Source organism: Mesoplodon densirostris, chromosome 4, assembly GCF_025265405.1.
Source record: "Mesoplodon densirostris isolate mMesDen1 chromosome 4, mMesDen1 primary haplotype, whole genome shotgun sequence".
NCBI classification, from domain to species: Eukaryota; Metazoa; Chordata; class Mammalia; order Artiodactyla; family Ziphiidae; genus Mesoplodon; species Mesoplodon densirostris.
This window is the reverse complement of record NC_082664.1, coordinates 147,939,038-147,995,011: the sequence shown is the minus strand read 5'-3', so window position 1 is coordinate 147,995,011 and position 55,974 is coordinate 147,939,038. Positions and strand designations below refer to the sequence as shown.

Genomic DNA, 55,974 nt, shown 5'->3' with positions numbered 1-55,974 from the left:
GGTTTGGTAGTTTTCTAATCCTACCGGGTTGTTTTCTCTCCAGCCACGGGTTTCTTAAACTCCTGAAAGCGTCAGGCAGTGCTTTGAAAGTCACATCCTCCGCCCTTACCCAACAGCACTTATTTAAACACCTCAGCCGTCAGTTTCCCGTAGCGCAGGAGACCGGCCGCAGCAGAGGAAGCAAGGCCTGTCGGAACATCCAGGGCCACACCCAGACCCACAACTGGGGCTTGAACGCGCCGGCCGCTCAGGGGCCTTTTCTGCCCTCAGACTCCAGAAACACGGCTCCCTATTGGCCAGGCGTGCACCAGGGCCCGCCTTCTGGAAGTTGCAGGGCGGCCTCCTATCTAACCCCGAGTGGCGGCCTCCGTGTGGGGCTACGGGGCTGAGAGCGGGAAGTGGGCTTCATTCTGTTCTCAGCAGACGAGGTTAGGGGTACGACAGCCCTCCTACAGCGAGGTCAGGCCAGGAGGCTGGAATTAGGACGGTCGCGAGACCCTTTGTCTGCTCGCCCCGGCGGAGGGGCGGGGCCGCGCCGGTTCCGCCCGGAAGCGGAAGTGCGGGCACCCTGGGGTGCTGTCCAGTGAGAGGTTGGCCCGTGCGCCAGCCGTTCCTCCCGCTGGTCATATCTCGCCGTCTCTTCTGCCCGTGTCCCATCGCCGGCCCCGCCATGCTTTCTCTAGATTTTTTGGACGATGTGCGGCGGATGAACAAGCGGCAGGTGAGATTGGCCGCCCACTGTTCCCCTTGTCCCTTCGACGCTGCCACTGCTGTGGCCCGCGGACCTCTGGGCCCCAGTGTGAGGGCCGGAGCGGGTCTGACGCCTGGATTATTCCATCTCTTTGTGGGGTCTGTGTCCAGAGGTAGCTTTATCCGCCCCCTATTTTTAGCCGCTGGCTGATACGGGACCTTCTAGGGGCGGAGCGGGAAGCCTGGTCTTCACGTTCCATTGCCCCCTGTGAGGCAGGGAAGCAAGTGGAAGCCGTAGGGCTCTTTGTAAGTGGGAGTGGGGGTTGCTTATTGTTTTAGGCTTAGTAAGGCGGCAAACTCGTGATTTCTCCAGTCGCAGCGACTTCCGATGGATTCCGGCAGCTAGGTTTAGCAGTTCACCGCTACTCTGGGATGCTCGGGAAGGCAGTTGTAAGGCCCCACAAAAGCCGTTTGGCTACTTTGAGCCCGTTACAACCCTTCTAGTACAGCTGGGTCTCAGCGGGCTGTCCTGACTTCCTTGAACCACCTCTGAGTTCAGAGTTGAAACAGTTACTCTCCTTGCCGCTTAGCATTAAGGTATACCTCAGAATCCTCGGGTATACCTCCCAGTATTAGTGGTACAGGGATCCTGAAACTTCCATCTCCTGATTTAGTCCTTAAACCTTACTCCGTCTTGAACTTACAGATCATATTCCAAATGGTACTGGGAATACTGTTGTAATTATTTAGTCATTGGAACAAGTTGCTCCTTTCTGTCTTCTACACCAAGTGTGTCTGTAGAGCCCACTTTTGCTTGCCTCGGACCTTTTTATAGTGTTTTGCTGTTAAGAAGTGTCCTGATGTCACTGTTAAAGGTTTTTCTCTTGGACTTTTATTATGCACTATTTATATTTACCATTTAGGGAAGAAGATATACAACTTCCCCTTACTCCCCTTCAGACCTCTTCTTAGACATGTTTCCTAATTCATTCAGTCATAATTGATCATTTTTTCCCCCAAATTGCACAAAACGTTTCAGATTCTCACTTGTATAGTGTTTTTTCATGCATATCTGAATTTCTAGGTGCAGAGACATTGCTTTGAAGAAACTCTTCTTTTGGGCTTACTGTTTATTGTACCCTGTGCTAGGTACAATGAGAGAAATGCAAAGATAGATAAGACAGATTCTGCCTTCAAGGAGCATAAATATGTAGAAAATGACTAAGGCAGAACAGTAACTATTTTGAGCTCTTGCTATGTGTGAAATGCTTTATATACCTGCGAGGTAGATAATGTTATTCCCATTATACAAGTGGAGAAAATAAGCAACCTCCCAGAGATTGTTAGGAGGGGATGTGAAGGATTGGATAGCATGGGGATGGGATGAGGGAAAGTTAGAAATGAGGTTTTACCTGCACATAATATCTGGGGGAAAAAATTGATACTGACTGTAGGTACCGAGAGCTAATTAGATGAAAAGAGGGAAACTAGAAGTTTCATCAAATGTCTGATTAATCTGAGTTGTAATTTTTTTTTCCTATCAGTTTCATAGAGGAATAGTTTAGTACAGTAAACTCCATCCAGGGGAATTCCCTGGTGGTCCAGTGGTTAGGATTCCGCACTTCCACTGGGTGGGGTCTGGGTTTGATCCCTGGTCAGGGAACTGAGACCCCACAAGCTGTGTGGCGTGGCCAAAAACAAACAAACAAACAAACCTCCATCCATTTAAAGTGTATCAGGTGATAAGTTTCTACAGTTATATACACCCATTACAATCAAGATAACAGAACATTTCTGTCACCCACAAGATCCCTTTGTAGTTCATTTCCTTAGCACTTGGCAACCACTGATTTGCTTTTTTGTCAGTATAGATGGGTTTGCTTTTTTTTTAAAAATATTTTATTTATTTATTTATTTAGCTAGCTGCACACGGGATCTTCATTGCAGCATGTGGGATCTTTAGTTGCGGCATGAGGGATCTTTAGTTGTGGCATGTGGGATCTAGTTCCCTGACTAGGGATCGAACCCGGGCCCTCTGCATTGGGAGCGTGGAGTCTTAGCCACTGGACCACTAGGGAAGTCCCTGGTTTGTATTTGATAGAAATGAAATCACAGAGTATGTATTCTTTTGAGCTGCAAGTTTTAATTGATTTTTAACACCTTACTCAAGACTTTTGTTTACAGTATGTAATTTTTATTTTTGTCTGCTTCACAGTTTTCAAAATTAAAGTGTTTCACTACTTTCATGGCATCCAATACACTGTTGCCAGATTAATGTCTTCACTCCTGCCCTCCAACCTTCAGTAGATCCCATTGCCTTGTAGGTTAAGTCCAAACCCCTTAGAATGGCATTTGAAGTAAGTCCCAGTCATTTTACAGTCTGCCGTTTCTCACTGTTTCAGTCTTGTCCCAGTTTACTCTTCCTGCCTGTTTCATTTCACTGTGTATATGAACATTGTTCTATTCAAACTTTGTGTCTTCAGAACTCCCCTTGTATTATTTCTGAGTCTTTGTGGACCGCCCTAGACTATTAGGTGATCTCTAAAGCCCTTTTAGCTGTTATGTACTGTTCTATTTGTCTTCTCCCCTTTGCAGTGTGGCTCTTTTACTGTAGTGTCAGAGCACAGTGTTCCTCAGGCTTTTCTTAATCCATGAAGCCCTGATTTGTAGTTTGCCTGTTTCTGTGGTAAATACTTCCAACATGGTTGATTTCAAGCTGCTAACGTGACATCACTGAATGTGGAATTAGGAAGAAATGTGGTAGCATGCAACTGTAATTTCCACCTTATAGGTAAAATTTTAAAAATAATCTCAAGAACACAGATAATAGTAAAATGTAGTAAAATAGTTAGAAACTGATTTAGAGTATTTAGTGACTTTGTTTTTTAAGTAATTTAATTGTACTAATTTTTAATAACACTGTTTAACAACCAGCTTGCAAGATTCCTGAAAATTGAGCAGGTTGGCTCCAGCACACCTCTGGTTGTAGGTTAGTTTCTTGATGCCCATTGAGGTAACCTTTGTGTGCAGAAAAGCCTGTTTAGAATTCTTATATTTAAAAACATAATATTCAGTTTGTAAAACCTAAAATTTTAAAACCAAGTTCTTAAACCTTTCAGAATCAGTTTTCAAATCTTATCCTATTTAAAGTCTGGCAGCTGGTGGGGTCTTAGTTCCCTAACCAGGGATTGGACCCGGGCTCTCGGCAGTGAAAGCGCCAAGTCCTAACCACTGGACCACCAGACTGACCTGCCAGGGAATTCCCAGGTCTAACAAATTTTAACAATCACTTTTAAGGGCCTTTGAATATTTGGGCTAATTTATAAACAGACATCTTAAAAACATTAAATTTAACTTATAAATTTAAAGAATTTCCTTTTTAAGAACATCGATTATTCAACAAACACCACTGCATACTTATATAATTTTTATAAATCTGGAGCTTAGGTTCTCCTAAATGTTTCAACATTTGAATATAAGGTATAAATAGTAAGCTTTCTGATTAAAATAATAAATCTACAATTGATTGTACGTTTAAAATTGGAATTACAAACCTGACCTATTACTTTTATATTCCAAATTCTCTTAAATTTTACAAAAACTTAAGATACCAAATATGCACAGCACCCTTAACATAAAAGTATTAATACTATACATAATTTCCTTTAAGCATTTCTGTGCTTAATTATGCATTTTCCTGGAGTGAAAGATGCTTATTCACTAAATAAATATGTCATGCCAAGTAATTTTTTTTTTTTTTTTTTTTTTTTGCTGTACGCGGGCCTCTCACTGCTGCGGCCTCTCCCGTTGCGGAGCACAGGCTCCGGACACACAGGCTCCGCGGCCATGGCTCGCGGGCCCAGCCGCTCCGCGGCACGTGGGATCCTCCGGGATCGGGGCACGAACCCGTGTCCCCTGCATCGGCAGGCGGACTCTCAACCACTGCGCCACCAGGGAAGCCCGCCAAGTAATTTTTATATTAATTTCATGTGTAATTCTCTGCTTGCTGAGAATTCTTAATGATCAGAGGATATTGGCCAGCATGTGACTAGATCCATGTTTGAGCCCTGATGGGACTAATCTGACTTTCACAGAATTTGCTTTATTAGCTCCTCCTTAGGCCTTTTGCATTACTTGATTGAATTTTGCATTTCTTTGGATTTTAATTATCTGTATGTTTTCCTACCTAAATCTGAAGACCGTAGGACTTGGCACGATCCTTTCTTTTTATTTATTTATTTGTTTGTTTGTTTGTTTGTTTATTTATTAATATTTTAGCTGTGCCTCACAGCATGTGGGATCTTAGTTCCCTGACCAGAGATCAAACCCCTGCCCCCTGCAGTAGAAGCGCTGAGTCTTAACCACTGGACCGCCAGGGAAGTCCCTCTTTTTATGTTTTACAGTCTTCTTAGGATCCCTTAACTCTTTTTTTTTTTAATTTACTTATTATTTTTTATTTTGGCTGTGCTGGGTCTTCATTTTGGCACACAGGATCTTTGTTGTGGCATGTGGACTCTTAGCTGTGGCATGCATGTGGGATCTAATTCCCCAACCAGGCATTGAACCCTGGCCCCCTGCATTGGGTGTGCGGAGTCTTACCCACTGAGCCACAAGGGAAGTCCCTCACTTAACTCCTTTTTTTAAAAAATAAATTTATTTATTTATGGCTGCATTGGGTCTTCGTTGCTGCACGCAGGCTTTCTCTAGTTGTGGCGAGCCGGGGCTGCTCTTTGTTGTGCACAGGCTTCTCAGTGCAGTGGCTTCTCTTGTTGCAGAGCATGAGCTCTAGGTATGCGGGCTTCAGTAGTTGTGGCTCAATGGCTCTATAGCACAGACTCAGTAGTTGTGGCGCATGGGCTCAGTTGCTCTGCAGCATGTGGGATCTTCCCAGACCAGGGCTCGAACCTATGTCTCCTGCATTGGCAGGCGGATTCTTAACCACTGAGCCATCAGGGAAGTCCTCACTTAACTCTTAATGGCTATTGTAGTGATACCTGATTGAATTCCGGATATCTTTGGTAACTTTTTTTTTAATGAATTGGCCCTCTGGTGAAGCACATAGAAGCCTAGATTCTTCCTAGGCTTGGACCTAATATGAGTAAGTGTGCTGCAAATAGGAGGTATATACAGCACAGAGGACAGATCGATTACTTTTTTTGATTATTGAAAACTAATCTGGTCTTGTTTAGGATCAGGAAACTTTATCACTGGCAGGGTATCAAAATTCAGTAATAAATTGCCAAGTTTCAATGTAGAAACATCAGTCTCCGTTATACACACAAGGAAATCGCAAGTAAAATTATGTTAAAAACTGCACTTACTGTCCTCGAATATATTCTTCTTGAGCATCCAGAAATCATTCTTCATCCTGTATAACTTTGAGCAAATCTAGAATACAGTGCCATAGTAAGGATTAGGCATTTCCTTGTTATGGTTCTTAGATACTTCATATTTCTTAGGTTCTTTTTCCCCCCATAGTATTCTGTCCATGGACATACAGACAAACATGATTATTTATTCTCATGCCAGATGCCACAAGCCTCCAACAATAAAGACAAATTCCACTTAAGCAGAAATTATGACCATAACTCTTCTTCAAAAGAGTTGTCTTTTGAGACTTCCCTGGCAGTCCAGTGGTTTAAGACTTTGTGCTTCCACTGCTGGGGGCACAGGTTGGAACCCTGGTCGGAGAACTAAGACCCTGCATGCCACGCAGCGTAGACAAAAAAAAAAGAGTTGTCTTTTCTGACTTCAAGGAAGGATGTGAGGTAGAGTATCCAAACACAGAAGATGTTCATGGGGATAGAATGCTTTGTCTGAAAAATATGGCTTATCGGTCAGGGTTTAGTCTGGGAAGCAGAACCACTATGAATATTTTAGAATTAAGGGATTTATTATAGGAATAAGATTTTATACAATTGTAGGAGAAGCTGGATGAGTCAGGAGTGTAAAACAGAGATGCAGAAACAGAATGTCACCAGTTCTTCTGTAGCACTGTTATGGGTAGACGGAAGCTTGCTATGGAATCTGGGGCTAGATTCCACATCTGGCTGATGGAGTGGAATCACACCAAGGGAGAGTAGATGAAGTCTGTGGAAGGCTGTTGCCTCTACAGCTCATTTCTGGATGTGGAGCAGGGGAATGCGAGGACAAACTGGATTCTGCCAGGCCTTTAATGTCTGTCTCTCACCATGTCTAACCACAGTGACCTTCAGCATAGTAGCATCTGCTTCTCTTTCACCTTCTAGGCCTTGGGCAGATTTCTCTTTGCTAAATCTAATTCAGAACCATACATGGAGGGGGGTTTAGGGAAGCCTAGTTCTAGCTAAGCCAATTTGGCAAAACTACTGTAGTTTTCAAAACTATTATAGTCTACCCTTTGTCAGCTCAGCAGTTATATACACCGCTTTTAATCATATTTCACTTTTCAAATAAACATAAAACAAGATTATACTCCTGTCTAATATGCAGCTTTCCTTTGTTTCTGTAATTGGCTACATGGTTGTAGCTGTCATCTTTCTTCTTAACCATTCCACTTTCCTTTTGCTCTCAGCAAGATCCTACGTTGGTCATAGTTTCTTGTATTACGGTGTGACCCGAACCTTGATTATTAAAGGGTAATGTCATGAGGAGTCCTGCCTGAACTGGATTGTTACAGTTTTCACTAACTTTTATTGTAAGACATGGAAGTACTAAGAAAGGCCTCAGAGGATTCTTTATATTCCTATATATTCACTTCCCTCATTATGTAGTAACAAACCTCTGTTTTTCTCTGATGGTCAGGGTCAGTCCCCTTTGCCAGTAAGTAACCACCCCGTTCCCTGCATTTTGGTTCACTGGCGTGAGTATCCCAAAGTGGTGAGGGGGCAGACTCAACTTCCAGTTTAATGGAACCACTGTGTCTCCTGGTGGAAGGAAATCTCCTTTAGGAGTGAAAACATCTTTTTTTTTGGCTGCGTTGGGCAGCTTGTGGAATCTTAGTTCCCCGAACAGGGATTGAATCCAGGCCATGGCAGTGAAAGCGCCAAGTCCTAACCACTGGACCTCCAGGGAATTCCCAGGAATGAAAACTTCTAAACCAGCAGAACCGAAAACTATGAGGCTGGGAAGCAGAAATTTCACTAGCAGATTATTAGGAGTAGTAGTGGGAGGAGTCACTTCCATTCCCACCCTTTAATTCTGGACTAGTGAATCCTACTTACAGAAGAAATTGGTTGCTGATTAAGAGCATATACCACATACTGGAGGACATTAGACATTATCCCAGCCCAACAAAGTGTTGCTGCTGTCTAGCTGGTACTGTAGCTGTCTTCAAAAGGCCATTTGTATCACTCAGAAGATAGAAACAACACCAGTAATTGAACAGAGAAAAATTAAATACAAAGAATTGTTAACTGGTCAAAGATGCTCAACCACTAAAGTGTGTAAAAGAGGACTCTTAAGGGCCTCCCTGGTGGCGCAGTGGTTAAGAGTCCGCCTGCTGATGCAGGGGATACGGGTTCGTGCCCCGGTCTGGGAGGATCCCATATGCCGCGGAGCAGCTGGGCCCGTGAGCCATGGCCGCTGAGCCTGCGCATCCGGAGCCTGTGCTCCGCAACGGGAGAGGCCACAACAGTGAGAGGCCCACATACCGCAAAAAAGAAAAAAAAAAAAAAAAAAAAAGAGGACTCTTAAGGTGTTCAGAAATAGCATATGCAGAAAACAGTTATTACCTTCTAGGATAAGGGAGTGAACAAAGAACTAGCAAAATACCTCCCTCCACCCCCCTTCACCCCTTCTTAACCTGAGATGTAGACCTCTTTGGAGAGGGTGTGGCTGTCACAGGGACTTGCAATGACATTTGCCAGAGCAGTGAGCTGGAGCTTGTCAATAGAATTGGCCTGCTGGGAGGTTGAGAAATTTGCCAGAGTGTGTGTGGGCAGGAGCCAGTCTGTGATGGTCTCTGAAGTGAGTAATAGGAGACTTCCAGTACACAGATCCACTAGCTACTGGGTGAAATAAAAACACTCCATGGGAAGAGAAGCCCCTCCCACTCTCTATCACCTTGCTGTGGCCCTGCAGTGCCTTTATTAATAAAACCTAACATCATTGAGCCAACTGGAAAAGGTGCCCCTGTTTATAGGCTCAGCCTAGTAACACAAAGAAGGATGGATTTGGTGCTGAGAGACAATAAATTGATAATGCCTACTGTTCCACTGTTCTTTCAGGCCAGCCATTTAAGATGATGGAGGACACAGTAAGACCAGTGAAATTCATGACTGTGTGCCCACTGTTGTGCTTTAATTACCTATAAGTTCCCTGGTCAGAAGCAGTGTTGTATGGAATACCATGATGCGGAATAAGGCATTCTGTAAGTTCATGGATGGTGGTTTTGACGGAAATACTGAAGACAAGGAAGACAGATCCATATACAGAGTCTATTCTAGATAGAAGAAATTGCTGCCCCTTCCATGATGGAAGTGATCCAGTATCAGGAATGGTGGCATTGTTGGTCTTTGCAGTTGGCAGTCTAGGCACTCATCATTGGCTAGAACCAAACTAGTCTTGGTGAGTGAAAGTCCACATTGCTAACCTTCATCTTGGCTGCTACAACCACTTTGATCATGAGTCCATTGGGTAAGACATGGATGGCTAGGGAAAGAGGCCGCTGACATCCACAAAACAGGTAATTTTATCCGCCTGATTATTAAGATACTCTTCTGCTGAGGTAATTCTTTGGTGGGACACAAATATCTTCACATTCTGTGTACCTACTTGGAAAGCTCCATCCACATACCTTTTCCCCAAACCTCTTGTCTCTAACTTTCCAGTGATGTCTCTTCAAAGTCCCTGGCCATCCAGCCAAATTGCTGGTCACTCTTGAATCAGTGTAAATCCACACCTGTGGCCATCTCTCCTTCCAGGAAAAGCAAACAATTATTGTATCACTTGAAGTTCTGCTCATGGGAGGATTTCCCTTCATCATAATCCTTTATGGTGAACCCTGAATGGGGATGTCATGGCACAGCTGTCTACTTTCAGTTGGTGCTAGATGGTTCACATAGAACCATCATCTAAACACCAGGCCTAAAGTCTTCTTTAGTCAGCTGGTCATAGGGAACTCCCCATGGGGCGAGAGGTGTACGCTGAGAGAGAAGAAGCAATGTAGCATGAGTAGGAGCCATGAGTATCTGAGTCACTTGCTCATACAACTTACTTGTGTCTTTAGGACCTGCTTGAGCCCAATCTTGTATATACTACTTATAATGGATGATGGAGTACTGCTGTGAATGCCCAACTTTATGGCTTGGTGGATCTGGCAGCATCCAGTTCATGCTGAGGAGTTCAGGTTATATGGTAACTTGGTGATCCATGGTCTAGTGTTTAGTCTCTTCTAGAATTCAGCAGCTAGCTAGAAGCTGTTAGAGAGGAGGAGAATAGTTCTCCAAAGGATACCATGGCTTTGCCCCCAAATTCAAAGACCTGTGCTGTTGTTCGCCTGTGTAGGACTGCCAGAGGCTCTCCATCTGTCAGATATTTCAGTTACCATGAGATCTTCTGGGTCTTATGGCCCAAGTGATAGAACAGCTTGCATGGGAGCTTGGACCTGTTGCACAGCCCTCCTCAAAACTGGATCAAAATTGGTTTACTAGGTCAGTAGATTGGAGTAGCACACCCAAATGAGGTATATATTGCCTCTGAAATCCAAAGAGGTCCACTAGGCTTTAAGTTTCTTAGTAGTAACAGGAACCAGATGCAGCAACTTGTTCTTCGTCTTGGAAGGGATATCTTAACATGACTGGGGCCACTGAACCCCAAGAATTTTCATGGGGATAGGAATTTCTGTGGGATTTATTTCTCACACTCTGGCCACATATATGTTTTACCAAGGTGTCTAGGTCATGAGGTTCAACCACCCAGTCTAGTCACTGTGATATCATCAATATAGTGAACATGTTTACTCTGTGAATGTTGGGCCAATCAAGGTCCCCATGGACCTTTATGATAGAAAGCTCCAGGGCTAATTGAGCCCTCAAGTAGGCCCTGCCACCAAAAGCATACTGCTTCTGGTGGTCTTATTTCTCTTGCTACAGGAATCCTCAGGGATAGGAAACTGTCAAAAACACGGAATGAGCCTCTTTTAAGTTGGAACTGCTAGAAGTTGATGATTGTCTTACTAAGACAGGGAACCTGGGCTTCCCTGGTGGCGCAGTGGTTGAGAGTTCGCCTGCCGATGCAGGGGACACGGGTTCGTGCCCCGATCCCGGAAGATCCCACATGCCGCGGAGCGGCTGGGCCCGCGAGCCATGGCCGCGGAGCCTGTGTGTCCGGAGCCTGTGCTCCACAACGGGAGAGGCCACAGCAGTGAGAGGCCCGCATACAGCAAAAAAAAAAAAAAAAAAGACAGGGAATCTAACTTTTTATTTTAATCACCTAGACTTATTAAGAATATGTAACTTTTAGTTTTGATTGGTTATGCAGTTATTGCTACATGTAGTAGCATTGTTAAGGACTATGATATTCTGCATTACAAGCTAAATTATAGTTTGAGCCTAGAATATCACTTGTAGCAAGAAATAGGGGTGGAGAGGACAGCAAGAGCCAGATTATGGAAGGCCCTGTATACTCAGAGGTTCAGAATTTATCCTATAGGTAGTGAGGGAAGGTTTTTTTGTTTTTTTTGTTTTTTGCAGTACGCGGGCCTCTCACTGTTGTGGCCTCTCCCGTTGTGGAGCACAGGCTCCAGCTCTCGCCAGCATTGTGTGTTTTCAGACTTTTAGATTTTCGCCATTCTAATAAATGAAAAGTGGTATCTCAGGACAGCCTTACTTTGTATTTCCCTCGTTATCAGTTTGGTTGAACATATTTTCATATGATTTTGGAGTTGTTTTTATTTCATTTTCCGTGAACTAGCAGTTCATAATCCTTTGCCTATTTTCCTTTTGGATTGTTGCTATTGATTTCTAGGAGCTCTTTATAGGAAGATTATTAGTCTTTTGTCATATATATTGTAAATGTTTTCTCCCAGTTTGTCTTTTGATTTAGCTTATAGTATAATTTGCCATGCAAAGTTGTCAAATTTTTTTTGGTTATTTGCTCTTTTATTTTGTTTTGGGTAGTCAGATTTACCCATCTTTTCTTCATGGCTTCTGGATTTCAGGTCAGTTTAAAAAACCTCCTTTAGGGCTTCCCTGGTGGCGCAGTGGTTGAGAGTCTGCCTGCCGATGCAGGGGACACGGGTTTGTGCCCCGGTCCGGGAGGATCCCACATGCCGCGGAGCGGCTCGGCCCGTGAGCCATGGCCGCTGGGCCTGCGCATCTGGAGCCTGTGCTCCGCAACGGAAGGGCCCACAACAGTAAGAGGCCCGCGTACCGCAAAAAAAAAAAAAAAAAAAAAAAAAACTCCTTTACTTCAAGGCCTTTCCTACTTTATTTTCTTCTATTACTTTTGTGAATATGTGCTTTAAAAAAAAAAACAGCTTTATTGGAGTGTAAAGTATAAAAATTCACCCATTTTAAGTGTATAATTCATGGTTTTTAGTAAATTTATAGGGTTGTGCACCTATCACCACAATCCAGTTTTAGAACATTTCCAACATCCCTGAAAGATCCTTCGTGCATTTTTACAGTCAATGCCTGTTTCCATTCACAGCCCCAGGCAGCCACTAATCTGCTTTGTATCTCTATGATTTGCCTTTACTAGACATTTTATTTTTTTATTTTATTTTTATCAACAATTAGCTTTTATGAAATCATTTTGTATAAATGGAATCCTATAAAATGTAGTCATTTGTAGCTGGTTGCTTGCTTGCTTTTTATTTTTGGCTGTGTTGGGTCTTCATTGCTGCACGCGGGCTTTCTCTAGTTGTGGCGATCAGGGACTACTCTTCGTTGAGGTGTGTGGGGCTTCTCATTGCAGTGGCTTCTGTTGTTGCGGAGCACAGGCTCTAGGTGCTCAGGCTTCAGTATTTGCAGCACATGGCCTCAGTAGTTACGGCACGCAGGCCCTAGAGTGCACAGGCTTCAGTAGTTGGGGTGCGTGGGCTCAGTAGTTGTGGCCTGCAGGCTCTAGGGTGCAGGGTCAGTAGCTGTGGGGCATGGGCTTCATTGCTTCGCAGCATGTGGGATCTTCCCGGACCAGTGATCAAACCTGTGTCCCCTGCATTGGCAGGTGGATTCTTAAACACTGTGCCACCAGGGAAGTCCCTGATAGCTTTCATTTCACATGATTTTTTTAAATTGTGGTAAAATACACATAAAATTTTCTATCCTAACCATTTTTAAAACTATTATTTATTTATTTTTTAATGGAAATGTCGTTGATCACAATGTTGTGTTAGTTGCAGGTGTACAGCAAAGTGATTCAGTTATACATAAATATATATGTATCTATTCTTTTTCAGATTCTTTTCCATTATAGGTTATTATGAGATATTGAATATAGTTCCCAGTATTCTACAGTAGGTCCTTGTTGTATCTTAACCTTTTTTTTTTTTTTTTTTTTTTTTTGTCGGTACGCGGGCCTCTCACTGCTGTGGCCTCTCCCGTCGCGGAACACAGTCTCCGAACGTGCAGGCCCAGTGGCCATGGCTCACGGGCCCAGCCGCTCCGCGGCATGTGGGATCCTCCCGGACCGGGGCACGAACCCATGTCCCCTGCATTGGCAGGCGGACTCTCAACCACTGCGCCACCAGGGAAGCCCAACCATTTTTTAAGTGTAGGGTTCAGTAGTGTTAAGTACATTCACATTGTTGAACAACCCGTCTCTAGGACTCTTTTTATCTTGCAAAATTAGAACTCTGTACTCATTAAAAAACTCCCCATTCTCCCCTTTCCCCAGCCCATAGAAACTACCATTGTACTTTCTGTCTCTGTGAATTCGGCTTTTTTTTTTTTTTTTTTTTTTTAAAGAAGATGTTGGGGGTAGGAGTTTATTAATTAATTTATTTATTTTTGCTGTGTTGGGTCTTCGTTTCTGTGCAAGGGCTTTCTCTAGTTGTGGCAAGCGGGGGCCACTCTTCATCGCGGTGCGCGGGCCTCTCACTATCGCGGCCTCTCTTGTTGCGGAGCACAGGCTCCAGACGCGCAGGCTCAGCAGTTGTGGCTCACAGGCCTAGTTGCTCCGTGGCATGTGGGATCTTCCCGCCCCAGGGCACGAACCCGTGTCCCCTGCATCGGCAGGCAGACTCTCAACCACTGTGCCACCAGAGAAGCCCCTGTGAATTCGGCTTTTATTAATTTTTTTCTCATTATTTGTTTTCTATTTCACTGATTTCTGCTCTAAACTTTATTTCCTTCCTTGGTTACTTTGTGTTTAGTTTGCTATATTTTCTAGTTTCTTAAAGTGGAATCTTGGGTTATTGGGTTAAGGTCTTTCTTTTGAAATATATGTATTTAAAGCTATAGATCTCTCTCCAAGCAGTACTTTAGCTACATTACAGAAATTTTGACATGTTGTGTTTGTTTACACTCAGTTCAAAATATTTTGTAATTTCCCTGTGGTTCCTCTTTGAACCATGGGTTATTTGGGAAAAAATGTTTCTAAGTATGTATTTGGGGGTTTTTCAAATTGCTCTCCAGCGCTGATTTCTAATTTAATTATATTGTAGTTGAAGAAAATAGTTTATATGACTACAATCTTTTAAAATGAGTCCCCTTTTAAAATTTGCCTAGAGCCTGGTCTCTGGAGGATGTTTCATGTTTGTTTGAAAAGAATGTGTATTCTCCTGTGTGGGGTGGAGTGTTCTATAGATGTTTAGTTGGTTGAGGTATTCAAGTTTTCTATATCCTTGCTGATTTTCTGTCTTATTCTATCAACTATTAAGAAGAGAATGTTGAAGTCTCTAACTTTTTATCCTGAGATAGATCCTACTTAGTCATAAGGTATATATTGTTTGGTCTAAACATTTACTAAAATGTTACAGATACTTTTTATGTCTATATCCGTGATACCATTCTGTGGTTTTCTTGTAACATCTTTATCTGATTTGGGTATCAGTAATGTTGGCCTTCATAAAGTGAGTTGGGAAGTATTCCCTCTTCTGCAGTTTTCTGGAAGAGTTGGCATAGAATTATTATGATTTTTTTCTTTAAATGCTCGGTAGAATTGATTAGTGAATACTGTCTGAGCCTGGAGTTTTTCTTTGTGGGAAGGTTTTTAAATCGTAAATTCAGTTTCTTTAATAGGTCTGTTCAGGTCTATCTATTTCTTCTTCAGTGAGCTTTGGTAGCGTGTATTTCAAGAATTAATATATTGGTATAAAGGTATTCACAATACTTATTATCCTTTTGATATTTGTATATTAGTACAAATTAATAAGTATTAGTCTAGTGATGTCACCTCTCTCATTCCTTCCTGATATCAATAATTCATATCTTTCTTTTTTTCCTCATTAGTCTGGCTAATTGATCTCCTCAAAGAACCAACCTTTGGTTTGCTTTTCTTTACTGTTTTCCTATCTTCAGTTTCACTTATTTCTACTCATATTTTTAGTATTTCTTTTTTGTGAGTTACTTTGGATTTCATTTGGTTTTCTTAGTGTTTTAAAGTGGAAGCTTAATTTGGGAAATCCACAAATATTTGGAAATTAAACAGTGCATTTCTAAATAACCCGAGGGTCAAAGGAGAATCCCAAGAGAAATTGCAAAATATTTTGAACTGAGTATAAACAAAAACACAACATATAATTTGAGACATTTCTGTTTTTCTTAACATAGGCCTTTACTACTATAAAATTCCCTTTACATACTACTTTAGGTGCATCCCACAAATTTTGAAATGTTGTATTTTTATTCTCTTTTGATTTCTTCTTTTACCATGGGTGATTTAGAATAGAAGTGTTATTTGATTTCTAAACATTTGGGGGAATTTTTCAGGTATCTTTCTGTTACTGATTTCTATTTTCATTCCATTGTGATTGGAGAATACTCTTTGCATAATTCAAATCCCTTTCTATTTATTGAGACTTGTTTTGTGGTCTTGAATATGGTCTATCTTGGTGAATGTTCTGTGTGTACTTAAAAGGAATGTGTATCTGCTGTTGTTGGGCAGAATGTTCTGTAAATATCAGTTAGGTCAAATTGATAGTGTTGCTCAAATCTGCTCTATGCTTATTGATTTTTTTGTCTTCCTGCTGTATCAGTTATTGAGAGGGGGTGGTGACATTTCTGACTATAACTATGGATTTGTCTATTTCTCCTATTCTTTTCCATTATGGTTTATCGCAGGATATTGAATATAGTTCCCTGTGGTATACATTATGCTATACATTATGCTGTATGCTAAACTTGTTGTTTATCCATTCTTAATGTAATAGTTTGCATCTACCAACCCTAAACTCCCAATCCATCCCTCTCCCTCCCCCTCCCCACCTTGGCAACCACAAGTCTGTTCTCTATGTCTGTGAGTCTGTTTCTGTTTTGTATATAGGTTCATTTGTGCCATATTTTAGATTGCACATATAAGTGATATCATATGGTATTTGTCTTTCTCTTTCTGACTTACTTCATTTAGTATGATAATCTCTAGTTGCATCCTGATAGTTTTTTATTGCTATGACTTCAGTTTCACTAAACTTTTCTTCTGTGATGTCTAATCTGTATTCCATTCTGTGTGGTTTTCAGACAAGATTGGGTGCTTTCAGGGTGGTATGCTGTGTGGTTTTCATTTCAGACATATTCTTTTTCATCTCCAGAGGTTTGGGTTGGGTCTTGGATATATTTTCTATCATCTAAGTCTCTATTTAATGTGCTCAGTCTTTCCCCTACCTTTTATTTGCCACACCACACAACTTGTGGGATCTTAGTTCCCTGACCAGGGATTGAACCTGGGCCATGACAGTGAAAGCGCTGAGTCCTAACCACTGGACTGCCAGGGCATTCCTGTTTCAAGGCTTTTTTAAAAGGCTTTGTTAGGCAAGTCCAGAGCAGCCTTCAGTCTAAGGTTAATTTTGCACCACAACTGAACAATAACTTTTGAGTATGCTATCCAAAGCCCATGTGTTATGAACATTTCCACTCTGGCTGGTGGAAACAAATTATCCCTGCCCCATATGAACTTTTAGAATGGTCCTATCTACTCCTTTTAGTTGGTTCTTTTTCCGTCCTTGGTACTCCCCTGAAATGCATGTGCTGATCATTGCTGATCATCACTCAGCTGAAGACTTGAGGAGAAACCCTCTGTAGTTCTCATTTCTGTACTGCCCTACAATCTAAGTTGCCTTCACTTCCCCAAGCTCCCAGTTCTTTATCCTCAAGTCAAGGAGAATTCTAGGCTCTGGCTACATTTCTGTTTTGCCCTGTGGCCTGGAAACTATCCATTCTGTAAATTGGGGCAATTGTAGGGCTTACCTTGTTTCCCCTTTCATAGTCCTATGCTACCTGGACACAGTCACATGTCCAGTGTCTGAAAACCTTTGTTTCATATACTTTGTCCAGTGTTTTAGTTATTTCAGGCAGGGAGGTAAATTTGGTCCCTATTCCTCCAATTTGGCCTGAATAGCATATATTCAAGATTCATCTATGTTATGTGTTTCAGTAGTTGATGTTTTCTTTTCCTGAGTAGTTTTCCATTACTTGGAAATGTTGTAATTTATTTATTCACCTGTCGATGGACATTTGGGGTTTTGTCTTTTTTTTTTTTTTTTTTTTTTTTTCGGTATGCGGGCCTCTCACTGTTGCGGCCTCCCCCGTCGCGGAGCACAGGCTCCGGACGCGCAGGCTCCGGACGCGCAGGCTCAGCGGCCATGGCTCACGGGCCCAGCCGCTCCGCGGCATATGGGATCCCCCCAGACCGGGGCACGAACCCGTATCCCCTGCATCGGCAGGCGGACTCTCAACCACTGCGCCACCAGGGAGGCCCCTGGGGTTTTGTCTTTTTTTTTCCCAATTTGAGGCTGTTATGAATGAAACTGCTGTACATGTGTTGTGTTTTCATTTGTCACATTTTTAAAAGATTTAATGGATTTTTTAAAATGAAAATTATCTTATTGGTATTATGCCTGTTTAGACTATTCAGGAACTTTTGTTATTGTTATTAATCTTTTAAGATCCTCACTGAGACTATCAGTGACTTTATTGGACCATAATAACAGTGTCTATTCTGAATACACTTCAATTTTTCCAACACCATCAGTTTCACTTGTACCTGCTATCTGTGTATCTGCCTCTAATGCCCTAGCTTCTATTGCTGCTTCTTCTATGAGTTAGAAACCAGGGGAATTGTGGTTATGAATTAATGAGTCTCTTAGTTTGAGGTCGCAAGGTAAGTGGAATTTAAGACTTAGGCCAATGGCTATTTTGTAGCTCTAAGACACATTTTTGCTTCCATGGTCACTTCTGTCTTTGCTTGAGATGGCTAGAAGTCTGACTTCTATGTAAATATCCTATATGTTGAACTTCAAGTATCTCTTACAAGAACAGGAAATATAATGGTATATTTGATAACTAAAAGATAACTGCATGGTATATAATTTCCAGATTATGGCTTGTTAAATTATAATATTTAAACTTACTATCAGCTTTATTTTGCTGAATTTTCTGTTGTAGGTTTTTCTTAAATTCTTGTTATTTATTACTTACTGTGTATTTTAAGTTGTCATGTGGATTATTCTAGTCACGGAACTTTTGGGGGAAGTCTCCACACATTACTTCCTAAAAGTGCAAAAGAAAAATAGCACACACAAATCTCCCTATACCATAGCTACCGAAAGATATTACATAGAGGGCTTCCCTGGTGGCGCAGTGGTTGAGAGTCCGCCTGCCGATGCAGGGGACACCGGTTCGTGCCCCGGTCCGCGAAGATCCCACATGCGGCGGAGCGGCTGGGCCCGTGAGCCATGGCCGCGGAGCCTGCGCATCCAGAGCCTGTGTTCCGCAACGGGAGAGGCCACAACAGTGAGAGGCCCACATACCGCAAAAAAATAAAAATAAAACCAGTCAAAGCTCTATGTAATATCTTTTTTTTTTGTGGTATGCGTGCCTCTCACTGTTGTGGCCTCTCCCGTTGCGGAACACAGGCTCCGGACGCGCAGGCTCCGCGGCCATGGCTCACGGGCCCAGCCGCTCCACGGCATGTGGGATCTTCGCGGACCGGGGCACGAACCGGTGTCGCCTGCATCGGCAGGCGGACTCTCAACCACTGCGCCACCAGGGAAGCCCTTGACTGGTTTTAATAACATTCTTTTCTAGTTACACCTTGAACACTCAGGGATATAATGTTCCAGTCACTTCTTAGAAAAAATAATAGGGCTATTCAATTCTGTGGTTATTATTCTACATATGTCACAATGTCTTATTAATAGTTAGCTTGATGTGGCCAAATGGTATGAGAAGGTTAGGTAGCTGCCACCTTATTTCTGCCAATACCCAAAAAAGCACTTCTTTCTGTACATTGATTCTGTATATTCATTAGCATTCAGATATAGTGGTGAAGAAAGCAGGGGCTAGGGAGGCAATATATTTGTCTTTTCAGTAAAGATTTTTGTCACAAAAAAGGGGAGAAAAGAAATAGAAAAATAGGACATTTTCAAACTTGCTCAGGTAGAATATTTGTTTTAGCAAATAGTGTGCTTCTGTCTAGGTTTTGGCTCACAGACTGACTTAGCAGTATGCAAACAGGCACTTTTTAAGGAACATTTGCCAGTTACATGTATTGAGAGACTTTTAACCTCTTTCTCTAATAAGAATGATGAGGATGATCTTGATGATTAGATGCATTTCACAACAATGATTCTGTAGCAAAAAGTAGTATTACATGTCTGAAGAAAAAGAGAAGGGTAATTATAGTGACCTCCTTGCAGGGACAGAGAAAATTACGATTTTTAAGTCTTTCATTTTTCTTTTTTTTTTTTGCGGTATGCAGGCCTCTCAGTGTTGTGGCCTCTCCCGCTGCAGGGCACAGGCTCCAGACGCGCAGGCTCAGCGGCCATGGCTCACGGGCCCAGCCACTCTGCGGCATGTGGGAACTTCCCAGACCGGGGCACGAACCCGCGTCCCCTGCATCGGCAGGCAGACTCTCAACCACTGTACCACCAGGGAAGCCCTCATTTTTCTTTTAAAGAACAGTTATTTTAGGGACTTCCCTGGCAGCCCAGTCGTTAAGACTCTGCACTCCCAATGCAGGGGGCACGGGTCCCATCCCTGGTTGGGAACTAAGATCCCATACGCTGCATAGCACGGCCAAAAAAAAGAAGAACAGTTATTTTATTAGATATCGCACACCTGTTCTGGCAATGCTACATCTGTGCCCTTCTGAAAATGGAAAGATTTTCCTCAACCAAACATATTTGAACTGGCTGACATGTAGCTATTTTTAGTTTTATTTATTTCAGTGTGAATATTTTATGTTTTGCTGGAGAAATATTAATATGGTTGATTATGGGATATTGCCTGCTTGGGGTGTTATGTGCTATATGGTATGTTGCCTTTTCAAAATCTGGCCAATTCTGAATTACGAAGCATTTCTGACCCCCAAGGGTGTTAAATAAGGAATCATGAAACTATATTTTGTAGTTTTTATGGAATCCCACAGCCCTTCCTTCAGTGATTCTGGATCAGGGCCCATAATCTATTGTCCTAACCAGTACTATAGGTGGCTTTTTTAGCATGGGAGGTTTGGAAAATAAAGCCTTTAGCTGAATTCCTGACTGCTGATCCACAGGTTGACCATAATCTCTTCTTAGAAGCTAGTTTTCCTACTTTTAGCCTCTCCCACTTTACTTCCTCAAATCTGTTTTTGGAATAAAAAAAAACATTTTTTTTGTCTTTTAAAAACCTACCGTCTTGAGGTGGAGTCAAGATGGCGGTGTGGGAAGACGTGGAGTTAGTATCTCCCTATAACTAGGGTGCCTGCCAGCTGCTGGTGGGGGACTCTGACGCCCAAGGAGACGGAAGGAGCCCCAAAGTGAACCGGTAGGATGTAGGGGGACTGAGGGGGGAGGAGAAGTGGAGGCCAGACAGAATCAACACCCCTGAGGCTGGAGAGATCAGGAGAGGCAGGTGGAAGGGGCCCCCGGAAAGAACAGGAGAGGAGTGGAGGGTGGTTGCCCTGCCCACTCAGGCACAGGGAGCCTGCTAAGCTCCCAGGCGGGTCCCCTGCTTTCCAGAGCCCCCTCCAGGCCACGTGGGTCCTTGAGGGAATAGGAAGGAGGCCTGGGGGATCAGGAGAGGCAAGTGGGAGGGGCCCTCCGGGAGGAGCAACATAGGAGCGGAGGGCGATTGCCCTACCCAATCAAGACCAGGGAGCCTGCTGGGCTCCCAGGTGAGGTCCCCTGCCCTCTGAGACCAGAGGTGGGGGCACGCCTGGACCCCTTCTGTTCCTTGAGCCTGAGCCCCACCCCCCACAGCCCCCAGGGCCTTTTCCAGCCCTGTGGGTCCTGAGCATTGGCCGACCCACTGCCCAAACCTCGCCCCTGCTTAGGCCCTGCCTTCCAGAGCCAAGGCCTCACCCTGCCTTTTTCTTTTTCCCCTCCTCTTTTTTACTATTGTGGTATTGATGTACCTTCTGGTTGTTGATTCATCTATACTTTTATTTTTATATTCTTCCTAACGTATCTATTAGTTTCCTAGTCTAATTTTATTTTTTACTTTGTTATTTTTCCATTTTTTTTTTTTTGTTCGTTTGTTTGTTTTCTATGCCTCAGGCGGCTTGCGGGATCTTGGTTCATGATCCCAGGGTCTGGCTAAAGCTCCTGCAGTGGGACTCTTGAGTCTGAACCACTGGACTAACAAGAGAACCTCAGACTCCAGGGAATATTCATCAGAGTGAGGTCTCATGGAGTTCCTCATCTCAGCACCAAGACCCAGCTCTACCCAATAGCCTACAAACCGCAGTGTTGGAAACCTCAGGCCAAACAACCAGTAAGACAGGAACACAAATAAAAAAAAAAAAAAAAAAGAGAGAGACGGAAAAAAATACATCACAGATGAAGGAGCAAGGTAAAAACCTACAAGACCAAATAAATGAAGAGGAAATAAGCAATCCACCTGAAAAAAAATTCAGAGTAATGATAGTAAAGATGATCCAGAATCTTGGAAATAGAATGGAGTCATGGACTGAGAAAATACAAGAAATGTTTAACAAAGATTTAGACGAACTAAAGGACAAACAAACAGAGATGAACAATACAATAACTGAAATGAAGAATACACTAGAAGGAATCAATAACAATAACTGAGGCAGAAGAACGAATAAGTGAACTGGAAGACAAAGTGGTGGAAATAACTGCAGAGGAGCAGAATAAAGAAAAAAGAATGAAAATAATTGAAGACAATCTCAGAGACCTTTGGGACAACACTAAACGCACCAACATTCGAATTATAGGGGTCCCAGAAGAAGAGAAAAAGAAAGGGTCTGAGAAAATATTTGAAGAGATTATCGTTGAAAACTTCCCTAACGTGGGAAAGGAAATAGTCACCCAAGTCCAGGAAGCACAGAGAGTCCCATAGAGTATAAACCCTAGGAAAAACACACCAAGACACATATTAATCAAACTAACAAAAATTAAATTCAAAGAAAAAATATTAAAAGCAGCAAGGGAAAAGCAACGAATAACGTATAAGGGAAACCCCATAAGGTTAACAGCTGATTTTTCAGCGGAAACTCTGCAGGCCAGAAGGGAGTGGCAGGAGAGGGTAGACAGCAGAAGCAAGAACTACATTCCTGCAGCCTGTGGAACAAAAACCACATTCACAAAAAGATAGACAAGATGAAACGGCAGAGGGCTATGTATAAGATGAAGGAACAAGATAAAACCCCAGAAAAACAACTAAATGAAGTGGAGATAGGCAACCTTCCAGAAAAACAATTCAGAATAACGATACTGAAGATGATCCAGGACCTCGGAAAAAGAATGGAGGCAAAAATCGAGAAGATGCAAGAAATATATAACAAAGACCTAGAAGAATTAAAGAACAAACAAACAGAGACGAAAATACGATAACAAATGAAAAATACATTAGAAGGAATCAATAGCAGAATAACTGAGGCAGAAGAACGGATAAGTGACCTGGAGGACAGAATGGTGGAATTCACTGGTGCGGAACAGAACGAAGAAAAAAGACTGAAAAGAAATGAAGACAGCCTAAGAGACTTCTGGGACAACATTAAATGCAACAACATTCGCATTATAGGGGTCCCAGAAGGAGAAGAGAGAGAGAAAGGACCTGTGAAAATATTTGAAGAGATTATAGTCGGAAACTTCCCTAACATGGGAAAGGAAGTAGCCACCCAAGTCCAGGAAGCGCAGAGAGTCCCAGGCAGGATAAACCCAAGGAGAAACACGCCGAGACACATAGTAATCAAGTTGGCAAAAATTAAAGACAAAGAAAACTTATTGAAAGCAGCAAGGGAAAAATGACAAATAACACACAAGGGATCTCCCATAAGGTTAACAGCTGAATTCTCAGCAGAAACTCTACAAGCCAGAAGGGAGTGGCATGACATATTTAAAGTGATGAAAGGGACGAACCTACAACCAAGATTACTCTACCTGGCAAGGATCTCATTCAGATTATACGGAGAAAGCAAAAGCTTTACAGACAAACAAAAGCTAAGAATTCAACACCACCAAACCAGCTCTACAACAAATGCTAAAGGAACTTCTCTAAGTAAGAAACACAAGAGAAGAAAAGGACCTACAAAAACAAACCCAAAACAATTAAGAAAATGGTAACAGGAACATACATATCGATAATTACCTCAAGCGTGAATGGATTAAATGCTCCAACCAAAAGACACAGGCTCGTTGAGTGGATACAAAAACAAGACCCACATATATACTGTCTACAAGAGACCCACTTCAGACCTAGGGACACATACAGACTGAAAGTGAGGGGATGGAAAAAGATATTCCGTGCAAATGGAAATCAAAAGAAAGCTGGAGTAACAATATCCATATCAGATAAAACAGACTTTAAAATAAAGAATGTTACAAGAGACAAGGAAGGATACTACATAATGATCAAGGGATCAATCCAAGAAGAAGATGTAACAGTTATAAATATATATGCACCCAACATAGGAGCACCTCAATACCTAAGGCAACTGCTAACAGCTATAAAAGAGGAAATTGACAGTGACACAGTAATAGTGGGGGACTTTAGCACCTCACTTACACCAATGGACAGATCATCCAAACAGAAAATTAATAAGGAAACACAAGCTTTAAATGACATAATAGACCAGATAGATTTAATTGATATTTATAGGACATTCCATCCAAAAACAGCAGATTACACTTTCTTCTCAAGTGCACATGGAACATTCTCCAGGATAGATCACATCTTGGGTCACAAATCAAGCCTCAGTAAATTTAAGAAAATTGAAATTATATCAAGCATTTTTTCTGGCCACAACGCTATGAGATTAGAAATCAATTACAGGGGGAAAAAACTTAAAAAACACAAACACATGGAGGCTAAACAATACGTTACTAAATAACCAAGAGATCACTGACAAATCAAAGAGGAAATTTAAAAATACTTAGAGACAAATGACAACGAAAACACGACAATCCAAAGCCTATGCGATGCAGCAAAAGCAGTTCTAAGAGGAAAGTTTATAGCAATACAATCCTACCTCAAGAAACAACAAACATCTCAAATAAACAATCTAACCTTATACCTAAAGGAAGTGGAGAAAGAAGAACAAACAAAACCCAAAGTTAGTAGAAGGAAAGAAGTAAAGATCAGAGCAGAAATAAATGAAATAGAAACAAAGAAAACAATAGCAAAGATCAATAAAACTAAAAGCTGATTCTTTGAGAAGATAAACATAATTGACAAACCATTAGCCAGACTCATCAAGAAAAAGAGGGAGAGGACTCAAATCAATAAAATTAGAAATTAAAAAGGAGACGTTACAAGAGACACCACAGCAATACAAAACATCCTAAGGGACTACTACAAGCAACTCTATGCCAAAAAAATGGACAACCTGGAAGAAATGGACAAATTCTTAGAAAGGTGTAACCTTCCAAGACTGAACCAGGAAGAAATAGAAAATATGAACAGACCAATCACAAGTAATGAAATTGAAATTGTGATTAAAAATCTTCCAGCAAATAAAAGTCCAGGACCAGATGGCTTCACAGGTGAATTCTATCAAACATTTAGAGAAGAGCTAACACCCATCCTTCTTATACTCTTCCAAAAAATTGCAGAGGAAGGAACACTCCCAAACTCATTCTGTGAGGCCACCATCACCCTGATACCAAAACCAAAGATACTGCAGAAACAGAAAATTACAGACCAATATCACTGATGAATATAGATGCAAAAATCCTCAACACAATACCAGCAAACAGAATCCAGCAACACATTAAAAGGATCATACACCATGATCAAATGGGATTTATCCCAGGGATGCAAGGATTCTTCAGTATATGCAAATCAATCAATGTGATACACCACGTTAACGAACTGAAGGATAAAAACCATATGATCATCTCTATAGATGCAGAAAAAGCTTTTGACAAAATTCAACACCCATTTATGATAAAAAGGCTCCAGAAAGTGGGCAAAGAGGGAACCTACCTCAACATAATAAAAGCCATATATGACAAACCCACAGCAAGCATCATACTCAATGGTGAAAAACTGAAAACATTTCCACTAAGATCAGGAACAATTCAAGGATGTCCACTCTCACCACTCTTATTCAACATAGTTTTGTAAGTCTTAGCCACAGCAATCAGAGAAGAAAAAGAAATAAAAGGAATACAAACTGGAAAGAAGTAAAACTGTCTCTGTTTGCTGATGACATGATACTATACATAGAAAATCCTAAAGATGCCACCAGAAAACTCCTAGAGCTAATCTATGAATTTGGTAAGGTTACAGGATACAAAATTCATGCACAGAAATCTCTGACATTCTTATACACGAACAACGAAAAATCAGAGAAATTAAGGACACACTCCCATTTACCATTGCAAGAAAAAGAATAAAATACCTAGGGAATAAACCTGCCTAAGGAGGCGAAAGACTTGTACTCAGAAAACTATAAGACACTGATGAAAGAAATCGAAGATGACATAAACAGATGGAGAAATAGACCATGTTCTTGGATTGGAAGAATCAGTATTGTAAGAATGACTATACTATCCAAGGCAAGCTACAGATTTAGTGCAGTCCCTATCAAACTACCAATGGAATTCTTCACAGAATTAGAACAAAAAATTTTACAATTCATATGGAAACACAAAAGACCCCAAATAGCCAAAGCATTCTTGAGAAAGAAAAATGCAGTTGGAGGAATCAGGCTCCCCAACTTCAAACTATACCACAAAGCTACAGTAATCAAGGCAGTATGGTACTGGCACAAAAACAATATAGGTCAGTGGTACAATATAGAATGCCCAGATAAACCTGTGCACATATGGGCACCTAATTTACAACAAAAGAGGCAAAAACATACAGTGGAGAAAAGATAGCCTCTTCAATAAGTGGTGCTGGGAAAACTGGACAGCTGCACTTAAAAGAATGAAATTAGAACACTCCCTAACACCATACACAAAAATAAACTCCAAATGGATTAAGGACTTAAATGTAAGACCAGGCACTATAAAACTCTTAGAGGAAAACATAGGAAAAACACGCTTTGACATAAACCACAGCAAGATCTTTTTTGACCCACCTCCTAGAGTAACGGAAATAAAAACAAAAATAAACAAATGGGACTTAATTAAACTTATAAGCTTTTGCACAGCAAAGGAAACCATAAACAAGACAAAAAAGACAACCCTCAGAATGGGAGAAAATACTTGCAAATGAAACAACAGATAAAAGATTAATCTCCAAAATACACAAACAGCTCATGGAACACAATATCGAAAAAACAATCCAGTTAAAGAATGGGTGGAAGACCTCAATAGACAGTTCACCAAGGAGGACATACAGATGACCAAGAGGCACATGAAAAGATGCTCAACATCACTAATTATTAGAGAAATGCAAATCAAAACTACAATGAGGTATCACCTCACGCTGGTCAGAATGGCCATTATCAAAAAATCTAGAAACAGTAAATGATGGAAAGGGTATGGTGAAAAGGGAACCCTCTTGCACTGTTGGTGGGGATGTAAATTGATACAACCACTATGAAAAACAGTATGGAGTTTCCTTAAAAAACTAAAGTAGAACTACCATATGACCCAGCAATCCCACTATTGGGCATATACCCTGAGAAAACCATAATTCAGAAAAAGATATGTACCACAATGTTCATTGCAGCACTATTTACAATAGCCAGGACATGGAAGCAACATAAATGTCCATTGACAGATGAATGGATAAAGATGTTGCACATATATGCAATGGAATATTACTCAGCCATAAAAAGTTATTGAGTCATTTGTAGTGAGGTGGATGGACCTAGAGTCTGTCATACAGAGTGAAGTAACTCAGAAAGAGAAAAAGAAATACCATATGCTAACAAATATATATGGAATTTAAAAAAAAGGTACTGATGAACCTAGTTGCAGGGCAGGAATAAAGAGGTAGACATAGAAAATGGACTGGTGGACATGGGGTGGGAGGGCGAAGCTGGCGCGAAGTGAGAGTAACATCGACATATATACACTACGGAATGTAAAATAGTTGGCTGGTGGGAAGCAGCAGCATAGCACAGGGAAATCGGCTTGGTGCTTTGCAATGACCTAGAGGGGTGGGATAGGGAGGATGAGAGGGAGGCTCAAGAGGGAGGGGATATGGAGACGTGTATGCATATGGCTGATTTGCTTTGTTGTGCAACAGAAACTAACAGTATTGTGAAGTAGTTATACTCCAATAAAGATCTATTAAAAAACAAAAAAGCTACCGTCTTGAGATGGAATTTAGGAGACCTAAGTTTTAGTTGCTACTCTGCCTGCCAAGAGCTGTGCAGACATGAGTGCATCACTTAGCTTCTCTGTGCCTCAGTTTTCTCACCATAAATGGGAGTGTCAAACTAGGTTTCAAAGCACACCTGTATAGTCATATTACTATATTACTCAAAGAACAGCAGGTATTTCTAAGTGTCCGTAAGAAGACGTCCGGGGCTTCCCTGGTGGCGCAGTGGTTGAGAGTCCACCTGCCAATGCAGGGGACACGGGTTCGTGCCCCGGTCCGGGAAGATCCCACATGCCGCGGAGCGGCTGGGTCCGTGAGCCATGGCCGCTGAGCCTGCGCGTCCGGAGCCTGTGCCCCACAACGGGAAAGGCCACAACAATGAGAGGCCCAAGTACCGCAAAAAAAAAAAAAAAAAAAAAAAGTCCGTATTTTCTTTCTTCCTTTGTGCATGATGTTATGTTGATAGAATATGTCATACTTCATTGGAAGTATGTTCTGGCCATTAACATGGACTTAAGAAAAAAAACCTAAACAACTTATTTTTGAATAGGTGATACTTGCATTTAGTAAGAAACATGCGCATATATATTGGAAAGAATTTTCCTTCCACCTTGAGTTTCAGTTCCTCTTTCCAAAGGCAGCCATTGTCCCCAGTTTCTTGTGTGTGCATCCAGAGATTAACTATACGATTATAATAATATGCAACCTGAAACCTTTTTTTTGAGTATGCAGGAAAAACGGGTTAATTGCAGGGGGGAAAGTAGAAAATGGTATGAGAGCTAAAATCCTCATCATAATAAATAGTTTATAGATGATGTTCCAAATTTATGAAAAGAGAAGCAATTAATTTTTAGAAGCATGAGGGTAAAATAGGTAAAAGAGATGAAAATGATTGCTGGGGGTGGCCTGCCATGGCCAGGATATGCAGGGGTTTTTAAAAAAATTATATATCTCTTGACTGTGTATGTAATCTTTTGATAAAAATAAAAATTAATTTAAAAAGGAGAAAAGAAGAAAATGTGGATAAACAAATGAAACAAAATTGCCTGGTATTGTAACCCCAGGTGTAACCAGTTTACTTTCTTTCAGTTTTGTCTATACTTTAAAAAATAAGAAAAATTGAAAGGTATCACCCCCGCCCCCAAGAGAAAAAAAAAGGTAAATATGTGAGGTGATGAATGTGTAAATTAACTTGGGGGAATTCTTTCACAAGGTATATCAAATCATCACATTGTACTCTTTGAATATCTTAACAATTTTATTTGTCAGTTATACCTCAATAAAGCTAAAAAAAAAAGAAAGCTTGAAAGAATAGTACAGCAAACACCTGTAACCTATCACAGGTTTAACAGTTTTTAACATTTTTCCATATTTGCTTTGTATGTACTTATGTGTATGTGTGTGTGTGTGTATATATATATATATATAAAATTTTTTCTGAATCCTTTGAAACAAATTGCAGATATGACACTTCACCCCTAACTCCTACTACTAGCTAATTACTGCTAAGCATGCATCTCTTACGAGTGACAGTGTCCTACATACCACAGTACCATTATCATATGTAAGAAAATTAACACTAATTTCCTAGTATCATTTAAGTCATAATTTGAGTTTCCCCAATTGACCCCAAAATGTCTTTTATAGTTAGGGTTTTTTCTTATATGCATTTTGTTCTTTTGAACCAAGATCTAACCAGAGTTTATGCATTACATTTGGTTATTACGTCTCTTTAGTCCAGTCCCCCACCTTTATTTTCATGACATTGAATTTTTGAAGACTGTAACAGTTGTCTTGTAGAATGCGCATATGCTCATATGTGTGTGTGTGTGTGTGTGTGTGTGTATAAATTTTTTTTTTTTTTTGCCGCACCACACGGCATGTGGGATCTTAGTCCCCGACCAGGGATCGAACCCATGACCTGTGCCCCCTGAAGTGGAAGTGTGGAGTCTTAATCACTGGACTGCCAGGGAAGTCCCAGCACATATATTTTTTAAAATAACGAAAGTGAACTTACATTGGACATAGTTTTGAAACTTCTATTTTTTCACTTTAAAGTATTTTATGGCTGTCTTTTTAAGTTCACATTTTCGGTCGTACATTCAAGGATCTTCATAACCTGAGCTTGATATGCTTTTTCAGATTTCTGTCACTGCTGTCCAGCACCATCTTTTCCTCTCCTGAACTATCTGCCATGGTATCCAGTCATCCTCTCTACTTTTATTCATTATCCAGCATTAGTCCAACACAATTAGCTCATATGTTTCCCTCACTTGAAATACCTTTCTAGTATTATATTTGCTTATTTAAGTCATAGAATTTTATAATTTGTTGAGCAGTGTAAATTTTGTAGGACATAAGGCTGGCCTTCAAAGTCCTAACTATGTGACTGACAAGCTGTATGACTTTGATAAGTCATTTCCTTTCTGAGACTAAGTTTCCTCAGCTGTAAAATGAGGGGTCAAGTTAAACGTCATTGAATAGCCCATAATTATCAAGGGATAAGTATTGTAGAAAAGTAAGTATTAGAGTTTAGAAGCAGAGGTGTGTTGCTGTTGGCTGGTATCTGTCATGTATGTGATTGAATTTAAGCGGAATGGTCGTGAAGCCCAAATGAAATAATTCATGTGAAAAGTTCTGAAAATAACGTTATATAAATGTAATGTGTTTTAGCAAACAAAACAGCAGGGTTCTTTGGGTGAGTGGGTGGGGATGTTCTGGGATGCTGATGGTGTAATTATTACAGTATTTTAAAGAGTTTCTTAGAACTTCAGGTGCCCTAATAGTACTACTTAAAACTTTAAAATTGATACTACTCAGTGCTTTCCTAGGTGAGGATAATTATGGATCTGATCTCTTCTCTTGTTCTTACAGCTCTATTATCAAGTCCTAAATTTTGGAATGATTGTCTCCTCGGCACTAATGATCTGGAAGGGGTTAATGGTCATAACTGGAAGTGAAAGTCCAATTGTAGTGGTGCTCAGGTAACAGTTTTTCTTTTCAAGGCATGGAATTGCATGGCATTACTTGGGAGAAAAATTGAAATGTTTAATAACTGATATATCATTCCTTTAGACACTACTCTTTCCCAGAAGAGGGCCTGGAAGAAAATTTGTTAGTCTTTCTCAGTTGTGAGAAATTCTAAACCTTGTTAGGCACTTTCCATTCAGATCCCAAAGGGCTCATGACTTTTCTATGAAATGTTTATGTGAGCTTTATTTTTGGCACATCTGTTAAGAAAGTGTTTCAGTATACTTTATTTTCCTGAAATCCTTCTATCTTCTTACATTCTTTGGTATATCAGGGCTGATACTTAGTTGTTAATTTACAAGATTATGTATCATCTTTACAAATTAAGAATTTTTCTGCAGCATGTTTTCAGTGTCAGTATAGAAGCATCACTAATTATTTCCATGTTTCCTGCTGACCTTGAAATATCACTTCTAAATAGACTTCAGGAATTCTGAGTATATTAATGCCATCTCTTAAAGTGACAAATAGTACTGACTTTTTTTTCTCCACTGTCTTCCTTCCCTATCCTTGTACTCGTACTCTTAGGGATTTAAAAACCTAATTTAGCAACTCATTTTTGGAGAATTACCACTTGGTTATTTAATTGAGTCATTGTAGTTCTGTCTTATTTGGGGCTTAATTATGTAAGCTATCTCGTGTCTTTTCTAGAGATAATGGAGTATAAATATAAAATAAATTGAATCATTAACATTACCTAAAGTCTAGATAATAGTACATTATTCTTAACAAGATGAATCTGACTCTTTCATTGTCATACTAGGATATACTTCCAGCAACAAGTGGTTGGAAGCACTGGGTCTCCAGTATCTTATTCCTCCCTTACTCATACCCATACCCTCTGTCTGAATTTATTAGTAATCAAATGCAACTGTGATTTTAGAGATCCAATGAAATGTCTGGAGTTTATTACCTGGGAAAGCATTTAATGTACTATTCTAGGGGTATAGAGACTTGGGTCTCTACCTTTTTCATTGTCTAACTACAGCCTTGGGCAAGTCATTTATAGACTGAACCATAGTTTCCTCATCTATAAAATGAAGGCTAGACCTAGATGATGTCAGAAGACTTTTCCAGTTTTAAAATTATGTGGCCCTAAGTTCCCAGTCTTGAACTCAGTGGAGAGCTTCAATTTGTAAAGTGTTCAAACACTAACAGAAGGAGAAGCCACACTAATTGGCACTGGGGAAAAGCTGTAGAGAGAAAGCCCAGGGAGGCTTCTTTTGGAGATTCTTCTGGAATTATTTCAGATTGAGTTCTGTTCAGTGGAGATGTTTAAGTACAGTCTAATGACCTTTAAACTGGGAATGATGGAGTGAAGAGGGGATTAGACTAAGCACCTATGGAACATTTTGGTGGTCCTGAAAATATCAGTTGGGGCTTTTAAAAGGAGTGTTTGGATAAGTTATTTGGTAGCTAGGTTATTTGTATACTGAATTTTTCTGATTGTCGGTGTGGAATAAAGAAAAAAAATGAAAAGAGACCAGGTCATATTAGAAGAGAATCTGGTCAAGACTGGCAGGAGTAGTCATTAGAGAAAGGTAATTATGTGATTTCATAAAACTTCAAGGAATATAATTTTTACCTGGAACCAAATGTGCCTCAGAGGACTCAGGCCATCTGAGAATCCACTTTTAGGACTTTCGTGAAACCACTGGGGATAAAGACAAAAATACTTCCTTATTATTTATTTTATTAACTGAAGTTTCACGGAACATTGAAAACTGATTTTTTTCCCCCTTTGTGAAGCTGAAGTCAATTTAATTTATTTTTATTTTTATTTTTATTTATTTATGGCCAAGCCGCACAGCTTGCGGGATCTTAGTTCCCCCACCAGGGATCGAACCCGGGCCCCCTGCAGTTGAAGTGCAGAGTCCTAATTGGTGGACCACCAGGGAATTCCCCAGTTTAATTTATATATAAATTATTTATATATAACTTCTTATAAAATTGATCGTGATTGATGTATTAAATTTAAAAGTATAGTTTAATCAAATAACAGAAGTTTATCAGTAATTTATTCAATTTTTTAAAAGTTTCCCCTGGTTATTTCTTTAATGATCCTCTTACCACATGCTTTTAACTGTTTTTAATTGCCATCTGTATCTGAATTTTTAAATCTTTTTTTTTTCCTAATCCAACTTTATTCCCTGAATCTACACTCTTGTTTTCATCCTACACTAACATCTCTATCTGGATGTTGACCAGGCACTTGAAACTCCACCTAATAAAAGTAAAATTCATCTCCTTTTCCCAAAAACCTGTTCTTCTTCCTCCTATTTCTGTGACTATCACGGCCATCTGCTCAGTTGCCAATGTTAAAAACCTAGGAGTCATTCTTTTTTTTTTTTTTTTTTTTTTTCGGTACGCGGGCCTCTCACTGTTGTGGCCTCTCCCGCTGCGGAGCACAGGCTCCAGACGCGCAGGCCCAGCGGCCATTGCCCACGGGCCCAGCCGCTCCGTGGCATGTGGGATCCTCCCTGACTGGGATACGAACCCAAGTCCCCTGCATCGGCAGGCAGACGCTCAACCACTGCGCCACCAGGGAAGCCCTAGGAGTCATTCTTGATCCCCCCTTCTGTCATAGCCAATTGGCCATCGAATTTGTTATTATCCCTCTTCTACCCTTTTTTAGCTGTCCTCCCTGCTGTTATTCTATTTCAAGCCCTCATTTCCTGCCTGGGCTGTTGTAACAACCTTTAAAAAAAAATGCTTTTATAACCAGAAAAAAGTTAATATATTTTCATTATATGAAATGTTGAAATCACAAGAAAAATCTAGATGAAACTAAGTCACCCATAGTTCTGGGATATAATCACTATTAACATTTTAGTCTCTTTTTTCATGTATATTATTTCTTACATAATTGAGGTAATTCTGTATGCGTATCCTTTTCTCAATCTTTTCCCCTTATCATTCTCCAGTGTCCATGTTTTTAATAACAGTTTTAATAATTACCAAGTATTCACTTGTAAGTAATAGCCTGGACAACTGGTCTCCCAATTTACCTTCTCATCTTTTCCAGTTTACTCATCAATTCAATATTTGAATGTCTTCTATGTACTCTGTAGTTTCTGAAGTGATGTTTCTTAAATGCAAATATGATAATGATATTCCCTGCTAAAATTCTAGAGTATCTCAGAAGCAGTTAAGCACAGTGAGAGTGAACCTCCTTGGTTCAAATCTCACCTTTATCATTTTTTTAATTTACAACTGTAGGCCATTCTAAGCCTCAGTCTCCTTATCTATAAAGTTGGGATAATAATAGTACCTACATCATAGAGTTGTTCTGAAGATTGTTTTTTAAAAAAACTCTTAAAATTGGCACTCTGCATATAATAAGTGCTCGATAAAGATGAGTCATTCACCCGGAACAACTCAGCTTTTTTTTTTTTTTTTTTTTTTTTTTTTTTTTTTTTTTTTTGCGGTACGCGGGCCTCTCACCGTTGTAGCCTCTCCTGTTGTGGAGCACAGGCTCCAGACGCGCAGGCTCAACGGCCATGGCTCACGGGCCTAGCCGCTCCGCGGCATGTGGGATCATCCCGGACCAGGGCTCGAACCCGTGTCCCCTGCACCGGCAGGCGGACTCCCAACCACTGCACCACCAGGGAAGCCCACAACTCAGCTTTTATCTGTTTCATTTATATCATTTTCAAGCAAGGTTTTATTTGAACAAAGGATGTCACTGATTTAAAAAAAAGAGCCAAAATAAAAACTTGAAAATTTCATGTCTAGAATACCTTCTGTAATATTTTCACCAAACACATGTTCTATCTTTTGTCTGAACACCTTCTGAGAAGGGGAACTCATTGCCCCAAGAGGAACCTAAACAAAACTTTTAAGAATAAACATGTACTGAAAATCCATATTTCTAGTGGTTCCTGAATTTTGCTTGTATTAGAATCACTTGGGATCTTTACAGAATACTGATGCCTGCTGCTTCTCTCATCCACAGACATTCTGATTTAAGTGGTTTGAGATATGACCTGAGCATGGGGATTTTTAAGTTTCCCAGGTGATTCTTGTGTGCACCAAAGTTTGGGAACCACCACCATATTCCCTTATGTATGTAGAGGGACCAGAGTCTTCAAACAGAAGTGTTTGGACTTTGTCATTTTTGCTGTATTGAATTTTATTCCTTGTCTTCTATTTTTTCTTATTAAATTTATTGTTAATGAAAACTGGAGCTCGAGTTTCTGAAAACAATACTGATGGGCTACTTCTTTATAGAAAGAAAAGTTTCATTAATTAGTGCAAATATCTTAAGACCTTTGAAGAACTTGGTATAAGGTAGAACAGGTGAAAGGTAAGAAGACACTAGAAGTTTGTCATCAGTAATTACCATGGAATTGAATTCTTTGCTTGTTTCTGAAATTCTTAGGCAAAAATCTCTGCTCTTGTTCTTGGTTTTGTTTCTTTTCTTTTTTTTTTCTTTTGCGGTACGCGGGCCTCTCACTGCTGTGGCCTCTCCCGTTGCTGAGCACAGGCTCCAGACGCGCAGGCTCAGTGGCCATGGCTCACGGGCCCAGCCGCTCCGCGGCATGTGGGATCTTCCCGGACCGGGGCACGAACCCGTGTCCCCTGCATCGGTAGGCAGACTCTCAACCACTGCGCCACCAGGGAATCCCGGTTTTGTTTCTTGTTTCTCTTTTTTAAATAGATAAATTGATACCACAAGCATTATTTCTGTCGCTGACTGTTCTTTGACTTGATGAGCTGTTTTTCCTTCTTATTGGGTTGAAACCATAAGGTCATCTTGGTCTGTATCTTTATAAATGTCAGGAAAAGATGATCCAGTTCTCATCTGAATATCTTTAGCATTTTCAGATGAAGTGAGAATAAGGACAGTGATTATAAAGTTCACTCTTTTATATTCTGTTTGTTACTTGAAATTTTAAAAAGTTAAAGAATTAGTAACATTGCCCTTTTCAAAATTTAAGCTCCTTTCCATAGTAATGGTTGAAATGGAACTAGTTAATGAAGGCTATTAACTAAAGGAAACCTTTAGTATAACTAGTCTGAGGAAACCATATTTGGAAGACAATACACATTTTATGTTGATATATTTGTTAAGATATTAAGTATATTCCAAAGGTGATACTTCTAATTGTTTGTTGCATATCTAACTTTGAAAGTAAATTTAATCTCAGGCTTTCTTTTGCTATTATATTCTTCTTTCCCTCCCAGTGGCAGCATGGAACCTGCATTTCATAGAGGAGATCTTCTCTTTCTAACAAATCGAGTTGAAGATCCCATACGAGTGGGAGAAATTGTTGTTTTTAGGATAGAAGGAAGAGAGATTCCTATAGTTCACCGAGTCTTGAAGATTCATGAAAAGTATGTGCAAACTATATCTTCTCTATTTTAAAACATTTTTATGTTTTAGTGTTTGCAGCATTTAATTTTGATAGCCTAAAGATTAAGAAAGGGTGGGGAACTCCTAGGTCCTTCTTCCAGTCCATTTTTATGAATGTCTGAAGGCTTGGTGAACATTTGTAAGACTAAATACTTATTTAGTAATTCATTTTTCCCTGAAGGCTTTTCTGGAGGGTTTTCTTGGTTCCCTTCCACTTCCCAACCAGATCAGTAACCCTGTCTGTATATAGCCCCAGAAAAAACATGACACAAAGGTTGATCCCAAATAGAATCTTCTGATATAATGGATGAGGTAGCCCTAACCTTTCAAAAACAAACCTTTAAGGCAATCTCACAGATATTTTAAATAAGAATAAATTTGTCAACTTTTTCAAATTCCAAAGAAAATTTCTGAAATCTAGGTCATTCTTGTAAATATAGACTCTTGCGTTTTAGAATTGAAAAAGATATATGTAAAACCTTGAGAATCCCCTGGTGTGGAAGAGGGACATAACAATGAGCAAAAAATGTCACCTCTCTGGGTCTCAGTTTCCCTGTCTGTAGTAGAAAGAGGTTCAGGAAGATGAACTATAAGATCTCTGGGTTCAGTATTTTAAGATAACTTCAAATGGAGTATAATCTGTAAAAATTTTGGATCCCTGTGTTGTACACCTGAAAACTAATATAATATTGTAAATCAACTATACCTCAATAAAAAATAATAATAAAATAAAGTATGCAGGAACAAAAAAAGATGTCTGGGCTCTAAGCCTATGCTTCCCTGTGCAGCTGCATATTCCTCACCCCCTCCATTCCAAGTCTGTAATATTTCTCGTTAAGGAAAACTTGCAGAAGGAGGGAAAGAAAGAAATGAAAAAGGGATTGTCCTGGAGGACATACAGAGGGAAGTAAAACAGTGGGAGTGATGTAGGTTCTTGAGTATGAGGAAGCCCTAAACAGATACTACCTCATGCTTACCACCCTCTCAAGTAGTTTACATTCTCCACTTCCAGAAGAGGGAACTGTCAACTGTTGGTTTTTGAAAAATCCCTGTAAACATTCTAGCTTAGAAGAGTTCTTTCTTCACTGATAAAATAAAGATCTTACTGCTCTTTTTTTTCCATACTTCAGTATATTGGAAGATTATAATTTTTATATTGCATTCTATTAGTGACTAGGAAGGAATAACTTAGTTTTTTTTAATTTTACTTATATTTATTGTGAAGGTTTATTCAGTACAGGTAGTGTTTTCCACATTCTCAAAGTATATTTGTGTTGTTTGTTCTCAGCACTGCCTGTTGTGAACAAATCAAAACAACTTTCCCCTGAATTTATCAGAAAAAAATCATGCCCTGCTTTGGGTAGAGCAGAAGTTGTCCATTTTTATGTGTGATCCTTTTAAATTGAGTTATTTATTTTAGAATAGGTTTATATATATATATATATATATATATATATATATATATATATATGTATGTATGTTTGTTTGTTTATTTATTTATATTTATTTTGGGTCTTCGTTGCTGCGCACGGGCTTTCTGTAGTTGTAGCGAGTGGGAGCTACTCTTCGTTGTGGTGCACGTGCTTCTCATTGCGGTGGCTTCTCTTGTTGTGGAGCACCAGCTCTAGGCGCATGGGCTTCAGTAGTTGTGGCAGGTGGGCTCAGTAGTTGTGGCTCGTGGGCTCTAGAGCACAGGCTCAGTAGTTGTGCTGCACGGGCTTAGTTGCTCCATGGCCTGTGGGATCTTCCCAGACCAGGGCTTAAACCCGTGTCCCCTGCATTGGCAGGTGGATTCTTAACCAGTGTGCCACCAGGGAAGTCCCGAGTTTTTATTTTAAAACAGTTATCTTGTTTCAGGACAGGTTCACTGACAGATATATCAATTACAGATTCCTTAAATTTAACAGAATTGTGAACATTTTAAACTGTATGGTATTTGTAATCTGACGTTATTGGTCATTTACTTTAAACATTTGAGATGCCTTCAATTAGTAGGCCTGTTTAAATAACAGATCCTATTAATCTTCTGAAGTTTCAAAATTCCTTTTTTGGGGTGGGGGAAGACTAAAATACCTGGTTGTAATAATCATTTGATTTAATAGTATTAACATTGTTCTTAAATATGGGACCAAAGGACAACCAAAATGGATTAAGTTTTTGTAGTAAATGTGTCCTGAACGTTTTCAAGCTGGTATTTGCACTGTTACATGTTTCTGTCATCTGAACCTTATTTTAAGAAATGAAATCCTGAGCTTTAAGAATAGAGGTAAAAAAAAAAGGAAAAAGAATAGAGGTAGGAATTGTTCAGCTAACCTCTCTCTTGTCTCATTCTTCCTTCTCCATCTACCTTTTTTTTAATATAAATTTTTTAATTAATTTATTTATTTATTTATTTTTGGTTGTGTTGGGTCTTCGTTTCTGTGCGAAGGCTTTCTCTAGTGGTGGCGAACGGGGGCTACTCTTCATCGCGGTGCGCGGGCCTCTCACTATCGCGGCCTCTCTTGTTGCGGAGCACAAGCTCCAGACGCGCAGGTTCAGTAGTTGTGGCTCACGGGCCTAGTTGCTCTGCGGCATGTGGGATCTCCCCAGACCAGGGCTCAAACCTGTGTCCCCTGCATTGGCAGGCAAATTCTCAACCACTGTGCCACCAGGGAAGCCCTACTCTTTTTTTAAAATAAATTTTATTTATTTAATTTTTTTTTTTTTTTGGCACCTGGACAGGGACTTGAACCCTGGGCCCTCAGATTAAAAGTTCCATCTGCTTCTTATGTAACTTTGTAAATATAACATAAAACTCTTTTTTTTCATATATTGAATCTCCATCTTGTGAACATTCTTATTACATTATTATTGTTACACATGATGCTGTGTGAAATTGGAAAATACAAAATTTCCTGTAATCCTAGCATCCAGAGATAAAATGTTAAGTTGGGGGTCATTCTCTTTTTGTCTTATAAACATACGTTTTCCTCCCCATGCAACACTGGGATATGCTCAATACTACCTTTTTTTTTTTTTTTTAACATCTCTATTGGAGTATAATTGCTTTACAATGTTGTGTTAGTTTTTGCTGTATAACAAAGTAAATCACTTATATGTATACATATATCCCCATATCCCCTCCCTCTTGCACCTCCCTCCCACCCTCCCTATCCCACCCCTATAGGTGGTCACAAAGCACTGAGCTGATCTCCCTGTGCTATGCAGCTGCTTCCCCCTAGCTATCTATTTTACATTTGGTAGTGTATATATGTCAGTGCTACTCTCTTACTTCATCCCAGCTTACCCTTCCCCATCCCTGTGCCCTCAAGTCCATTCTCTATGTCTGCATCTTTTTTCCTGTCCTGCCCCTGGGTTCATCAGTGGGTTCATCAGAACCATTTTATTTTTTATTTTTTGGTTCCATATATATGGTTAGCATACGGTATTTGTTTTTCTCTTTCTGACTTACTTCACTCTGTATGACAGACTCTTAGGTCCATCCACCTCACTACAAATAACTCAATTTTGTTTCTTTTTATGGCTGAGTAATATTCTGCTGTATATATGTGCCACATCTTCTTCATCCATTCATCTGTCGATGGACACTTAGGTTGCTTCCATGTCCTGGCTATTGTAAATAATGCTGCAATGAACATGTGGTACATGCTTCTTTTTGAATTACGGTTTTCTCAGGGTATACGCCCAGTAGTGGGATTGCTGGGTCATATGGTAGTTCTATTTTTAGTTTTTTAAGGAACCTCCATACTATTCTCCATAGTGGCTGCATCAGTATACATTCTCACCAACAGTGCAAGAGGGTTCCCTTTTCTCCACACCCTCTACAGCATTTATTGTTTGTAGATTTTTTGATAATGGCAGTACTGACTGGTGTGAGGTGATACCTCATTGTAGTTTTGACTTGCATTTCTCTAATGATTAGTGATGTTGAACATCGTTTCATGTGTTTGTCGGCAGTCTGTATATCTTCTTTGGAGAAATGTCTATTTAGGTCTTCTGCCCATTTTTGGATTGGGCTGTTTGTTCTTTTGTTATTGAGCTGCATGAGCTGCTTGTATATTTTGGAGATTAATTATTTGTCAGTTGCTTCGTTTGCAAATATTTTCTCCCATTCTGAGGGGGTTGTCTTTTTGTCTTGTTCATGGTTTCCTTTGCTGTGCAAAAGCTTTTAAGTTTCATTAGGTCCCATTTGTTTATTTTTGTTTTTATTTCCCTTACTCTAGGAGGTGAGTCAAAAAAGAACTTGCTGTGATTTATGTCATAGCATGTTCTGCCTATGTTTTCCTCTAAGAGTTTTATTTATGGGACTCTCTGCACTTCCTGGACTTGATTGACTATTTCCTCTCCCATGTTAGGGAAGTTTTCAACTATAATCTCTTCAAATATTTTCTCAGACCCTTTCTTTTTCTCTTCTTCTTCTGGGACCCCTATAATTTGAATGTTGGTGCAATTAATGTTGTCCAAGAGGTCTCTGAGACTGTCCTCAATTCTTTTCATTCTTTTTTTTTTTATTCTGCTCTGTGGTAGTTATTTCCACTAGTTTATCTTCCAGGTCACTTGTCTGTTCTTCTGCCTCAGTTATTCTGCTATTGATTCCTTCTAGAGAATTTTTGTGTGTGTGTGTGTATGTGTGTGTGGTACGTGGGCCTCTCACTGTTGTGGCTTCTCCCGTTGCGGAGCACAGGCTCCGGACACGCAGGCTCAGCGGCCATGGCTCACTGGCCCAGCCGCTCTGCAGCATGTGGGATCTTCCCGGACTGGGGCACGAACCCGTGTCCCCTGCATCAGCAGGCGGACTCTCAACCACTGCGCCACCAGGGAAGCCCTTGAGTTAATTTTTTAAGATAGTCTTTATCAACTGTAAAATGCACTTTGCTTTCAGTTAAATTTTAAGATTACTAGAAGCCTCATGGTTCTTTAGTAGAATTAAATTAATAATTATCTGATCGAGTAGAATGATGTTTCTATAGGCCCTGGCTTGTAAAAGTAGTGCATGTTTGTCGGAGAAAAAAAATGAGAAGCTAAAAGTCAGCTCAAAAAAAAGCCATAGATAGCTGCTGTTTACACCTTGGTCTATCATTTTAGACCTTGTTTAATATATTTTTTTTTACTTTATTTTTCATATGGAGAATTTCTAACATGCACGGAAGTAGACAAAACAGTATAATAAACCTCCATGTACCAGTCACCTAGTTCCAATAATTATTAATCTATAGCCAATTCTGCCTACATTACCACCTCTTCCCCTTCTCCTGCCTGTATTATTTTGAATCAAATCCTAGATATCATGTGGTATCATATGTGAATATTTCAATAAATAGCTATAAAACATAACCAGTGAACTTTTAAAGAGTATAACTATAATTAACATTCTTACACCTAAAAAATGAACAATCATTCCTTTGTATCATTAAGTTTCCAATCTTTGTTCAAATTTCCAATTGTGTCTTAACTTTTTTTAACAATTTGTTTGAATCCAGATTCAAAGAAGGTCCTCAATTGCAGTTGGTTGATATGGCTTTATAATGTCTTTTTTTTTTTTGCTGTACGCGGGCCTCTCACTGTTGTGGCCTCTCCCGTTGCGGAGCACAGGCTCCGGCCGCGCAGGCTCAGCGGCCATGGCTCACGGCCCCAGCCGCTCCGCGGCATGTGGGATCTTCCCAGACCGGGGCACGAACCCGTGTCCCCTGCATCGGCAGGCGGACTCTCAACCACTGCGCCACCAGGGAAGCCCTATAATGTCTTTTATTTAAATCTGTAAATTCCTTCTCTAACTTTCTTTGTCCCTTGCAATTTATTGGTTGAGGAAACTGGGTCATTCTGTAGTTTCCCACAGTCTTCATTTGGAAGATTATATCCAAACGAAGTAGTTTAATGTGTTCCTTTGTGCTTTGTATTTCCAAAATATTTGTGGTTTGTGTTTATTTTAATATGAAAATGAGATTACACTGTACATGCTATTTTGTAATATTTTTTCACTTAATAAAATTTGTATGATCTTCTGATATCATTAAATAAATTTTCTTCTGTATCATCAGCCTTAATGCTTGCATAGATTTCAACTCCTGTTAGACTTTGTTTGCTTCCAGTTTTTTCTTATTGTAAACAATATAGCTATGAACATCCTTTTAGCTAAATAAATAATTATTTTGATATTGGGAATGATGATAAAATGCCACAGTTCCACAGGAATTTTCAGTTAACATGAACAAATTTTGTACTTTGAAATGGCATGAAGGTATTTGGTGACTTGGGTTTCCCTTACTGTTTTAAGGCAAAATGGACATATCAAGTTTTTGACCAAAGGAGATAATAATGCGGTTGATGACCGAGGCCTCTATAAACAAGGACAACATTGGCTAGAGAAAAAAGATGTCGTGGGGAGAGCGAGGGGGTAAGTATAGAGGGGAGATTTACTGAAACATTGGCTCTCTCGATCATATTGTCTGATCATACACAATTGAATATAATGGTTTGGTCCTGGTTCATCCAAATCACCTTGTGTCCTTTGAAAAAGTATGCTTCTTAAAATGCATCTGAAACTTCAGGTTTACTGCTCCAGAAGGGAGGATATGGGGTGCTATAAAAGAACAGAATATTAGTGATGAGGATGAATTAGAGTGACAATTTAAAAAATTCATTTGTCTGTTTAATTCATTTCAGAAATGTTACTGGGCACCTTCCATGTACTCTGACGTCTAATACTGTGCTAGGCTCTGGGGATCCAGAGCGGTATTAATCCTGCTTCTTGAAACTTACATTTCTTAAGTGTTTACTGAGTCAGCAACTTAAAGTGTTCATCTAGATTAATTTCATCATGGTGATTTATTCCATATTGTTTTATTTCTAGTTTTGAAATTATTGAGGTCAAATGAAATTTAAAAGTTATATTAAGCCTGTTTATTTCAGATTTTATCAGGAGAACAGATCAGTGAAGGACAGGAATTGTAAGTTACTGGTATGAGGAAGTATGAGATTATTACTACCTTCATGTTATTAATACTATTAACGATAACTCACATTTATTAGGGCTTACTCTGTGCCAGAGACTCAATCTAAGTGCTTTCTTTACAAGTATTACCTCATTTTAACCTCAGAACAACCCTAATATTTCCATTCTACAGATGAGGAAACACAGACGTGTTAAGTTGTTTATCTAAGGTCACACTGATGATAGTAAGTGACTGGCTGATTCCAGAGCCCACCCTTTTAACCATCATAGCAAAATTACTGGTATAACACTTCTGAGAAGGGTAGCTGTTTGTTCTCACTCTTTAGATGCCACGTGGCACTCTTATCCACTGTCAGAACATCTGCTCCTTCTAACCTAGTACAGACACTGTGGATTCAGTGATTCCACTAGCGAACAGTGGAACTGAGGAACTGTGTTCCCATAAAGAAATAAATTCAAGTTATTAAGTAAAAGCTGCCTCAGTTACAGCAGAAGAGATGTTTAGTTTGGGGCCAGAGAGATCGGATCAGAAAAAGCACCAATGTGTTTTGTCTTCGGCAGACCTGGTTTTTTGTGCACGCCTCCAGTTCAAGGGAACTTGATTTCCTATGATGGAGATAAACATACTTTTATAATTCAAATTAGATTATCAGTGCTTCTGAGAAGTGATAGTTCCCATTTCCCTCAGTTCCCAAGGTGCTGCTAATATCAGCCTCTTAGAGTCTTTTTGCTTTTCCTTTAATGGCAAATGTACAGATTCTTCTAGAAACATAAGGAAATAACAGTCATCAAAAAGCAGAGTCACTTCTTTCCTTTCAGTTCCTCCATAAATATTTAATTTTTTGGCTTGTGTTCTTTTAGCCGATATGTGTAAAGATGCAGATCTTAATGTGTAAGTGTGTATACATAAACACATTTTGTGTATGGGGAGAGAATGGTCACACTGCTTATAACCTCTTTTTCATCCTCCAATCAAAAGATTTATTTCCATATCATCATTTTCAAATCTGTATGCTACTCTACTGTGTGCAGAGACCATATTTTTATTTAGCCAATCTCCTATTGTCAGATGCCTTTGATTGTGAACAGTGTTACGATGAGCATCCCTGTTACATATATCTCAGTGCCTCTGCCCTATCATTTCTTCACAGTAAATTCTTACACTTGGAATGACCTGGTGAAACATAAGCATATTTTAAGGCTTTGGACAAATTTTGCTGTACAGTTTTATTTGTACTCCTCCCAGAGGGTCTCTTTATCTGGATCTTGATTCTTAGGTGTTCAGTGCAGCTCTGTCTGCTCATTCTGGCCCCCTGTTTGGGTAAAAAAATGCATCATCCTATGGAAGGGTGGAGGAACCAGGCTTTCTTTTACTCAAGTAACTTGTCTTTTCTGAAGAATTTTTTAAAAGTCCCAAACTATGTACAGTGTTATTTCTAAAATCCCAACATTGAAAGTTATAGGCCTTTTTCTGGCTGTTAATTAAAAATACGGGGGCTTCCCTGGTGGCGCAGTGGTTGAGAGTCCGCCTGCCGATGCAAGGGACACGGGTTCGTGCCCCGGTCCGGGAGGATCCCACATGCTGCGGAGCGGCTGGGTCCGTGAGCCGTGGCCGCTGAGCCTGCACGTTCAGAGCCTGTTCTCCGCAATGGGAGAGGCCACAACAGTGAGAGGCCCACATACCACACACACACACACAAAAAAAATGTTATAGTCTGGTACTCTCTTAATTAAATAATTTTCCATGAAGTATAAACATCTGGGACATGAACAGCAGGAGCACAGAATCTTAACTGTACAAATTCACTTTCCATTGATTATGCCACCACGTACCTTGACACATAATGAGGCACATCACCTCCTTTTGTGAAAATTGTGTTTATAAAATGCTAAACTATATTTCAGAGTCAGACTGTACCCAAACCTTGGAATTTTTTTTTTCAAACAGCTGCACACTAAAAAATTTTACACTGAAGCCTAAAGCCCTAAATAAAAACAATTTTTATTGAAATATAATTCATATATATTAGGATATAAAATTTACCCTTTTAATGTGTACAGTACAGCGAGTTTTATTATATTCACAAAGTTGTAAAACCATCACCACTGTTTAATTCCAGAACATTTCCTCACCCCAAAAAGAGAACTTGGTACTGATTTGCAGTCACTCCGCATCCCCTTCTCCCTGCAGCCCCTGGCAACCACTGATCTATTTCCTGTCTCTATGGATTGCCTGTTCTGGACATTTTATATAAACAGAATCTTACAACATGTGGTCTTACAATATGTCCGGCTTCTTTCACCTAGCATAATGTTTTCAAGGTTCATTCATGTTATAGCATGTAATAAAACACTTTTAGAAAGTGAAACTAATACTGAACCAAGTAAGAATAGGGGTGATTCTTTCCAAATTCAGGTAGTTGAAAAACACAAGAAAACCTATTAGTCAAAGACGAGTAGAAAGCAACAGGAAAAGAGGATGAAAGCCTGGCAGAAGATCAGGGAATAGGGAAATATTGACAGCGAAAAGAAGAGTAAAAATAAAGGAAGGAGCAGAGTAATTGAGCTCTCTGTTGACTGAAATCAGTTTTATGGAGGAGGCTTTTGTTTATTTATTTATTTATTATTTATTTTGTCTGTGTCTGGTCTTAGTTGTGGCACATGGGATCTTCGTTGCCACCTGCGGGATCTTCCGTTGTGGCATTTGAACTCTTAGTTGCGGCATGCATGTGGCATCCAGTTCCCTGACCAAGGATCGAACCCAGGCCCCCTGCATTGGGAGCATGGAGTCTTAGCCACTGGACCACCAGGGAAGTCCTGGAGGAGTCTTTTAAAATGTACTTTTTACTTAGCTTGAAACAGACCGTTCCGGGATAGAAACAATGGTCCTTTTTAAGGCAGCTACTGGGGTCCAAACTTCCCAGACGTAGATCCCTTTTGACATCTGACAGATTATTTTCACCCAGAGCATCAGCAGATAGTTCTTCCTTCTGAGGCTCCTTTCTTGGCAGCACCTTTGATCCCAAGAACTCCCAGGGACACGTATTTACCCCTAATGTACCTTCTAGGTGTTAACTTGCCACAGGCTGGTGTTGAGGTTGGCTTTGTGGATGGCATTTGTTTTACTTATTTTAAACCTCTGCTTATTATCAACTTTGCTTTAGCAGAGTTTATCTGAACTCAGTAGGATAAAAGTGCAACTGATTTGAGTTTAAGATGACTGATGATAGCAGGATTATGCACTTGATTAGCAACCCTTGACTGTCTCTGTCCATGGAGGAAAACAGTAGTATAGGTAATTAAATCTTTTGTTTGACTTTGGACTGCCTGTCATATTCTGGCAACCTTATGTTTTGCTTCTGTTACTCCTAAAGATCAAGTTGCTTCTATTTCACACTTACGGTGGGCAAGGAAAACCCACCTTAGGGGGGGGAAATGTTTCCATGGATAACCCATAAGCAGACTATGTGATCATTGTGGTTCTTTGAGCATAGATATCATTGTATGGAGGTAACAGTGAAAGTCTCTACCCATGAGCATGGCTGTTGATTGATCATCAGGCCAGAATTAGCAGTCTGATGTTGTTTTATTTATTTAAAACTTTTTTTTTTTTTAGATTTTTATTTTATTTTCTTTTCTTATTTTTGGCTGCGTTGGGTCTTCATTGCTATGCGTGGGCCTTCTCTAGTTGCGGTGAGCGGGGGCTACTCTTCGTTGCGGTGCGCAGGCTTCTCACTGTGGTGGCTTCTCGTTGCGGAGTGCGGGCTCCAGGTGCGTGGGCTTCAGTAGTTGTGGCACACAGGCTCAGTAGTTGTGGCTTGTGGGCTCTAGAGCACAGGCTCAGTAGTTGTGGCATACGGGCTTAGTTGCTCCGCGGCATGTGGGATCTTCCCAGACCAGGGCTCGAACCCGTGTCCCCCTGCATTGACAGGCAGATTCTTAACCACTGTGCCACCAGGGAAGCCCCTGATGTTGTTTTAATAGAAGTCACAGATGCTTTTATAGCTTTTAATCTGCATTTTACTGTAAGGCATTTGCCTTTATGTTCTTAAATTTAGACAATTTTCCTTCTGAAAGACTGGAAACTGTTGCTTTTATGAAGATGTTATAAGTGAGACAAAAGAAATAGAGTTGTTGCATTAAAAAGAAAAAATATGTGTATTAAAAATATAGAAAACCTTTATCTACCCTCCTAGAGCTTAGCTAGGCCATTCTGTAGTGACTGTTACTTTTCAGCTCTTAGAGGTCCCAGGGGTTGAAAATAAAGCATGGGCCCTAAAAGGGGATGTGATTTGTCACCACATGCCTGTTCCATACATCTTGCTTGCTAGAACTGTGCTTCTTGTACTTTAATGTGCAGAAGCGTCATTTGGGCCCGACCCTCCAGATGTGCTCTGACTCAGTAAATCTGGGAAGATAGAGCAATCTGCACTTCTTAAAATTTTTATTTATTTATGGCTGTGTTAGATCTTCGTTGCTGCATGCAGGCTTTCTCTAGTTGCGGCAAGTGGGGGCTACTCTTCGTTGCGGTGCATGGGCTTCTCTTTGTGGTGGCTTCTCTTGTTGCGGAGCACAGGCTCTAGGAGTGTGGGCTTCAGTAGTTGTGTCTCGTGGGCACTAGAGCGCAGGTTCAGTAGTTGTGGTGCACAAGCTTAGTTGCTCTGCGGCATGTGGGGTCTTCCTGGACCAGGGCTCAAACCCGTGTCCCGTGCATTGACAGGCGGATTTTTAACCACCATGCCACTGGGCAAGTCCGCAATCTGCATTTTTTTTTTTTTTTTTTTTGCGGTACACGGGCCTCTCACTGTTGTGGCCTCTCCCGTTGCGGAGCACAGGTTCCAGACGCGCAGGCTCAGCTGCCGTGGCTCACGGGCCTAGCCGCTCCGCGGCACGTGGGATCTTCCCAGACCGGGGCACGAACCCGTGTCCCCTGCATCGGCGGGTGGATTCTCAACCACTGCGCCACCAGGGAAGCCCAAGAGTCTTTCGTTTTGAGGGGAGAATTGAAGTCCCAGGAGGAAGTGAGATCCCCAAGGGAAAGAGAAAAGAAGAGGCCTGGATATTCCAGCATTCAATCAGGCAGTATTTACTGGATGCCTGCTATGTGCCAAGTGTCAAGTTTGGCCTTGAAGATACAGTGGGGAAGAGATTGGCACTGTTTCTGCCTTTATAGAGCTTAGAGTCTAGTAGGGGAGACGGACACTATCCAGCTAGTTAGGCAATTAATTCTGTAATTAAACTCAGGATGAAGACTTCAAAGGAAATATATGAGGTGATATGAGATTATTTAACAAGTGGTTTTACCTAGTTTGAGGGGACAAACTTTAGGGACAAGAGGAAAGCAAGAGCTAGTGAAAAAGCAAAGGTGTAGCAGCCAAGAGGTAGGTAGAGAAAGAGACTGGTATGTTACAGAAACCAAGCAGAAAGATTTCAAGGGCAAGTTTCTGGTCATCAAAGTCAAGTGCTGCAGAGATGAAAAGGAAGATAGGAGCTGAGACTGGTCTTCTGCATACAGTGATTTAAACTGTTCTAGAAGAAGTTTCAGGAATAAGAGAGCCAAAGCCAGATTACAAGTGGTTAAAAAATGAGAGGGTGGTGAAATCTTAAGTACTATAATAGAGCTGTACACTCACTTTTTGGACACTTAACATGAAGTACCTTGTAATGTTCTGGCTGTGTTTGCCTTGTCTCCCCAGCTAGATTGACAGCTCTCCACAGGTTATAACAACAAACCCAACCCCTAACACTGAATCAGCATGTGGCATTAGAGTCACCAACTAGAGGTCAGAGACCTCAGATCTGGTACTGGTTCCACCATGTACCTTGCACATGAGCAACTGTTTCCTCATCTATAAAATGGCTGTACCCCTAACTTCCCTATCACATGGGCTGTTGAAAGGGTCTAATAGGACAGTATATACAAATGGATTTTGTGAGCTGAAAATTAGTATTCTATGGAAGATACTGAGAATGTTCAGTAAATGATAACAGCTACGTAGAAAGTTCTATGATGATCAGTTTTTTGTTTGTTTAGATTCGTTCCTTACATTGGGATTGTGACGATCCTCATGAATGACTATCCTAAATTTAAGGTAAGATCCTGTACTATATGTTTCATTAATTTTGGAAACCGTTAAATGGATTACAGTTAAAAGATGGAAGACCAGTTGGATAGTTTAGTGATTTATCATGGTCACAAAGGCCAGTTTGTTAATTAACACTCTCTGACTTGTGGTTCTGTGTTTGTTTTCTAGTATGCAGTACTATTTTTGCTGGGTTTATTTGTGCTGGTCCATCGTGAGTAAGAAATCTGCCTTGCTGTTCCTGGAAGATGCTGTACTTTTTGTTCCTGAATGTTTGGAGTAGATATCAATCTGTGGTTGGTGGAATGGAGAACACATGTTGGCGCTTCTTGGTAGCACTGGTTTGCATTAGTTTATGTTTCCACGCCAGAGTACGTGTGGGCGGGTGCATGTGCATCACAGCGTGCACTCGAGGGGACTTTCAGTCACAGAATTTCATAAGTTGTCATTGTCACACTTTCGCATTTTTGTACATCAGTGAATTTTTTATATTAAAAGGTTGAGCCAAAGCCCCCAGTGTTTGTATTTTGAAGCCAAGCTTCACTTCTAAAGTGCCTACAGAGTTCTGTAAATGAAAATGCAGCTCTGCACGAGTTTGAAACTGTCATTCCTCCTTATAATGGGAATGGCATATACTGAGGTGGTCGTCGTCTTAACTTTTAAAAATTTTAAATAAAAGACTTTGCATATCGAAACCCCTTATCCCTGACTTGTGTTTGTTGGGAAAGCTTTTGATATTTACTTTCCTGTGCTGGTTCTTAGCACCCTTGGGGAGATACAGGCTTTGATGTGAACAATTCTTCAGCCAAGAAGGTTGTCCTAATACTAACAACTGGTTTTTGTTTGTTTTGTTTTTGTTTTTGTGAAGCAAAAGTAGCCGTTGATATTCGTAAGAAATCTTAGTCATAAAATTGATTCTTCATTAGGGGGTCTCAGATGTGTATAAACCCAGCTGGTTGCCGAGAGGTTCAGAAAATCTCACTTTGCTGTAGACTCATAACCTTTTCTACACTTGAGACGTTCTCAGCTCTTTCTACAAGATGGTAGTGAGTATTAGCATCTGGGGAGGCATGAGGAAGGTGCTGGAGGGCAAGTGTGGTACTTGTTTTCTTTAGACTAATTTGCCTGAACCTGTTCTTGTAGGTGACTGACTTTGCTTTTCTCTAATGCAGACTTTAAGAAGGGAAGGTTTAATGTAGTAAAGGCAAAGCCCACCTGTGTTTTTTTCTTTTAATATTGAGACAGGGAAATAGGGAGCATTTAAACACATTTAAACTCAATGTGTTTAAAGCACAAAATACTCTTAATCCTTTCTGTTCTCTTTTTGTATTAGTGTGAAATCTCAAAGTAAGCAAAATGTTGGGCTAAATGAATGGTTTCTATTATTTGTTCAATTGAGGTGGAAATCAGCCCGTACTTTAATGCTAATGGAATGAGAATAGGGACAGTTAATCTTTTGAAACCTTCTCCTGTAGAGATGGGCCATCCTAAATCCATTATCCAGGCTTTAGCCTTCAAACTTTGGATATGGGTTCTTAATGATATCAACAGAGTATGAAACTTGGCAAATTATTGCTGACAGGTGCTTCTTGAACCTGTCTTTGGGGCCTGTATCATGCTTATGTTTTCTCATGAGCCAAGGAGAGTGCTGAAATGCGCCACCCCCCGCTCCCACCTCCGTGTGTGGCTGAAAATTGCTGCTTCCTCCATTTTCACCTCCTGCAGATGATGGGGTTAATTGTTCAGCCTAAATGGTGCCCTGGCTGTTTTTGTACCAGCCTTTCAGAGACTTCTCTGGGGGAGAAGCAGTGTGTGTTCTGTTGGCAAAGGTTGGGATCCCAAAGTTCTTTGTGATCCTAGCTTGCCAGAGGGTAAACATCCTTGTGCTTCTCTCCTCCGCTGTCCAGATTTCTCCTCCTGTTACACTTGTTGGGAGAGAAATGTTAATATTTTCCTCACTTGCATATTTTCACACCCAGTTTTGTAAACTTACTGTTTTTCCTCCTTTGCTGGATGCTCTAGTTTGAAGCAACAGCTAAATTCTCTGAAAAGTAACCAGATCATTTAAAAATATTTCAATCACTCTAATAGCCAAAAATAAAAAGATTATTTGTGGAGGCAGGTACTGTGTTCCCAGTTTTTATATTGTCTAGTTTAGTGCTAAAACATAAGACTTAAAACTGGGGGATTTTATTAGTAAATGTAATGTGGTTTTTGTGGGTTGTTTTTTTTTTTGGCCATGCCAAGCGGCTTGTGGGATCTTAGTTCCCAACCAGGGATTGAACCTGTGCCCCTGCAGTGGAAGTGCGGAGTCTTAACCACTGGACTGCCGGGGAAGTCCCAGTAAATATAATGTATTTCAGAGCTCTTTGGAAATGTAAGAAATGCCAGAGATGTTTAATTTGGTGTTTTAGTGGAATTATTAACTCTTTGAGATTTCACAGGGCACGTGGGAAGTTAGGAGGGTTTAACCATTGTGAGTGAAGGGAATGGAAGAGGATGAGAATTGATAAAACTTCAGATCAGAACATAATAATGGGATTCTCTGTTGGCTGTTAGTCATCCACTCTCATTAGTCTCTACAGCTTATCTCCAAGTGCCTGTCCTCAGTTATGTTCTCTCTGTTCCCACTGGACACTTCCAGTTGATTGTCCTGTCTTTAAACTTAAGCTCATAGCAGTTCCTGCAAGCTTCCCCTCCAAATTTCCACTTTCCTTTGAAGGAGTATTCACCTAGTTTTTCATTTGCTTACCATATTTAGTCACTTAAAAGCCAACATCTACCCCTGTCATTCCATTCTCATTGCCATCCCTCGAATCCAGAAACATACTCAGGGGCTCCCTGTTGCTTGTGTGTCTTTATGTCCTAGTTTTCCTGTAACATGGCAGTCTGTACCTATTTTAGATCATTTCCACCTGTTAGTTCATTTTACTACTCCTTTCACCTTTAAAAAGTATCTCTTTTTGGACCATAAATTTTGTATTTACCCTACATATTACCTCCGTTTGAAGTTCAAACTTTGAATTCAGCTAACATGAAGCAGCCTTTGCTGTACCACTATGTTTTCCCTTATATTATCTTACACTCTCATTTCTGCTTGTCTGAGTCTCACTTTCTTCACAAAGTAATTGTTCTTCCTCTGTCACTCAGCATTTGAAGACTTATGCTATTTGTGTTAAGTTTGTGGATCTGGACTCAAGTTTCCTCATCGGATTGTAAGTTCCTCCAGTGCAGGAGCCCCATTTTATAGACACCGTACTCTGTTTTCCCAGTAGCATCTAGCAGCATATACTAAATGTTCAGTATAATCATGCATTGGAACCAGAGGCAGTAACTAAGGGTAGCGTTACTGTTGCACTGTTATTCTGGAGCAGAGCATATGAATCATTAAAGTGATTTGTATTTGCCTGTTATTTAGTAAGTACCTTATCTTGGTCTTGGCCAAATTGAAATCTAAAAATTTTATCTCCCTGTGGTTCCATCTAAAACAGCATGGTGCCTTTCTAGAATTTTTTATGTTAACCCTGTTTTCTTCTTTTGTGTGTGTGTCCTTGGTCTCTTCTCATGTTCTCTTTCTCGATGGGAAAAATATTGGCATTTGTCACTTTTCTTAGGGAGTGACAGGCTTCTCAAAGAGCCTAGGCTTGGAATAAAGGCTCTGTTATCCCTGAGCGCATTTCTTGGTCATTTGCATAAGGGTGTTACCAAGTCCTAATAACTCCTCAGGTGTGGGAGCTACCCCAGCTTCTGAGGGTACCTTTGTTATGACGTTTATCACTCTGTTGAGCTTCAGAAATTCTAGCTGACTAACCGGATTGTCCTCCTTCCTCAAGATGCTCCTTAGTCGGTATGGCCTACTCAAGCTGTTTTCTGGCCAGGTATATCTTTGTCACTATTCTCCCTTACTATAACCGTAAGTAATACCAGAGAAGTTTCAGAAATAAACAAATATGACCCTTCACAAGTAATTATGGTGAGTCTGGATGTAGAAAGAATTCTGTGTAACCAAGGAACTAGAATATGCAGGGGTTATCAAAAAATAGTGAGGACATTGCCTTCCAAGTTATGTAGCATTCTAGGCCCTCAGGAATTTTCCAACCTCAGCTCCCAGCAGACCCCAGGTTCTCGTACCCTTGATATTGGTCTCACTATACAGACATCCAGTCTTTGCTTATGTTGGGTCTCCCTGCCTGGAGTGCCTGCTCACTTCTCTACTTGCTAAAAGCTTTCTCATTCAGGAGACATTTATTGAGCATCTACTCTGCCAGATTTTGGGCCAGGCCCTGGGGATACAAAGATGAGTAAGGCAAGGGTCCCTCCTCTGCCAGGAACTCAGTGCCTTAATAGGGGCAACGTGTAAACAAATCTTTCCACATAGGATCATAAGTGCAACATTAGAGATTCACAGGGAGCTCAAAGAGGGTTTTTTTTAATTCTCAAACAAGATCTCAAGTATATAGTGCCTCCTCGGTGCTGCCTACTCAGTACTTTGTTTATCGCCCTCAGAGTGGTTTGTCTTATTTGTGTCCTGCTCCGCAACTAGCTCCTTGAAGGCATTAAGACAGGGCCAGCCTCTAATTCATCCTTGTATATCCCTTAGTCCCTATCACAGTGCTTTTATACATTTTAGATTTATTTATATGCTGCTTTGTTCCAAAAAGGATTTGGAGTGGCTCATAAAGATATATCCAGTACTATGTGATAAAACATAAAACAACTGAAGAATCTGGTGTTGAAATAAACATGGGAGGAGAAAAGGATAAAATCAAAGGTTAGATTAGTACCTACAAGACACATCAAAAGATTCTGTTGTCTGCTGGAGGAGATCCATAGCATCAGTTCTCAACTCCTAGGGGCTAATGTCTATGCTTCATGGAATGGGTATAAAATGGAAATTTTGTAAAACTTGTAATGATACCCAAAGATCAAGAAATTTCTCTTCTGGGACCTCACTGCAAGGACACTGTGTAATGTTATGCAATAATCTCTATATTAATTAGCCTAATGATTTTCATAGAGCTGTTTCAGAGAATGTTCCTTTAGTATAGGTATAGTTTGGCTACTTCCGCAGAAAGCCACCTCACAAAAAAAAAAAGATCAGCTACGCATCTAATCAGCCAGGAACCTTTAGTTAGTTTTACTGTAGAACAGTGTTCCTTAATCTTTAAAAACTCATGGTCTTTCATAAGAAACAAAATTTCATACCTCTTCTCCATTCTGGTAAACCTCCTCTCAGGTCTGTTATATCCAACCTCTTATCCTTAGCAGCCAAGAATATTTTATCTTGCTTTTCCTTAAGTTTGCATTATAAAAACGTTAGTTACTCATCTCTCAATACAGTTATATTCAATATGACTTTCAAATTATAGATCCTTGTTCTACTAATCTTAGGAGTTTCTGGAATGCCACCTACTCTCCATCAAGCATCATTTCTGTAGAACCCTTACTTTAATTGGCCGGTTTATTTAGATTGCTCAGCTGGATCCCAGCTTTAATTCAAGGAGTCTAGTTAAAATAATTTGTACTCAGGACTTAGATCAGGCAAGGAAGTAAATCAGCTAGCATGAAGCTTTGATCAGAGTTGTCAGCCTGACAACTTATTTAAGCAAGAAAAGAGAGAATGCTGTATATAACACGTTTCTTGGAATTGGTCAATAGTTGAGGTAGATACGCCAGCATTTTAGTTTATCAAACAAGTCACAATGTAATAGGCATTTTGCCAAGGCATTTTGTTGACTGTTGTGTCAACACCATGGTCTTAGCTGCTATCCAGGGAATCTTTTTTCCCTGTAATGGGCTTCAGATTTAAAGCAGGCTTTGCTTTTCCTAGGGTCCAGCTAATAACACTGAGTACTTAGAATTTTCCAGTGCTCTGCTAAATGCTTTTGAATTTATAACAGATTTTTATTTTTTCTCCTTTAGTCCTCAGAATAACTCCATTTCATAAAAGGAGAGAAACTAGAAGTTAAGAGATTTCCCCAGGATCTTCTGGTCCATGGATGGCAGAGCCAGAAGTCGTGCTTTTATCACCTCACAATGATGGGTGTCATACCCAGTTCTTCTACCTTTATAAAATCTAATGAGACTCTTTTATTTGGAATAAACCCCACAATTGCAAGGCCCTTGGGTAGTCTTCTTTAGAAGCCCTAGGTTGTTCTTTCACGGATTTGCTCAGATTAGTAAATCTCCTAAAAATAGGGAGATTCTCAGGCAGATTTCCAAGCATTTAAACCTCTTTGGAGTTTAAAGATTATTTCTTTCAGTTACTGAAATGCCCCCTGAAGTACCTGACTGTTAAACCCAAATAATCTTATGAGTGCTGGGCCCGGGGCTTCTCACTTGGTTAGGTTTTCATAACTTCCCTGAGCGTCTTTGCCATTTAGCTGAGCAGCAGCTGCTTAGCTTCTTAGCCACTGTTGGCATCGTCATCACTTTCTTATTAGAGGTATCTTCTCTTTTCTTTTGAATATTGCCTTAAAAGTTTTTTTTGTATTTTGGCAATTTAAGTTTCTGAAATAGTTCCTTATCAATGGTTAATGTTCTGATACTCTAGCTACTATGTGTTCCCTCTGACTTTGCGAAATTGCGTCAAATATCCCTGATTCTTTTCTTCCTCTCTTAAAGATTACACTCTTCTCCTGATTCTACAGCCCCTTCCCCTTTCTGAAACTAAAGAGCAGGACCTGAGATACCCCAGGATATTTCTCTTTCTCTCCGCAACCCATACAGATGGGATCTGTGCTCAGAGGTTTGCCAGAAGAGTGATTTTACACCATCCTATTCTGAGCAGCTCTAAGAGGTTTGTCATCCTTTTTCTCTAGGCTCATTTATGTCTAATTTAAATTTCTGCTTTTTGTTTTCTCTTTTGTCCTCTGTACCTTTCATGTGTTTGATGTCTACACTCTGGTTTTCTCCATTTGTTTAGTTTGTCTGCAGCTAACTTGCTTTTACTTGAGTTAACTCATCTATTAAATGGGCATAATACTAGTCTTTACTACATCAAAATAGTGTTGATGATCAAAGGAGCATGCATGTAAGTGCTTTTGGAAAACAATA

The 55,974-nt window shown here is 40.3% G+C and overlaps 1 protein-coding gene across 4 annotated transcripts; it reads left to right on the top strand.

Moving 5' to 3' along the window:
* Positions 1-360: 360 nt before the first annotated feature.
* Positions 361-49,613, top strand: SEC11A (SEC11 homolog A, signal peptidase complex subunit). 4 transcript variants are annotated; one of them, XM_060095330.1, is made up of 7 exons: positions 361-721; positions 30,372-30,481; positions 35,715-35,864; positions 42,158-42,277; positions 42,793-42,841; positions 48,870-48,927; positions 49,090-49,613. In XM_060095330.1, exons 1-6 carry the CDS (start codon positions 671-673, stop codon positions 48,909-48,911), a joined length of 522 nt encoding a protein of 173 aa, XP_059951313.1. In that variant the 5' UTR covers positions 361-670; the 3' UTR covers positions 48,912-48,927; positions 49,090-49,613. The 4 variants fall into 4 exon arrangements, with proteins under 4 accessions (XP_059951313.1, XP_059951314.1, XP_059951315.1 ...); XM_060095331.1 differs by having other exon boundaries at positions 362-721; positions 42,793-42,830; XM_060095329.1 differs by lacking the exon at positions 42,793-42,841 and having other exon boundaries at positions 367-721.
* The last annotated feature ends 6,361 nt before the right edge of the window (positions 49,614-55,974 follow it).

Excerpts from the sequence above, each read along its gene's own strand:
- SEC11A (XM_060095329.1), top strand. The coding sequence starts at position 671 with ATGCTTTCTCTAGATTTTTTGGACGATGTGCGGCGGATGAACAAGCGG. Across the intron at positions 42,278-48,869 it reads GTCGTGGGGAGAGCGAGGGG|ATTCGTTCCTTACATTGGGA; the intron begins GTAAGTATAGAG and ends TTGTTTGTTTAG. Across the intron at positions 48,928-49,089 it reads ATGACTATCCTAAATTTAAG|TATGCAGTACTATTTTTGCT; the intron begins GTAAGATCCTGT and ends TTTGTTTTCTAG.